Source organism: Miscanthus floridulus, chromosome 2, assembly GCF_019320115.1.
Source record: "Miscanthus floridulus cultivar M001 chromosome 2, ASM1932011v1, whole genome shotgun sequence".
Taxonomy (NCBI): Eukaryota; Viridiplantae; Streptophyta; class Magnoliopsida; order Poales; family Poaceae; genus Miscanthus; species Miscanthus floridulus.
Window position 1 is genome coordinate 52087922 of NC_089581.1, and position 70542 is coordinate 52158463.

A 70542-nucleotide genomic window follows, 5' to 3' on the forward strand; every position below is an offset into this window, starting at 1 on the left:
TTCAGTTTAATGTTTCCCATACTGGACAATTAAAGATCACAAGTAAAAATAGGCCACTATGAGAGGACGAACAAAGATTTTACGGTCCCAAATGCAAGATCTTTGCCAACGCTAAAAGTGTACAATGACAAGTGGTTCCATGCAATTCTAAAACTGAAAATATGGTACAATAGTTATCAGTAACTTGCTACTCAAAGTTTCAAGAATTAGATGTTCATAGTGGACCATAATCACTCTACAAGACATTTGAGAGCTTCCTAGACTTGCGCAGAGGCATAAACTTGACTCTCTAATCACTACCACTTGTCAGAAACAATCAGACAGTGACAAGCTACAAAAACTACAAATCTGATCTATACAAGAAGATCCTACTGACCATTCTTGCATGATCCTATTTGTATCGACATGCATGAGCTGCTAGAAGCACATCCTTCCAATTAGAGATCAAACTGACACACAACACTTCGCACACACAAAAACTAAGGCCTACATTCAGTTGCAACACCAGATATATGTGTGTAACTAAGACTGAAAGTTCTTCCACCAGTTGCATAATCAATTGTTCTACTATTTATACCATGACAATAATTTCATACAATACAAAAGAAAATTGCACGTTTCAGTTACTGTAACTATTACTTTTTGAAAATGCAATTTCTACTTTATGTTCACCACTTACCAGTGAGATGATCACAAGGCCAGGCTGCAGCGTGTTGCTCCTGCATTGCTGGGAGCCTGGGACATCTCATAGCTCTCTAGCTGCAGTTTTCTCTGGTTCAGGAAGCTCTCGCTCTCCTTCGGGAATACCTCAAGTGTCGTCTCGGGGTCACTGTCCCTCATCTCAAGACTGGCTACATTAAAATGAGCAGACAATTTCTTGACAGATGTTGTATTACATCAACAAAGGAGTTAGCGGTGAATGAATGGAGTCCTACTTCCCAGGTTATCAAGAAATTTCACAGAGATGACAAAAAAATGACAACACCCTGAAACAATCACATAACACTATAGTGCTATGTTTTTACGGGATGATACCATATTTTTTCATATTTTATGACACAATGTTCTTTTTGTACGAGGATAGTCATAAAATGCGTTTAATTCATTAAAGCTTATACAATCTTATTACCCGTGTGTCGGCGTTTTGGAACCAGGGGGTCCCTCTACCGACGAGTGAATTTGTGCTGCGTGCCCCTAATCCCGGATGGTAATGCGAAGAGACACAAGGTTTATACTGGTTCAGGCAATCGAGGCCCTACGTCCAGTCTGAGAGATCGATCTTATGTTCTTTGCATCGGAGTGCTCGTAGTAGGGGGTTACAAGCTAGGTGAGAGAGGGAGCTAGCCCCAGGTCTCGGCGAGGGTGGGGTGGGCTGCTTGAGGCGTTGTTCTCAAGTAGCGTAGAAGTGTGTCGTTCTATTGGTGTGTTCGTCCCCCCCCCCTACGAGGCCCAAGTCCTCTCCTTTTATAGTTGAAGGGAGAACGAAGGTAGTACATGTATCACTATGCGACGTAGTGTCAATAGAAGTGGCACGTCCGAACCCTGTGGCCCGTTCTGGTGGCGGCGTGGCCGTAGGAGCGATCCGTCCTTGGAGTACTGGAGCGGCGTGGTTGTCCCATCAGGTCCTGTGCGTCGTGGGAGCCCCGAGAATGTCTCGGAGCGGATGTGACGGCAAACGTTCAAGCCCTGGTGGACAGACTGTGCGCGAGGCCGAGGCCTGGTTGGTGCCGAGGCTCACGCTGCGGTGGGGGTCTCGGCGGGCACGAACCCCGAGATTGCCGAGGCCCCGGTGCACAGTGCCGAGGCCTTGAGTGGGGCGGCGAGTCGCGAGTGCAGCGTTAGGACACAGTGGCTGGTAACCCCGGTCACGCTCTGTCCCCGGTGCCGATCGTGGACACAGTGCCGGGACACAGTTGTTGGTAACCCCCGCCATGCCCTGTCCCAGCTGGTACGGCGTTGATGCGACTTTGGGTTGCATCGGCCATTCTGTGACGTTGAGCCACGGTCCGGCGAAGATTACGGGAGTGGTTGAAAGTATTAATGAGACGTGACGTGCTGTCGAGGTGGGGGCCGACGAACCACGGACAAGCCGGCCCCGAGCGACACAGAGAATGAGGCCTCGCGCGAGACAGAGACTAGGCCCCTTGCCGAGGCCTCCTCTGGGGTGCCTCGCATGAAGCGGAGTTGGCGTCGGGATGCCGAGACCTCCTGCTCTATAAACGGGGGCGGTGTGTCCGAGCCCTGTAGCCAGCCACTGTTGTGGTATGGTTGATGGAGTGGCCCCGTCCTTGCCGTGTAGAAGTGACGCGTCGGTCGTACTTGATCTTGTGCGTCGTGGGGCTCCAGTACAGCTTGATGCAGGGCATGGTGGGCGTCGTGCTGGTCATCGAGTGATGACGTCGTAGGGAGCTGTGGCTCCGCAGACGGCGAGGCCGAGCCATCGTGGGGGGGTTCGGCAGACATGGATCCTCAGGCTGCCGAGCCCCTGAAGCATACCGCCGAGGCCTTAGGGAGAATTATTGATCCTAGGTGCTAATTCCGAGGCCACAGTATCTCCGACGTGGCTCCCACGCTGCGTTGTTCTCGGAGCAGGGGTTGGTAGCACAGTGAGGCATGGGCGTCAACTATGTGCTTTAGTGGTTAGCACAGTGGCGGGTAACTTCTGCCCAGTCCTGCCTCCTGTCCCGTCGGCCATTATGCTGTACTGTGCCGAGCATGTGGCCGATGTCAGGAGCAGCAGTTGGCTGAGTTAATGTGACACGATGTTTTGTTAGAGGGGCGGGAGGAGGAAGAGGCAATGGAGTGCTACCGAGCCTACCTCGCGCGAGACGGAGAGTCGGCGGCCCGGCTGAGGCCCTTGGTGGGGGGTCGCTCGAGGCCAGCGGTGAGGGGGCCTCGGGCGAGTCGGAGGATCGGCCGAGGCCAGCGGTGTTTAGCTGGTTTCGACTTTTTCAAAGTCTAAGCGGCCGTTTTTTGGTTCGTGCTTAGGGTACCCCTTCTCACTGTATCCGACAGTAGCCCCCGAGCCTTGGGGGGAGTGGAGGCACTCCCCTTGAGGTTCTGACGAGAATTGGCTCTTGATAGTTCCTGTTGGGATGGTGTTTTGTACTTGAGGTTTCGGTGGGTGCGCGCGAGCGCACCCACCGGGTGTAGCCCCCGAGGCCCTGGAGGAGTGATTTCGCTTCTTTAGGGGCTTTTTTCTCTTTCGAATGAGGGGTTTTCATTTGTGTTTGCTGGGCCCGTGGGCGCGAGTTCGGATCGCGGGGCTTCGACGATGCTGCGGAAAGAGCCCCTTAGCCTCCGCCTGGAGCGAGAGGGCCGTCAGGGGTTCCCCTGGCTTTTTGTACGACCCTCATGCTTCCTTTTCGCTCGGAAGGAGGGGTGGAAGATGCCATGCTACCCTCGGTGGGCGCGAGCAACGGCATTTCCAGTGAGCTGTTATCGGGTAAGTCCGAGTGGAGGCCCGTACCCCGTTCGCTGGGGGTCGGCTAGTGGTCCAGAGACGCGCTCCAAGAGTACCGGCGGGTTTCTCCAGTGGGTGCTGAGGCCGTTCGCTAGGCCTCGGTGGCTCGGTGCCTCCCTACGGTGGGATCCCATTCAGAGACCTCCCTGCCGGTCTCGGACACGACACAGGGCGCGCTCGTACAGGCTCGCTCGTAGTCGTCCCTGACTCTTTTGCCCTGGGGCGGCTGTCGAAACCCCTGGGGGCCCAGCCTTCGAACCCCTGGACCGTAACGGACTCGGGTCGCTTGTCTTTATCTTGGGTGCAGGAAGAGCCCCCGAGCCTCCGCACGGAGTGAGAGGGCGGTCGGGGGTCCTCCCGACTTTTTTGTCCGTCTCCCGCACGTCCTTTTCGCTCGGACGAGGGGCTGTTTGCCGAGCCCACTCGCGTGCGAGCCTGAGCCGCTGGGTCTCGGCAAAGTTGCAGGAGGAGCCCCCGAGTCTCTCGCACGGAGCGAGAGAGCGGTCAGAGGTCCTCCTGGCTTTTGGTTCACCCCTCGCGCGTGAGGGTCTGTCCGCCGAGCCCCCCTCGGGTGCGAGCCTAGGTCGCGGGGTCTCGGCGTCTTTTGCAGAAGGAGCTCCCTAGCCTCTGCACGGAGCAAGAGGGCTGTCAGGAGATCTTCTGGCTTTTTGAATGACCCTCGCGCTTCCTTTTCGCTCGGAAGGAGGGTTTGTTTTGCCGAGCCCCCTCGTGTGCGAGCCCAAGTCGCTGGGCCTCGGCAATGGTTTGCAGGTAGAGTCCCTTAGCCTCTGCGTGGAGCAAGAGGGCCGTCGGGGATTCCCCTGACTTTTTATTCGACCCTCGCGCTTCCTTTTCGCTCGGAAGGAGGAATGGAACATGCCGCGCTACCCTCGGTGGGCGCGAGCGATGGCATTTCCGGTGAGCTGTTATCGGGTAAGTCCGAGTGGAGGCCTATACCCCGTTCGCTGGGGGTCAGCTAGCGGTCCAGAGACGCGCTCCAAGAGTACCGGAGGGTTTCTCTAGTGGGTGCCGAGGCCGTTCGCTGGGCCTCGGTGGCTCGGTGCCTCCCTACGGTGGGATCCCATTCAGAGACCTCCCTGCCGGTCTCGGACACGACACAAGGCATCCCAAGCGTTTCGCTTGCTTGGGCCTCGGCCTCGCATAGGCTCGCCCATAGTCACCCCTGACTCTGTTGCCCTGGGGCGGCTGTCGAAACCCCTAAGGGCCCAGCCTTTGAACCCCTGGACCATAGCGGGCTCGGTGCCCAGTTCCTTTGCCTGAAAGGAATCGGGGGGGGTTATTTCTCTCCCTACGGCTAATAACGGCAGGCGCGTCTTTTGAGGCGGCTTTTCCGGGGAGGCGAAACGGCGCCTGCTGCTGCTGTGGTCGGACGCGACATGGCGTTAGCCGATGGGACGTACCTGCACGCACGATTAATGAGGAGGGAGTGGGCGCATGGGCGATAAGACCGGATCTGGATAACCATGCCGGACTTTTTGGGGAAACTTCCCCGATTTCGTCGCCCGGTGGTTTTGTCTCGTCCCTGCATAAATACGCCAAGAGCCTCGCCCTCCCCTTTCTTACCTTTTCCGCATCTGCTTTCACTGCCCCTGTGCCGTTGCTGAGAGCATAGAGCGCCGGGGAGGAGAAGGGCGAGAGCGAGAAACTGAAAGAAAGAGAGAGAGATTACCACCGTAGCAGCGACCTCCACCGCGCAATGGCTGGTGGTCCCGTCATCCTCCCGGCGGATCCCTAGGAGCGGTCTGACGTCACCGAGGAGAAGCTGCAATCGCTCGTGGAGGCCGGTCTTCTTCGCCCGATCACCGACCCTGACAAGCTGGAGTGGATTGCTCCGGGGGATGAGTCGGAGCCGAGGCCACGCGACGGCTACGTGGTGAGCTTCGTCGTCTTCCACGAGCAAGGCCTCGGGTTGCCGGTGGATAAGTTCATGCGGCGCTCCCGCACTACTACGGCGTGGAGCTTCACAATTTTAGCCCCAACTCCATCGCGCAGGCGGCCATCTTCGTCGCCGTCTGTGAGGGGTACCTGGGGATCGCTCCCCACTGGGAGTTGTGGCTCCACTTGTTCCAAGCGACGTTCACCACCAAGCCGGGGGGAACGAGGGGGGCTCGGAAGGTGCAGAGGGCCGGCGGCTGCACCCTTCACGTGCGCCAAGACCGGCAGTCCCTCTACATCCTGGCCCAGTTGTCATCGTCCAACCATCGTTGGTACGACGGCTGGTTCTACCTCCGCAACGACGATGGAGGACTTCCTCCTTATACCGGGCGGGTTGTAGAGAGTCAACCAGAGAAGTGGGGATACGGCGTCATCAAGGTTGATCAGCCCAGGCTGGAGCCGCTATTGCGGGCCTTGGGGAAGCTACGTGACCGCGGCCTTTCGGCGGCCGTGGTTGTGGCGGCCTTTCACCGCCGGAGGGTGTTGCCACTGATGGCCCGGCGGCGGCGGCTGTTCGAGATGACCCCGCGCGACCCGATTGCCGGTATCAAGATGTCCGCCTTCGCCCTTACCGACGACGAGACCCTACGTCGGGTGAGAGAGGTGGTAGACGGGAGGCCGAAGATCGATGATTTGGCGCCGTTCCCGATGCGCCCTTCGCGGGGGTACATCTCACTGGTGAGTTGGATGTTGCCGATGCTTTCGCGGCCTTCTTGTTTTCCGCCTTTTTTGTCTGTTGTCTTACTTCGTCGTTCCTGTAGGGGATAAGGGATGTGCGAGACTCCCCGCCGCCTGTTCCTGAGGACGCCCAGCTGCGAGCCGTGAACAGGGCACGCATCGAGGAGGAGAAGAAGAAGAAGGATGCCAAGGAGGCGAAACGCATGAAGAAGCTCCTCGTGCGCGAAAAGCTGGACGCCCGTCGCCGGCGTCAGAAGCTCGACGGCCTCCCGTTGGAGCTGTCTCCCTCATCGTCGGTGTTGGATTCTTTGGGCGACGGCGACGGGCGCGACATGGGGACGGCCTGCCTGGAACACCTCCCCGACATTAGGGAGATGGTGCCCGGGGCGCCGGCAAGGAGCCTGACGCCCCTAGGAGGAGGAGGTGTCCCGGGGCCGGTGGCGGCCCGTCCCGGGGCCGAGACCGACATGCCCGAGGCGCGGGTGTCGGAGGAGCGTGCCGTCAGCCCGATGGGTCCGGCGGTGGAGGTGGAGCGAGCGACGGTGGGGCCGACCCCATCGTCTCCGCGAAGGGTCGAGGAGGTACCGGGGTCCGGCAGAGGCTAGCTGGCCCCGGTGGATACCGAGGCCGCGCCGCTGCCACCACCGGCGCCGTTGCAGAGGAGGCTGGCGGTGTCGAAGCGGCTGCATCCCCGTTCACGGTAAGCGTCTTCTCTTGTGGAGTCCATAGTACTTCCCGTTTGTCCCTTGGTCGCATGCTGACCTTGGGAGTGTCTTTGCTTCCAGCCAGAAGCATCTGGTGGAGGATCCTGCCTTGGCGCCCCGTAAGGCGCTCAAGGTGAACGTTAGCTCCTCCGCCCATCAGGCAGCGGAGGCGCAGGCTGGCGTGCAGCGTGGTGCGGCGTCGGGCGGGGCCATTTCGGAGGAGGCGGCTGCCCAGGAAAAGGGTGCCGAGGCGGCCATGGAGCGAGTGGAGGAGGAGGAGCCCACGCCTCGCGATGTCGTGAGTCTTGGGGTGAAGGAGGCTGGGGCGTCCACCATTGCCGAGGCCATTGAGGGTGAGGCTAGAGCCCCCAAGGCCTTCGAAGTCAGGGCGGTGGATGCCGGGGCCACCAAGGTAGAGATGGCGGAGGCCGGAGCCCCTGGATCTGTCGAGGCCGAGGCGATGGAAGTGGAGACGGAGCAAGTTTTGGCGCCGCCCCTGGTTCAGACAATCTCGTCTGATGATTCCTCCCCCGGGAAGGAGGCGGCGGACGTCGAGGCGGCCAGTACCGCGGAGCAGCCAGTCCCAGATCCTGCCGAGGGGAGTTCGGCCCTTGCCCGGCTACGGCCCGAGCCCCATGGGTGGAACTTCCCGCGTGTTTTCTGGCAGGACCGGGCTGATCCCGAGGGGGAGCCTGTGTTCGCCCTTGAAGATATCGCAGAGGGGGGCGGTGGGATACCCTCGAGCAGTACCGCCAACTTGCAGTGCGGTCGCTGCAGACTGCGATGACTATTGTGGGACGGGACTTGCCCGGTGTCACCTAGGTAAGTACTTTTCCTCTCCTGTGCCGCGTTGTTTCCTCTTCGAGCCCCCTCGCAATGTTTGACGCGCGTTTTTTGTTTTGCCCCTTTAGGAGCTGGAGACTCGATCCCTTGGGAAATCGGTATTCCTACGAAGGGAGAGGGATATCTGGGACCAGCTTTGGTGGCAGACAGACCTGCTCGCCGATGCTTAGGGGCTTTTGTCGGCGCGGAGTGCGGAAGTGGAGGACCTTCGCCTTTGTTGTGCTGACGTTCAGGCTGAGTTGGCCATGGCTAAGGAGCAGTCTGCCCCTCTGGTGGCGAAGATCAAGGAACTGGAGGAGGAGCGAGACGCCTTCAGGTCTCGGGCCCAAGAAGCGACGGCCTCTACCAAGGCCCTAGCCGGGCAGCTGGGTGCGGAGCAGAGCGAGCATCAGCTGACCAAAGTCGCCTTGGCCGAGGCTACCAAGGCGGCCGAGGCCTCTCAGGCCGAGGCCTTAGATTGGAAGAGCAAGGCCGAGGGTAAGTTCCGCCGAATCGTGCTCTTAGTTCTTTTTGTTCTGGTTTGCGTTCGACTTCTGACCCCTCGTTGCGACGTAGATCTGGAGAAAGAGGCCTCCCAGGCGGCTGAGGCCTCCATTGCAGCGCAAGCGGCACTGGATGTTGAGGTCCGGGAGCACGAGGCGCTGTGCAGCGTAGTCCGCACCACCTGCGAGGCCCTGGACGTCGAGGGGGTCCAATCGGCCAGCTCCCTTGGGAGCCGCCTGATTGCGTTGAGCGGCCGCGTCCACGAGAGGCTCTGGGGGGCGTTGCACACGGGCGTCAAGCGCGCCCTGGCCGTCATCTCCTCGCACTACGCTATCAACCTCGAGGCTGTCAGCGACGGCTACGTGTTGCCGGAAGATGACAAGGAAGCTGACGTGGAGGTCGCGAAGCTGTTGGAGGCGGCCGAGGCACCTGGCGCAGTGCTGGCTGGTCTATTTGAAGAAGAGGTGGTCCCTCCCGCGCCGGCCGCCGATCCTTGAGCTTTGACCTGGGCCGAAAGGGGCCATGTAACCGAATTGAGTTAGTCGCCGTATCGTGACGTTTTTGTGGCCGTTGAGGCCTTTAAAGTAATCGCGTACGTGGGTCTTTTAACCGTTTTCTATTCTACTTCCGAGCCTGTGCCCTCTGTCTCGATCTTGGGAACCCGCAAAGAAATCCCTCGGAACCTAAGCCGTCCTTTGGCGAAGGGTGGTGAGGGAGCTGCCGTAGCGCAGAGGCGTAGGCCGTTCTCACGACTCGACTGGCCCTTTGGCCTCGAGACAAGCTTTTGGTTTTTGGGTTTCTTGTGAAGGTCCCATCGGAGCGCGAGAGAGTTTGGCGTAGAATTTTTTTTTGAAAGATCATTAACAAATGGTGTTCGGGACTCAGGGGGTTCCCCCTTTTTAGCCCCCGAGGGAGGCTCAGCTTTGCAGAGGCAGAGCCGAGTCTTCCTTATAGACAAGTTCTCTGTACAGGACTTCCTCGGAGCCTATGTTGTCCTTTGGGTGAAAAGGTGGTGAGGGAGCTGCCATAGCCCAGAGGCGTGGGCTGTTCTCATGGCTCGGCCAGCCTTTTCGCCTTTGAGACGATCGTACTGTCCTTAGGTTCTATACAGTCGACTTGTCTATGAGGGGGTAGGTTCCCCTTGATGGGGGTTTCTCAAAAAATTATAACAACTAAGAACGCTTCTTTATTGCATTTCAAGAAATAATGTAAACGACGTTTGGAAATTTAAGGGTAGAAACGACGTAGTTGTTCTATGTTCCAAGCGTTGGTGAAGATTTCGCCCTTCTCGTTGGCTAACTTGTAGGTCCTGGGCTTCAGCACTTGGGCGATGATGTACAGCCCTTCCCAGGGTGGGGTCAGTTTGTGGCGGCCCTTGTTGCTCTGCCTCAGTCTTAGCACCAGGTCGCCCACCTTTAGGTCTCGGCTTTGGATGCGTCGGGCTTGGTAGTGTCGTAGGGCTTGCTGGTACCTGGCTGAGTGTAGTAGCGCAACGTCTCGGGCTTCCTCCAGTTGGTCGAGGGCGTCTTCGCGGGCGGTGCGGTTGCTTTGCTCGTTGTACGCCTGTAGCCTCAGTGAACCGTACTCTAAGTCAGTGGGGAGGATGGCCTCGGCTCCATAGACCAGGAAGAACGGTGTGAATCCCGTGGCTCGGCTCGGGGTGTTTCGTAGGCTCCAGACGACTGATGGGAGTTCGTCGAGCCATTTCTTGCCAAACTTCTTCAACCGGTTGAATATTCTTGGCTTAAGGCCTTGTAGGATCATGCCGTTGGCACATTCTACTTGGCCGTTCGTCCTTGGGTGTCCTACGGCCGACCAGGCCACTCGGATGTGGTGGTCGTCGCAGAACGTTAGGAACTTGTGACCGGTGAATTACGTCCCATTGTCAGTGATGATGGTGTTAGGAACCCCGAACCTGTGGGTGATGTCCGTAAAGAACAGCACCGCTTGCTCGGATTTGATCTGGGTGATCGGACGAGCCTCGATCCATTTGGAGAATTTGTCGATGGCTACCAGCAGATGGGTATAGCCCCCGGGTGCCTTCTACAGAGGCCCAACCATGTCCAGCCCCCACACAGCGAATGGCCATGTGATGGGGATGGTTTGGAGGGCTTGGGCCGGGAGGTGCGTCTGTCGAGCGTACTACTAGCATCCCTCACAGGAGCGTACTATCTTCGTGGCATCGGCCACCGCCATTGGCCAATAGAAACCTTATCGGAAGGCGTTACCCACGAGCGCCCGAGGCGCCGCGTGGTGCCCGTAGACTCCCGCGTGCAAATCCCGAAGTAGGGAGTGCCCAGCTTTGGTGGTGATGCATCGTTGGAGAATACCCGATGGGCTACGCCTATACAACTCGCCGTTGCAGAGGACGTAAGCCTTGGCTCATCGCGCAAGCCACCGGGCCTCAGTTCTGTCCGCAGGAAGCTCTCCTCGAACAAGGCGATCAAGGAAAGGGACTCGCCAGTCCGTTCCTTGGTCGACCTTGGGAGGCTCTGCGTTAATCGCCATGGCCTCGGGCTCGGCTGGCGGGGTCTCGGTGGCCGAGGGGGCCTCGGGCCCTGCCTTGGGCTCGGCCGATGTGCCCTCTTCCGTCGCTGAGGCATAGTCGACGGATGGCTTGTGGAGGTCTCTGGCGAAGACGTTCGGGGGGACCGGGGCTCGTGCCGACGCCATTTTTGCCAGTTCATCCGCGGCTTCGTTGAACTTTCGCGCAATGTGGTTGAGTTCGAGACCGTCGAACTTGTTTTCTAGGCGACGTACCATCGCGCAGTACGCCTTCATTTTGGGGTCATGGCAGCTTGACTCTTTCATCACCTGATCGACGACGAGCTAGGAATCACCTCGTACGTCGAGACGTCGCACTCCAAGCTCGATGGCAGTTTGCAGGCCGTTGACGAGGGCCTCGTATTCAGTGACATTGTTGGAGGCGGCGAAGTGAAGCCGGATCATGTAGCGCATGTGTATCCCAAGGGGCGAGACCAGGAGCAGGCCCACGCCAGCCCCAGTCTTCATCAGAGACCCGTCGAAGTACATGGTCCAGCATTCTGATTGGATCTAAGTGGGTGGCAGCTGCGTGTCGGTCCACTCGGCTACAAAGTCGGACAGGACCTACGATTTGATCGCTTTTCGAGGCGCGAAAGACAAGGTTTCTCCCATGAGTTCGACAGCCCACTTGGCTATCCTACCCGAGGCCTCCCGGTTTTGGATTATCTCTCCCAAAGGAAAAGACGACACCACAGTCACCGGGTGGGACTCGAAGTAGTGACGCAGCTTGCGTCGAGCCAAGACTACGGTGTAAACCAGCTTCTAGATGTGGGGGTAACGCGTCTTAGTCTCGGAGAGCACTTCGCTGATGAAGTAAACAGGTCGTTGGACGAGTAGAGCGTGTCCCTCTTCCTTCCTTTCGACTACTACGGCTGCGCTGACCACTTGGGTCGTCGCGGAGGCGTAGAGTAAGAGGTGCTCGCCCTTGGTGGGCGGAACCAGGATGGGGGGGGGGGTTGGTGAGCAGTGCCTTGAGCCTGGCGAGGGCTTCCTTGGCCTCGGTGGTCCAAGAAAAGTGCTCGGACTTTCTCAAGAGGCGGTACAAGGGCAGGCCTCTTTCGCCAAGGCGCGAGATGAAGCGGCTCAGGGCCGCAAGGCACCCCATGACCCTCTGCACCCCCTTGAGGTCTCGGATCAGGCCCATGTTGGTCACGGCCGAGACTTTCTCCGGGTTGGCCTCGATTCCTCGTTCTGAGACTATGAACCCCAAGAGCATGCCTCGGGGAACCCCAAAGACACACTTCTCGGGGTTGAGCTTGATGCCCTTCTCTCTGAGACATGTGAAGGCAACCTCCAAGTCGCCGACGAGATCGCCGGCCTTCCTAGACTTGACTACAATGTCATCCACGTAGGCCTCGATGGTTCGCCCGATGTGTTTGCCAAAGACTTGGATCATGCACCGTTGGTAAGTAGCCCCCGCGTTTCTGAGGCCGAACGGCATGGTTACGTAGCAGTATATGCCGAATGGAGTGATGAAAGAAGTCACGAGCTGGTCGGACTCTTTCATCTTGATTTGGTGGTAACCGGAATATGCATCAAGGAAGGAAAGGGTTTCGCATCCCATAGTGGAGTCGACGATTTGGTCGATTCGTGGTAGTGGGAATGGGACTTTCGGGCACGCTTTATTTAGACCGGTGTAGTCCACGCACATCCTCCACTTGCCATTTTTCTTTCTAACTAATACAGGGTTAGCCAACCACTCTGGATGGAATACTTCCTTGATGAACCCGGCTGCCATGAGATTCTTAACTTCTTCGCCGATGGCCCTGCGCTTTTCCTCGTCAAATCGGCGCAGGCACTGCTTTACCGGCCTGGAGCCTGCCCGGATATCTAAGGCGTGCTCGGCGACCTCCCTTGGTATGCCCGGCATGTCCGAGGGACTCCACGCGAACATGTCGACGTTCGCACGGAGAAAGTCGATGAGCACGGCCTCCTATTTGCTGTCGAGGGTGGTGCTGATCTTCAGACCTCGGCCGTCGGGGTCGGCGGGATCGACGGGGATGAGCTTGATGGCCTCCGTGGGTTCGAAGGTCCCGGCGCGCCGCTTGGTGTCGGGAACCTCGCTATCAAGCTGGTCGAGATCGGCGATGAGGGTCTCAGCCTCCACGACGGCCTCGGCGTACTCGATGCACTCGACGTCGCAGTCATATGCATGTTCGTACATGGACTCGACGGTGATGATGCCGTTGGGGCCTGGCATCTTGAGCTTGAGGTAGGTGTAGTTGGGGACCGCCATGAACTTGGCGTAGCACGGGCGCCCCAAGATGGCGTGGTAAGCCCCCTTGAATCCAACCACCTCGAAGGTGAGGACCTCCTTGCGGTAGTTGGAGGGAGTGCCGAAGCAGACGGGTAAGTCGATGCGCCCGAGGGGTCATGTGCGCTTTCCCGGTACGACGCCGTGGAAGGGTGCGGAACCGCCTCGGAGCCGTGAACGGTCGAGCTCCAGGAGCTCCAGAGTGTTGACGTAAAGGATGTTGAGGCCGCTGCCTCCGTCCATGAGAACTTTGGTGAGCCGGGTGTTGCCGACGATCGGGTCGACGACAAGCGGGTACTGCCCAGGGTTTGGAACATAATCGGGGTGGTCATCCCGATCAAAGGTGATTGCCTCCCGAGACCAATCGAGGTACCGGGGGGTGGCCACCTTGACCGAGAAGACCTCCCGGCGTTCCCTCTTTCGTTGGCGCGCCGTGAGGCATGCCGAGGGTCCGCCAAAGATCATGAAGGCGTTGTGTACCTCGGGGAACCCATCATCTTTATCGCCGTCCCTTTCGTCGGCCCCCCTTTTCCTGGCTTCGTTGTTGTTGGGGAGCCCAAGCCTGGCGTAGTAACACCGGAGCATGGTGCACTCCTCGAGAGCATGCTTCACCGGACCTTGATGGTAAGGGCAGGGCTTTTTCAGCATGTCGTCAAATAGCCCGGGGCCCCGGGGGCCTCGGGGATTCCTGTGATCTGTCGCGGCGACATGGGCAGCCTCGAAGACCTCCTACTTCCCTGGGCGACCCTTCTTCTTTTTCTTGGGGACGCAGGCGGGCGAGGCCTCGGGGGCCTCGTCCTTCTGCTTCCCCTTGGCGTCGTTGTTGGGGAAGATGGCCCCAACCGCTTCTTCGCCCGAGGCGAAGTTGGTGGCGATGTCGAGGAGTGCGGCCGCTGTGGTTGGTACGTTCCGGCCCAATTCTCGGACCAGGTCTCGGTAGGAGGTGCCAGAGAGGAATGCTTGGATGATTTCCGAGTCACCGACGCGAGGCAACTCGGTGCATTTCTTGGAGAAGCGCCGGATGAAATCTCGAAGAGATTCGTCTGGCTTCTGGCGGCAACCTTTGAGGTCCCAGGAGTTCCCCGGGCACACATAGGTGCCCTGGAAATTCCCGACAAAGACCCTCACCAAGTCACGCCAGTCGTGGATCTGTGCGGGAGGAAGGTGTTCGAGCCAGGCTCGTGCCGAGTCTGATAAGAACAAAGGGAGGTTGCGGATGATGAGCAGGTCATCCTCCGCCCCGCCTAGCTGACAAGCCAGACGATAATCGGCCAGCCATAGCTCAGGGTTCGTCTCGCCACTATACTTTGTGAGGTTGGCAGGTTGCCGGAACCGGGCTGGGAAGTGAGCGCTGCAAATGGCTCTGCTAAAGACCCGAGGGCCCGGTGGCTCGGGAGAAGGACTGCAGTCTTCTTCACTGTCATAGTGACCGCCTCGATGTGGGTGGTAGCCCCGGGCGGCTCCGTCGCCGCGGCGCCGTCGTCTGCCAACTACTTCGTGGTCGCCTTGTGCCTCGCGCTGGTCTCCAGGTCGATCGCGCACCGAGGGGGCCTCGTTGGCCGCCGGCGCATGAGCGGGCTCGGGACGGACCGAGGCATCTTGGCCCCGGTGAGGTCACGCCGTGGGTTGCTCCGAAGTGCCTCCGCGCCGGCGGGAGGCGGAACTTTCGGCCTACTATACTGCAGCGGTCTCGAGGAGGTCACGGAGCTCTTCACGGACCCGTCGCCCCTCGGTGGTGGAGGGCTTGGGCATTGCTCGGACCAGCATCGCGGCCGCTGCGACATTCTGGCTAGCCCGATTAAAGATCGGGGGCGGCTCTCCCCCCTCGTTGTCGTTGATGCGGTGATGGACGTCGCGGGCCCTCCCTCGGGCCCCTCCGCCCTCACCGCGCCCTTGGTGCTCCTGCTTGAGAGAGTCCCAAAGCTACTGCAGGAGGAGTCGGTCTTGTTCGACCTTGGCTTGAAGCTCGTGGAGCTGCTCTAGGTCTGGGCGTCGATGCCCCCCGTGGACGGGGTTCTCATTTCGCGCCGCCGGGGCTACGAGACGCGGAGGCATGGCATCGCCTGCCCTTGCCTGGGGTGGGGGATGGTTGCCTGTCCCTTCGTCTTCTTCGCCTGCCCTTGGCATCCCGAGCCCGACGTGGAAGCACTCGCGAGATGGATCATAAGTCCCTTCGTCGTCGGAGTCGGAATAGCCGAGGCAGTAGTCGCTTGCGGCCAAGAATTGGCGCAACGCCCCGGGGTTGTGGAGTTCGGAGAAATCCACCCCGGGCCATGCCTCGTCCTCATCTGAGGAGTCGAAGTGTGTACTCAGGTCGAGAGCGAAGCGCTGGCGGTGTTCCGAGGGGTGCTCGTGAGCGGCAGTGTAGGCGTAGGCATAAGAGGCGGCGGCATCCCGCAACCCAAAGGGGTATGAGGACGGTGTCGCCTCCATATTCTGCCCCGCCGGGGTTGACCCTTCGGGGAATGGTGGAGTAGAACTAGACGACTGGGCGTCGCCGCGAGCCACCGGCGATTTTCCTTTGTCCAGGCTCAGGCCAGACAGGTCCCCAACTAGGGACCCCATACCAACAGCTGGTCGTAGGACGTCGGCGGGGAGTGGCGTGCCGCCCCGGGTTCGCGTAGCGTCGGGGTGGCATTCATTGCGTCGTGCCTGGCGAGCGCGGCGAGAGCGGCTGCCTGGGCGCCGCCTGCGTCTGGGCTGCCGCGGCATGACCTCATCGTTGGATGGTGGGGCTCGAGGGGCAAGGAGCACCATGTCGTACTCATGCCCCAGAGACATGAACTCTAGGCTCCCAAACCAAACTATGGTGCCAAGACGCAATGGTCGTATGGGGTCTGCCATCCGGGTCCTGCTGGGACGATGAAGCTAACACGCAGCGTCCCCTACCTGGCGCGCCAACTGTCGGCGTTTTGGAACCAGGGGGTCCCTCTACCGACGAGTGAATTTGTGTTGCGTGCCCCTAATCCCGGATGGTAATGCGAAGAGACACAAGGTTTATACTGGTTCAGGCAATCGAGGCCCTACGTCCAGTCTGAGAGATCGATCTTATGTTCTTTGCATCGGAGTGCTCGTAGTAGGGGGTTACAAGCTAGGTGAGAGAGGGAGCTAGCCCCAGGTCTCGGCGAGGGTGGGGCGGGCTGCTTGAGGCGTTGTTCTCAAGTAGCGTAGAAGTGTGTTGTTCTATTGGTGTGTTTGTCCCCCCCTACGAGGCCCAAGTCCTCTCCTTTTATAGTTGAAGGGAGAACGAAGGTAGTACATGTATCACTATGCGACGTAGTGTCAATAGAAGTGGCACGTCCGAACCCTGTGGCCCGTTCTGGTGGCGGCGTGGCCGTAGGAGCGATCCGTCCTTGGAGTAATGGAGCGGCGTGGTTGTCCCATCAGGTCCTGTGCGTCGTGGGAGCCCCGGGAATGTCTCGGAGCGGATGTGACGGCAAACGTGCAAGCCCTGGTGGACAGACTGTGCGTGAGGCCGAGGCCTGGTTGGTGCCGAGGCTCACGCTGCGGTGGGGGTCTCGGCGGGCACGAACCCCGAGATTGCTGAGGCCCCGGTGCACAGTGTCGAGGCCTTGAGTGGGGCGGCGAGTCGTGGGTGCAGCGTTAGGACACAGTGGCTGGTAACCCCCGTCACGCTCTGTCCCCGGTGCCGATCGTGGACACAGTGCCAGGACACAGTTGTTGGTAACCCCCACCGTGCCCTGTCCCAGCTGGTACGGCGTTGATGCGACTTTGGGTTGCATCGGCCATTCTGTGACGTTGAGCCGCGGTCCGGCGGAGATTGCGGGAGTGGTTGAAAGTATTAATGAGACGTGACGTGCTGTCGAGGTGGGGGCCGACGGACCACGGACAAGCCGGCCCCGAGCAACACAGAGAATGAGGCCTCGCGCGAGACGGAGACTAGGCCCCTTGCCGAGGCCTCCTCTAGGGTGCCTCGCACGAAGCGGAGTTGGCGTCGGGATGCCGAGACCTCCTGCTCTATAAACAGGGGCGGTGTGTCCGAGCCCTATAGCCGGCCACTGTTGTGGTATGGTTGATGGAGTGGCCCCGTCCTTGCCGTGTAGAAGTGACGCGTCGGTCGTACTTGATCTTGTGCGTCGTGGGGCTCCAGTACAACTTGATGCAGGGCATGGCGGGCGTCATGCTGGTCATTGAGTGATGACGTCATAGGGAGCTGTGGCTCCGCAGACGGCGAGGCCGAGCCATCGTGGGGGGTTCGGCGGACATGGATCCTCAGGCTACCGAGCCCCTGAAGCATACCGCCGAGGCCTTGGGGGGAATTATTGATCCTAGGTGCTGATTCCGAGGCCACAGTATCTCCGACGTGGCTCCCACGCTGCGTTGTTCTCGGAGCAGGGGTTGGTAGCATAGTGAGGCATGGGCGTCAACTATGTGCTTTAGTGGTTAGCACAGTGGCGGGTAACTTCTGCCCAGTCCTGCCTCCTGTCCCGTCGGCCATTCTGCTGTACTGTGCCGAGCATGCGGCCGATGTCAGGGGCAGTAGTTGGCTGAGTTAATGTGACACGACGTTTTGTCAGAGGGGCAGGAGGAGGAAGAGGCAGCGGAGTGCTGCCGAGCCTGCCTCGCGCGAGACGGAGAGTCGGCGGCCCGGCCGAGGCCCTTGGTGGGGGGTCGCTCGAGGCCAGCGGTGAGGGGGCCTCGGGCGAGTCGGAGGATCGGCCGAGGCCAGCGGTGTTTAGCTGGTTTCGACTTTTTCGAAGTCTAAGCGGCCGTTTTTTGGTTCGTGCTTAGGGTACCCCTTCTCACTGTATCCGACACCGTGTATGCAAGTTAATTGGTATACCATCTGTTTTTGGTGGGGTCAGTGTTCACACAAATCATAATTAACAGACTTCAAGATGTGTTAGCACAAATCACAGAGGCAATTTTTTTCCTATGAAAGGACAAGGACAAATAAGAGATGTGTGTTGACACAACTAACAATTAATAGATTTCAAGATGTGTTAGCACAAATCACAAGAGACAATTTTTTTCGATGAAAGAACAAGGACAAATAAGAGGTGTGTGTTGGCACAATCATAATTAACAAAGTTCAAGATGTGTTACCACAAATCACAAGAGAATTTTTTCTATGAAAGAACAAGGACAAATAAGAGGTGTGTGTTGGCACAATCACAATTAACAAAGTTCAGGATGTGTTAGCACAAATCACAAGAGACAATTTTTTCTATGAAATAACAAGGACAAATAAGAGGTGTGTGTTACCACAATCACAATAAACAAAGTTCAAGATGTGTTAGCACAAATCACAACAGATAATTTGTTTCAAGGACATGAATAGTGTGCTTTAGCCACCCACAGATTGGTCCTACGCACGATCCTGCAAATGATTAATTTGTAGGTCGCAAATCTAGGTTAACCCAATATGATTACCTCCCTAATACTAATCCAATCATAGCTAGGGCTACCCGACTAGATATGGACACATGGACACAGCACAAGCCCAATAATTACATGCCTATAATACATATGTCCAACAATAAACAAGGTACAATGAATATATATGATCTTAAAAAAATTACAGAATACATATATGAAAATTGCACATTTAAGATAGTGCAAGTAGTGCTTGTTCATAATGTAATAATATTGTATATGTATATAATTAGAAAAATCTGACTCATACATGTGAAGCCTGCTATGAGTACTGAGTACAATTAACTTGTCCTGGTGAAAAGCAAATACATAGAAAAGCACAAATGAAAAAACTCTAGACTGTTAGCACAAAGACAAATCTGATTCTATAAACAATAATCGGGTTTGTGCTGAGACCTCTCAAGGAAGAGTTGTAACCACCTAAGCACGGAGCCGGAGTCATTTTTTAGTAAATGCACATATATACTGCAACAAACTTTGTAAACAAACAAGGTGGTGTCATGCACCTATGCACAAAGACAACTCTGAACTATAATCAGGCATCACAATTGGATTCTATTTCGGCCACCAACCTAACATTATGACCTAACTGTAGTAGCTCTAGTTCACAAGGCGAACAAACAAAGGAGAAAAATTGAAATTAAATCAAGCATCCAGATCTGGACTATGTTTCTATCTAGTTTCAGCTACAGAGATCCATCATATCATATTTTATAGCTCTTTTTTCATCCAAATTCATTAAACTTGCAAAACAAAGAAGCAAGGAAGGAACGACATCCTTACTAGTATTTGGATTAGTTGCTTGCTTTAGATGTCCGTGATGGCTTCCATGACCTTATGCTTTGTTCTGTCATTGGCCATGGTAGGGATCCAGAGCACCACCTTTTTCTAGCACCGACGAGATTATTCTCTTTTCAGCCATGAAAAAAGAGGAGGAACCGAAGAAATGCATGCATGGAGTCACGAAACCTGAACCAAGTCCATCTCCATCTCAGTTATATGCCTATATATGAGGCCTTCTTCTTAGCTTCTTGGATTTGGATGAATGGATGGCAGCTAGCAGTGGAGGCGGGAGAGCGAGGCTCAGCCTTTAGACCCCAGAGAGCAGCTGCTACTCACTATTTGTACTTACTTTTAAGTGATTATTTATGATGTATTATTATCTTGTCTTGTAGGTTTACTGGTATGATAGTTGGTTGTGACTGGACCCACTATGGCCTGATTCCAGTTGGAGATACTTGAAGGTAACTGCTTATTTCCACTATGGTTTGTACTTTGTGATTCTGCTGCCTTGTCTTTAAAGTGCCATGCTATTATTTAGGATGCACAGATTGAATATTATTTTTGAAACATTGTAGCTCTTTAAAAGCATGTCAAAGCATTAATTTTGGTGTGCCAAGATTAGGGAAGACTTATTGTCAAATTATACACCCTTTAGCAATGCATAAGTATAGTTTTGATAGGTTCTAGTCCAGATAAGCTCCTCTGTATTATAGTTATTTAAATGGAAAATATGAACAAACACAAAGGTTATTGCTAGGGTTGTATCATGACTTGAGAGGATCCAAGTGAATGATACATTGATACTAGGGAATCTAGACGGAGAATGCAGATTAGATATTAATACTACGGAATCTAGAAATGCCTGCAAGGCTGCAACAATGTATTTGTAACAAGTTTCTTGGAGAAACATTAAGTGCTTAGAATTTTCCATTGTGACAACTTTAAAGATTGACAACTTTAGTAACCCAAAAAGTGTTTCAGGAATGTACTGAAAGTTCTAAACAAAACTATAGATCTCTAAAGAAAATTACTGCATTGTAGGTATGCTTCATATGATCTAGCCCAATTAAAATTCTTTAACAGGTTGTAAGTGCTAAACACATCACTATGGAATAAAGTAGTATTACTAAGCATGCTTCTAGCTACAACCTTTTGATGAATCCTCCAAAAAAAGGTGTAATTATGTTTTCTCTGAACCATCAGGACAATACTACTCGATTAAGTCTAAACACCAGATGCAGCAACCCAACTAAACAATGATGACATAAACTAGACAAAAGAGTTTTGCTCTTAGATCCTATTGAACTTCTATATGGTAGAAATTTTTTTGAACCTAGAAATAAAAAAAGGTTTGTTGATCTTACTAATCTTCAATTTCAAGTAAACAAAAGAAGCAAAATGCTGCCTAAAGACAGAGCATCCCCTGTTACACTTGAGAGGACATTCATACAAGAACTGAAGAGGTTCTAGCTAGTATGGTAAAAGACTAGACGAAAAAAGAAGGTTCTGCACTTGCACCAAGCTATTGTAAACCAGTTGCAAGCATTCATGATGTCAAAATAATATAGGTCGTAATACAAGAGGTACCAGGATGGCCTCTATAATTAATATGTTAGACATAAGTAGCTAACTCATTGTTCTAAAGCCTGAAAAAATAATTATATTGAAAGGAAAAGGCAAAATATCTGGTTTAAACTCACAGAAGTAAACAATCTTGTGCTGTTATTTAACTCCCAACTCACAGGACAGAGTCGAAGCTGATGACAGCACATACTCTCCGAGTTTTTCAGCCTCAGCATAGATAAGAGAGTACTAGTGCAAGGATAGTTAAACTCAGCAAAAATTTACCCAGTATAATTATTTAGGGAGAAAAAAACTAATCTACCATATATATCTATACTACAGACGCATTTGGACACTACATAGAAGCCTCAGGATTACCCAGTCTTGCCATGTGAGTACAGCAGCTCCAAGTAGGTTCTACCTGACAAGCATGAACTTGGAGCCGAATGCAGCATCCAAACATTGGGCAACTTCATCAGAGGCCAATGAGATGTAAGATTTGGACAAAGAAAAAATGCATGATCCTAAGTGAGTGAGTATTTATCAAAACATGATACAGATCAAGGCTCCGATATGATATGAATCAGGCCTACCAGTCATGAGTTATCAGAAGCAGAACTGGCTTTGTAAGTTGAATGGTTGTATCATCACTGCCAAATAAATGACATGAATGAAATAAGCTGATGCAGAAAATAACAAGAGACAATTGAATGATTACTAAATGGCTCATATAAAAAATTCAACCATTAATTTTCCCTTTGCTTCACAGGTTAGATCAGAAGCACGGGTAATGTCGAATCACCGCCACCAATCAATCAAACGAAACAACAAACCAAACATAATAGCAAATGATGTATTGTGAATATCTGTATCCATTGCCTTGACACAGACCAATCACAACATTCATCAGGGCCTACAACACTGAATGGAAATCTTAAGTACCATTTCCTCATCAGAAATTCTGACCAGATAATCAGTCAATCATCACGAAATCTAGACTGCCCAAACATGTCAATCGCTCCGCGCCTCAGCATAACCGCAAATTTTAAAAAAAACTACCACTGACCGAAATCATAACCTCAAAAAAATCTGGTTTCATCTCTTCTGAATAAGAAAATCAGATAATGCATTATGCTGCTGCTATAGGATCACTGACACAGCACTCATTTACAATGAAGACAAAAGCGAAGTAGAGCCGCGCTAACAATCAATCACTCACCCACTAGATCTTCCTGATGATGTGCCTTGGGCCTGCTCGCCCACTTATTGGCGTACTAGTATGCAAAGCCTCGCAACTGCAAAAATCCCACAAAAGTATAAATACAACCAAGAACACAACACAGATGATAAAATTGCTAACTCCTAGATCGGGCAGGGATGAACAGATTGGACCTGGGGCCTAAGAATTGTCCATGTCAAGGTCCCGATTGGCCAATGGCTCATGCCGTGTGCCAGTCCCCTAAGCTCCGAGGGACAGATCTGCCAAGGTTCTGATTAGCTGTCTATCTGTGTTGAATCAATAAATTCTTATGATAAGGCAAAAGCCATCGGGTGAAAAATCCTTGGATATGCACATAAGGGATATTGACCAGACAGATTTGCAACTAGCTAGAGCTTACATCAACCTAGCAAACCAAACCCTAACTAATTCGAGTAGTAGTAAGAACAAACACAATACAACCCTCATTTCCACAAGGATTCCAACCTTACTAGCAAAAATCTACATCCCCATGCCCTCCTCAATATATGATTTTAACCAATTGATGACCAAATCAACACCCAATCACGAAATGAGATCCAGTACACACGCAAACAACAAGTGATGAAACAACGGGGGACAAGGAGGAGGAAGATGCAGCGGGTACCGCGAATGGAAATGCAAGACGACCGTTGCCGCTGGGGGATGGGCCGCCGTGGGCACTGCTCCACCGCCACTGCCCCCGCGCGCGCTGGTCCCCATTGACGCTGTCGCGCGCGCTGCTCCTTCGCCGCTCGTCCACCGAGGGCCACTTTGTGCTGAAGGGAGGGGGGATGCGCCACCGCCCACCACAGTCGGTGCTCCATGCGAGGTGAGGGTGCCATGGAGCCGGAGGAGACGGAGGAGCAGGATCTGGGAGACTGGAACTGAGAGAGGAGAGAGTGGGAGGGAGAGACAGAGAGGAGCGGGTGGTTGGTCAAGCACTCGGGTAGGGCAGCGGCCTTTGCGGATGCATTCTCGGATCCAATAAGGAACAACGGACCCAATAATAGCTGAACACAGCGCACCGATGCTGATGTCCATCATCCCACGGACAGAAACGTCGCCTGAACACAACCACAGATTTCAGGCAACTGAGGAATAGGAAAAGTGTTAAAAATTGCGGGGGTGGGGGGGGGGGTGGAATTACATTTCTTATAGTGTAGTATTAATACACTAACCCGGTTGCCTTTTTCTCAGGCAATAATACTTTTGTGATAAACAACACAAGTGGAGAAGGGGATCGCGAAATCTGTTACCTCTGAAGGGTCATGACTGATCCCCGTACAAAATGAAAATGCTCCACAGCAGTGGAGTAGAGCATGAGAATTGGAAATGTTACGTAAATGAAAACACATTTAGGGCTTGTTTAGTCCATCCATGATCCAAGAGGATTGAAGGAGATTAAATAAATGGAATTGACCAGGATTTTGATTTGTAGGGAATAAAATCCCTTGGATTGGGGTTTAACGGCATCATTTTGCATGTTCGGCCCCTTGAAAAAAAATGTCATCGGAGTTGTCCTAAGAAATATATTTTCCAGTTTATAAAATCTAGTAGAAATCTAACTCTACGTTTGTTAGAGATTCTCCCATTTCTTTCAAGAAGAAATGGCTTTTATTCGGCACAGACTATGGGTGTGCTTGATTCCCAGACGAGTTCGCTCTGCCTCGCCAGTGTTAGCCACAAGAAGCTTGCCAGATCAGGTGAGCTAATTTAGCTTGCTTGAGCTAGCAAGGGCTACAACTTTTGAACTTTGTCCTGAGAAAAGTTCCCTAAACTTCCAACCGTGTCCCATTTTGTTCCCTTGTTTAAATTATCTCTTCTGTAGGGGCGCAAGCCTACTCTATACGGTAGCTAGGCAAAGCGGTACAGGACCGAGCCTTGAAATCGAGCACGCTCAACACAAACGGCTATCCTATCAAACAGGCTACGTCATGAAGGGCAATTCGACGAGTCCATCTGGCCGTCTCGATGATGGGAGAGCATCTACCCAGAATCGGTACGTGAGGAAATCCGCAGTGCTTTTTTTAGCCCGGATCGTCGACAAAAAGTTGCACTGTTGCAGGCATCATCATTTTCGGCCGGAACCGCGATAGCCGGCCATGTCTGACGTCGAGTCGCAATGAGCAGAGACGAGGCCCCACCTCGCAAAGCCGCTGTTGCGGCACAGGCGAAGCAAAACAAAGCCGGACGGACGGAATGGACGGTGGAGATGGAGCCACACGATAGGCGAGGCCCACATGTCATAGCTGAGCGAGCCGTGCGGGAGGCGCGGAGCCGACCCTGCGAACGTCGGAGGAGCCGGACGGGAGGAGTGATCAAACGTGCGACGCGGCGGCCGGGGTGACGTCGCTGTGCCCGCGCCTCTTGTCGCCTCGCTGAGCGGCTTTTGTTTAGGCACGCCTCCGGCATCCTTCACACCAGGCGACTTGCCATGCGTGAGCGTGAAACAGTGAAAGCACTGCGCGCGAGACCATGCCCGGCGGCGGCGAGGCAGCGAGCTGATATTTCGTTCGCGGCGACGGTAGGGGCGAGAGCAAGCGAACGGGCAAAGGCTGCCGCCAAGTAACCAGCCGTGGCCCGTGGGTAGCATGCCAACGGGTAGGGCGCAGGGCGCACCTGTACTAAGTCAGAAGCCTTAGATACGAGGTGACCGCAGTTCTTGACTTGGCAAATTTCAGACCTCGTTCTAGGACGAAAGAAATTTTGGCTTAAAATATACAGCTGTTGATTTGGAAACACGGAAAATTTGTTCATATATTCTTCTGAGATTTGATGGTTCTGTGGATGATACTGGAGAAAGATAACAAACCAAAATCCCAATCCCTGAGTTGGAGTACATAGGAGCCTATATGGATACATGATTGGTTGTTTATACGTGTTCTAATAGTCTAATAACATGGTTCCCATCATATAGTCCGAATGCATGCAATGGCTCACTGTTTGGTTGACTTTTTCTTATTATTAGACTAGCTCATAAAAGATACTACCGTTTAGTTGTTTTAAAATAATATAAGGTTATGACCACGATTATTTTGTGTAATTATGCAATCTTAAAGTCTTTAGTTTATCTTATTATGCCTTAAAATTCTATAAAATACCACTTGTTCAGTTGGTTGGGTTCCTTGTGGTGGAACATGTCCACCTAGTTTAAGTCCTCGACTTGACACGTATGTTCGTATTTTCTTGGATTTATTCTAGGATTTAACGGTATGCTTTCAGTGGTAAGCGACGTCCTCGTGGACAGTGAGGTGCCTGTGGTGACTTCGTGAATCTCGAGATCTAGCGGTTCATTCCTTTAGGGGTGGGGTTTATGTACGTGTATTTATATGGATGAGTGTTCATGTTGTCGTGGCCGTCTACGTCGTACTGTCTAATTCTAAAAAAAATAACATCATTAGTTGGGTAAACATCAAAGACGGGCGTTTTCTATCAACTGAAGCAGGGAATTTATTTTATGCCATTTATAAATGGTTTCTAGAAAACCCAAAAAAACTAAAAAAAATTATTAAGTCTTAAATCAAATCCACAACCAAATGCCCATTTTTTTATATCACAACCTAATGCTCAGCCATACACCTCACTACCACTACACCACAAACTCAATTGTGAGTTTGTATGGAATGCTATCTTTTTATATTAACATTTCGTAATCTTATATTAAATATTTTGACTACTAAATGACCTCAAATAAAAAGAAGTTTGAACTACAAAGTTTTAAATCTTGTCAAGCACAACAACTTTAGTATAGGATATGTCTCCATAGGAGATTGTTGGAAAAATTCAAAAATTTGAATCTCAAATATATGAATTTAAAATAAATATTTGAGACACTTAAAAATTTCAAATAAAAACTTATCAACAACATTCAAGGCAGTTTAGCAACTCTAAATTTTAAATTTCAAAATTTATGAACTTACGACATATGTTTGATACTCTAAACGATTTAAGTAAAAAAATTCAACTACAATGTTGTAGATTGTATTTAGAACTACAACTTTGGTATAGACTATGTAAACATCTGCGGTTGTTTGAAAATTTTAAATTTCAAAACCCATAAACTTAAAATAATATTGTAGGACTCTTAACAATTTTAAATAAAAACTTTTCACCTACAAAGTTATAGATTACGTCGAGGACTACAATTTTGATATAAAGCTTATCTTCCTCTAAGTTCCTATGAAAAAGTTGTGAATTATTTTTTTATGCAACTATTTATAGAGATGAGGCATCTTAAGACATCTGCCTGCATAAATCGATTTTTAGAGACAACTACTTAGAACGGTTGTGGGACATAGTCTCCGGGTACCCAGCAAGGAAGGGAGAAGATCTAGTCTGACTAAGAATTTTCCACACGTAATTCTAGTAACATTGCTATCATGTAATCCTACTAGGACTCTTATATTTTAAACGACTAGAAGACTTGTCTCCTGAGATATATAAAGGAGAGCCAGGCTTCCTAGATCGGCAGGCCATGACACACAATCATATCAATCAATCCAATGCAAAGGCTACATGCCGACCGGACGTAAAGGTTATTACTCGACAAGAGGGCCCGAACCGGTATAAATCATTCGTCTCTTTGCGTTTACTGTTGAGTTCTGCGTACGCCGAAACCCATCGAACACCGTCCCGGGTACCCCCGTGACGGGTTGCCGGTCATCAAACACCGACAGCTACCATACACCGACACGCGTAGGCAGTTGTCGGTGTTTGATGACCGACAACCCGTCATGAGGGTATCGGAACAATGTTCGAAGGGCTTCGACGTACATAGAACTCGACAGTAAACGCAAAGAGACGAACGATTTATACTAGTTCGGGTCCTCTTGTCGAGTAATAGCTTTTATGTCCAGTCAGCGTATAGCCTTTGCGTTGGATTGATTCGTATGATTGTGTGTCATGGCCTACCGATCTAGGAAGCCTTGCCCTCTTTTATATATCTCAGGAGGCAAGTCTCCTAGTCGGTTACAATGTAAGAGTCCTATTAGAATTACAGGATAGCAATGTTACTAGAATTACATGTGGGGAATTTCTAGTCGGACTAGATCTTCTCCCTTCCTTGCGGGATAACCAGGGACTATGTCCCACAACAGCTGCATCTAAAAATCATCAATTAACAGAGACGGTCATCTTAAAAAATCCACCTCTAAAAATCGATTTACGGAGACGGATGTCCTAAGACGATTGCCTCCGTTAATCGATGATTTTTAGAGACGGTCGTATTAGCACACCTATCTCCGTAAATGATTTTAGAGATGGGCACTTTCTTGGAGGCCCTCTAGCCATTTACAGAGACGGTCATTAGGTGTCCACCTAACCAGAGAGCCTATTTTCTAAAATTATTTTTAGTTGTGTTTGGGCCAATTTTAGACGAAGGATGACATAGGAAAAAAAACCACATGTTAATTACTGAGTCCACACAAGTCAGCATTTTATGTGTCTTTGTTTAATGTGAATCCACTTGGATTCTCCTGTTCTAATTCTTGTGTTCCACACAATTATTCATATATTTTCTTTATTTATGTTTTCCTTCTTCTCTATTTTACCAACGATACATCCATACCTATTACTGTGTATTTCTCCGTATCAAAACACGCCCTGAGCTACGAGGAAGATGAAATGCGCGGGTTTCTCCTTCCTGTCACGCTGCTAAAAATAGTACTCCTGGGTCCTTGGCTGCTTTACTTTCTTGCTCTCGCTTGCATTTGCACGTCAGCTATATCACGCTCGTGTCAGAAGTCAGATCACAATTGCGTAGATCCCTCTCAACTGTTTGTCCAGATGATAGTGGAGTACATATTCTTCGAGAATAATATACTATAACAGTAAATTATAAATTATAATAACAAGTTATAACGCGAGAAAAAGAACCCTGGCTCAAAAATATTTTGTACGGCAAATCATGTTTTCCTTTTGTACGCCAACAGAAGAATTAACAAAGTACGCTCGTGAATAACGTGAACACATTTCACCATCGACTACAAATTACACCCGAAAAGGAAATTCAACCCATTACTTTTCAACCGGACTAGAAGTCTAGTTCCTTACTTCTATTCCAAATTTGACTTCACACACGCATAAAAGTACAACGATAATTGGAAGCACTCGTGGATATGATTATTCGTCTCTCCAATCCATTGTTTCAGCGAAACAACGATGGGTGTGAATTCAGAGCTAGACCCGTTCCATTAGTTCCATCGCCCAGCGTTTGTCTCGATATCTGGTCACGCCCACCGACTCACCATTCACGTCGATCGCGTAATGAATCTAGACGACGACGGAGGAAGAGAGAGGGGAGGCTAGCTCTCGGCGACGATGCGGTCACCATGGATGTAATAACTATACTATTTACTACTAGTATATACTTGTATCATTGCTGTACCCGTACACCGACACCTCTGCTCTCGCCTCTCGGATTGGTTGGTTCATTGAACCTGGACGCCTTCATGTCGTCATTCACTGGTCACCGCTTTGCCGTTCCGGCCTATATAAGGAGAGGCCCAAAGTTTAAGCCAACCCAAGCCAGCTGAAAACTTTGAAGAGTACAAGCTTGATCCAATAATTAACGTTGGAGCACGTACATTGAGCCGGTTTACTGATTGATTTCTAAGCTGGTAAGCTCAATTGATATTGATTTGTTGTAAGAAAAAAATATTATTAATTGACTGATAAGCTCTGACTCAAACGAACAGGCTGATTGTATTAGCAGCAGCATCGCGTAGCTAGGCGTAGCCATGATGACAAGAAAAGTGGCCGCGGCAGGAGCCGGCGGGGAGGCGGAGGAGATGAAGCGGAGGAACGCCGAGCTGGAGAGGGCGGTTGCGGAGGCGGCGGCGAGGGAGGAGCGGCTGCGGCGGGAGCTGGAGGCGGCCCTGGCGCGGCTGGCCGTGGCCGAGGAGGCCGAGGAGCGCCTGTGCGTGCAGCTCGGCGAGCTGGAGGCCGAGGCCGTGACGCAGGCCATCGAGTACCAGGAGCGTGTCAGGGCGCTGTCCGAGCGCCTCGCCTTCGTCGACGGCGTGCTCAGGTCGTCCGGGATCCGGGGCTTCGCCGCCGCCGGCGTAACGACCTCGAGGATGGATTGATCGATCGATCGAGCTGTACGATGTGTACGTCATCACCGGCAAAACTGGCTGCTCCTGAACGATCAAGGCGGGTATTATTACCCTATATAAAGGAACGTGTATAGCTGTACGTTTTGTTATTTTTATCCTCCTCCACGTTGATTCGTGTGTGACGTGTGTATATTGTCTGGAGTTGTATATTATTAGCTTGAGAGATGAGAGATGTAGACAAGGTTGTACAGAAATCAGTGGCTACTGATCTGCTTTCTAGTAGTAGTTCGCAGGTTTCATTTTAATTTATAAGATCGGATCGGTCTTTGCCCTCTGCTTCTATTTTTTTATATAAGAAAAAAAAATCCTTCAATTGGTCTAATTTACTTGCTTTTTGATGGCCGGCAACTCAGCGTGCAATTAGAAACGGTAAAAGTATACCGTACTCGAGTGTTCCTCGAGTCGTGAGCACTCGATTTTCTACGGGTACGATCCAGAATCGATCTAGCACGGACAGCTGCCCGCGCCTGTGTACGACGCGTGCTCCGGAGTCCCACGCGCGTCGCCCCGAGGTGCATGGTCTGGTCCGCCTCTGCACCCACTGGCGGAGCCAAGGGGGAGCTGGCAGGGGCCATGCCCCCCCCCCCCCCCCCCCCCCCCCCCCAATGTTTCACAACAAAAAAAATTAGTAGTATGACTTAAATTTTTTTATTTATATTAAGAGGGAGATTATATAAAATTCTTGTCATATATGCCTATTAATATCTTCTAGATAATATAATCATACAAAACACAACTAGATAATAAAATTATCGCAATGAAAAAGACCGAGCCGGTCCCCCTAAGTATAATTCCTGACGGCCGGGCCCCCTGAGTTTAAATCCTGGCTCCGCCACTGTCTGCACCGACCAGCTGCAGGTGCATGCATGGCGTGCTGTAGTGTGGTAGACTAGACCAGGGTCACCCGTTGCCATCAATCACCTCGCCCGCTGCATAAACCTATGCATGCATAACTATTTATAGCGGATTACATCTATTTGGACCATACTTTACTATTTCTGTTGGGGTGTAAATTTTGTATTTAATTGGTGTAAACTAATTATTCATAAATGAGAATGGTAAGAATTACTTGAACAATTATCTAATCATTTTTTGCCTTTTTTATTTTTTGTATGTTTTAATTGGTTCCCCTTTAAAAATTTTCAATTTGGCTTTCATAGAAATAATCTGGCTATTTTCTTTGTTTGTTTAATATTTTTATATTGTTTGGATAATTATTTTGATCCGTTTAATCTGGATGCAATGATGATGAGAATCGAGCGTTGATGGATTAAAAACACTTGATTTTTTGTTCCGCTGTCCATCGGTGTTTTATATGCCACCAGCACTCGGATGTCACACGCACCTAGACCACCCGAGCGGTGGGTAGACATTTCCAACAATAAAACTTAATGTGTGGAATGTGTGGACCAAACTACAAATCAGCTGACCTCAATTGCCACGACCCGATCAGTGTTCTTCTACACGGAACTATGTCCAGAACCCACCTTCTCCGAGAAAGCCAGAGCGCGACTTAACAGAGCCAGCAAGGACGATGCCAGCTCTTTCGAGAGAGATGTCACATCTCCCGTGTCTTCTCGACCAAGCTGTTACTTGCTTCCACACTTAAACCTAAAATGGCATGGGCTTTCTTCTACTTTCATCGAAGCTGGTAGATAAGGCAGCTGAAATTGAGGATGATCTTGACACAAAACCAACTGGATATACCATTTTTTCACTTTTAATAGATACAGGCCAAATGCAAAACTGTGAGTGCACATCCCACCTCCCGCTGTAACATCATTCATTAGGGTCTGGATGTCATAGTTTTTAAAAATTATAGTATCACAAAACTATGGTTTTATAAGTCAAAGAGACATAAAAATATGGTTTAGGGAAAAAAAGTCATGAGTGGAGTTTCTAATAAAACTATAAAAAAGACTATAATTTTGGTAAAATCATAGTTCTAGAGACAAAAAATTTGTCGTATCCAAACACTCAATAGCTTTTGAAAACCAAAGTACTTTCTAAACTATATTTCTCCAATACTTCAAAAAATACTTTGCATCCAAACAAAGACATCCTTTTTAAAAAAGAAAAAAAAACAGACCACCTGTAACCATCATTGTTTGTGAAATTGCAAATCACGTTTACATCAATCAGTTACCGGAAACGATTTGGCAATAAATATCCAACACAAGTAAAGGATAACGGAACGATTGGACCATACGAGACGAAGGTGGTGTACATGGCTGGATTAGAGGAGAGCGTGACCAAGTCACCGGCGATGGAAACCCTGCAACCCACAACACAGGCGACATCGGCTCCTGTTCGCTTGTCTTATGAGTCGTACTGTTTCAGCGAACGAACAGTGTTTCTCTCTCACGACAAATCAGCGAACAGTACTTTCAGTTATGGCTTTTCAGCCAAGCGAACAGGGCCATCACTTGAAATGCGACTTCACCTCTCACATGTTTAAATAAATTTTGATGGAAAACGACTGCGCCAGCTGCTACATCAGCATCAGCGCAACATAACGGTGGAATATGACATTGTCACCCGCCTGCGCGTGTTGATCAGACTGACCTGGACCCGGAGCAAGGCGGACTGAGGCTCAGTATTGAGCCCACCGAACATACAGACGGCTTGGCCAAGCCAGATATACGAGGACATAAGGTATGTATTTATGTATGTATGGAGTTATATGCATATATTATGTTCTGTTATAACATATATCAAATTTAATACTTGCTTCAAAACATAAGTAAACTTGTACTCTCTCTACTCAACAATATTAACTCTTTGAGGTTACACTTTTTTCATTAATACAGAAACAAATGGTTAGTTTTTCTACACAATAGCACTGGTTCAAGTTAAACAAATTCAGAGGGAGGGAGGGATAAGCGGAATCAGTCCCACCTGTGCAGTCAACCGGAGGGGATCAAAAGCAGAGGAGCCTCTCCTGGTATAAGGAATGCATGTGTGTAATGCCTAGGAATCAAATCATGTCGGACCCCGGAACAACTAGAGATGTCAGTAGCCCTCCTATCTCCAATTCTCAATGAGAAATTTGTCCTATTCTCTATTACTAGAGATGTCAATGGCCAATTCTTCCCCTACAGGAATTTAATAGGAGAAAGGTCATCCCTAACGAGGACAGGGATTGTTCTCTATCCCCTGTCCCCGCCAACAAGGAAGCACTCTACTATTTAAATTAAATTTTAAAAAAAGTTTTGAAGCAATCGAAGGAGTAACAATATGGATATGAAATAGACTAACTATTGGAGGGAAGTACTATATAAGTGTAAAGTAATAATAACCACAAAAAAGGAATTATTTTAAAAGAGTCAATCTCTAAATAAAAGGTTTAACTCCTTGATAAGTGAGGCGTGCAATTATTTTAGGACGGAGAGATAATCTTTTAATTTTAAAACTTCAATTTTCGAATTTAAACAGCAAGTAGCATATGTTACTGGAGAATAGCAATAAAATATCTAGTTCATATAAATCACTCCCATCATAGCTCATGCTAGTTCATTTGACACATAGCGATATCTTATTGGCGACAAACCGTGTTGTTTAGCCTTTTTCTTTTACATATGCATGCATGGTACTAAAGTAGCAACAAACCAAAAAAAAGATATACCAGAATAAAATATGATGGATGTATAAAAGGAACCATGAATCGCACCAAGCCAAAGGAGTGAGATGCCTATTGGATCAGATAATGGAGAATGGATATAGTAGACAAAAGAATGTTATAAATTGAATTAGAAAACAATACCTCGAAAAAAATATGGCATTTTATAAACGGCATCTAATAATTTAGTTGCCAACTTGACATTTAGCCCTAAAAAAATATTTTCAATGTTCAAACACTAAGCATTACCAGAACTTACGTTTGAACATGATAATTTTGAAAAAGAAAAGAGCAAAGAATTATGGTGCGTATATATGATGGTTGTATTAGAAACCCCAGTAACCACTTTCTTGGCACTCAGCATAGATATGATTTCACTTGTTGGATTGCCAGGAAAGAGGAAAGCTCCTGTCTCTGTGCTCTAGGAAAATCAAAATTGGTCGGTACATCTTGAAGAGCACTTCTGCATTTACATAAACTAAGAAAGATAAAGGCTCCAGGCCTCCGGCTCTTTGATATGTTCTATAGAGTAATAAAGGATTCAGCGGATCCAATTCTTTGTGGGGTCTAGGAGGTCGAAAGCATAACACAGCAAATCTGAGAACCCACCATGACCAAAACCATGTGGTGTAGGGTTAGCCACATGCACCTCACCAGTAAAGCACCATATCATTGCCAGAGCACCAAGGGTCACAGTCAAGGGAATATCCTAGCATTAGGAAAAGAATATTCTCCTATAAAATTATTGCCACAACTAAACAAAATTTTGACATATGGTTTTCCCTAAGGAGGTGTGATGTGCTGTCAATCCAAAAGGAAAAAAACAATCAACTGTATTTCAGCTAGTCTTAATGGCAACCTGTTACGCACAGCAGACTCTGAACTTCTGAAGTAGGAGCAGCATGGTTTATTAGAATGAACTCTGAACTTCTGAAGGTTAGTAGAATGTAAAAGCCCAAAGCGTGGTGTGCCACAACAGTGTAGCATAAGTCAATTTAGGCAAAGTAGCCATAAATCAAACTTGGAAACAAGACATCCTACTTTTCAGCCTGCTGCCTGCCTAACAACTGTTATGTGTTATGGTTCCACGACTCCATGTAACCTTGATGTAAACAAGGGTCTCAGGAGACATGGGGGAAAAAAGAAGGAAAACCAACGTCCAATTGTGGTCACAAACAGAGGCATTAGTGCATCAACTAAACCAGGGAAAGCAGATTAAATTATAGTGCATGCATTGCATTCAATCTTTTTCTTTCTTTGTCTGGCTCTTGTTGGGCTTCATCTCTAGTGTACCTCTACTTTCTTCAGACTGAAGGTTTTGTTTCCATCATTGTTGTTAGATTACAAATTAACTATGTGTCCCATTAAACAGTCAAATTTTATGTTCCAATGTTGACTTTCCTAAGATGGTTCCTTAACATATGCAATGCAAAATCGCAAACCCTTAGTTCTCCAAATCTTCTCTTACTTCTAGGAATTGGCAAGCTCCACCTCCACAAACCTACAGTTACTCATTTTTTTTTTCTTGAAAATAAAAACTATCCAAATGTGGCAGTGTCCAATGTTACACTACATGACAGCATTTATTACCAAAACCACCCACCAAGCATCTATTCCAGTAGATCAATAGTCCCATTTTATTTGATACCTTAACATTCATGCATTTTAAATAATAAAGACTGAACTTTACTTCAAAAAAATAATAAAGACTGAACTTTTGGAAAATACAACTAGATTGTTCGGTAATAATAAAGTCACAACAGTAGGAAACTAAGGTGAAATCACATCTCAGGGACCACAAAAAAGGTCAATGTCATCTAGTAGAATAGAAAAGTGGAGTACATAGCCACATTAATTTTGCTGATCGTAATGTTAAATTACTAATTATAGAAAATTATAAATAAGTAGGTACAGTTCCAGTATTAGTACAACACTAAAATGAAATAGAACTATCAGGAAGCTTTATATATCCGCAACCACTAGCCAGCTACATATCACCACAACTGGTGTGTAAAAGAAAACACGTTGCATGTAATCTCTTAAAACTCAAAGTAGATCATATCTATCACTTAAAAAACTAGAATGAGGTGATTATCACATACTTGCACGTCAAAAAAAAAACTGTAGATTGCAAGGTATATATACCCCATGTAAGTTGTAAGCTCAAGGACAGCTGCCATGCCATCAGATGATATGCTCTTGGTTATCAGAAAACCTTTATGTAAGAGGTTGTGCCTTTGTGAAAACAAATACTCCCCCACCACCAACTGAACGACCCAGGAGCATATCACGGTCAAGGTAAGAAAGATAATATAATCCTCCAGGTGATCGTCTGACATTTAATTCAGTTTGGTAAATACAAAAGACAGGGAACACGAAATGAGGAAAATTAAGCAGTGTGGAAAATTACCTTTCAGGACCACTAACAGGAACTTGAGCTCGAAAGGTTTTAAGGAACTGCAATATCTGCACAAACAGATTCACTACATTGAAATCTGAAACACTTGTCCTATGTTAGATGATAAAGATTAAAGAAATACAACAAACATGGCGAAATTGCATATGTTATTTGTAAATATAATATTTTTTACTTTATATCTCCTTTTTGGCAGTAGACAACAAAAGTGACAACATGTGGCATGCTACAGAAATTGCTCTTGAAAGTTGAAACTAACAGAATTCAGAACAATATTATGGGACACATGAAATGTATACCGATGCACATATTTGTCAATGACCAAGAAAGAATAAATAAGATTTTGTTAAATCAAAGGTAATATGCAAGTCAACGATCAATTATTTGATATAACCTGGCAGGCTGGCATATACCTGAAGGCTCAAAAATGACCGAGGAAGTATAGCAGGAGCTATTAGTGCCTGCAGTTGCTCGCTAATCTTGATATTTTCAACAGCGACCTGTTATACAATGGATTATAAGTTCTAGCAACACACACTCAAAACCAAGGTCACAAAAGAAAAGGAAGATAGACACTGTTTTTCTTGAACAAAAGAGGGCAAGATCGCTGTTGTTCAAGAAGGCTGAAGAGTTGAAACAATGCGTTTGGGTCAGAGGTCAAGTGTCAAATGTTTAAGCATTATAGTACAGAGAAAACAATAGCCACAACTAAGACCAGCCATGGCTCAAAACCCCTGAAAGGCTTAATGGCCAAAGAACTAGTGAAAAAATCAAATGATAATGCAAGAACAACGCTGGATACTCTAAAGGGTTTAGGTAAGACAGTGGATGACATAACCAAAAAAAAGGGAAGAAATTTCCAATATTGCACTTGTATGAATCATCAAGTCAGTCCCAGAAAAAGAATCTGGTTATATAGCATCAGATTGCATGTGAATTGAATCATGGTCATGGAGAATGCAAACTTATAATGCAAAGTTCAGCTAGGCGCTAGGCGGAATCTAGGCGCTAACCCATTGCCTAGCGCCTAGTCGGGAGTACTCGGTCCTAGGCGCTCCTAGGCGTTTTCCTAGGCGTTTTGGCAATATAGCCATAAATTATTTATATATATATATATATATATATATATATATATATATATATATATATATATATATAATACATAATATATATATATTATGTATATAACTAGTAGTTAGTAAATTAGTCAATAGACAGCTAGTTGTTAAAAAAAATATAGAAAACACTAAGTTGTGACTTATCTGGCTGATTTCAGCAGCCTTCCATCCATGAGCACATCATATCAGCAGCCGGTAATTACAATACAAGTGGATAGGACAGTAATACAAGTGCACAACACCAGGGGCGGATCTGCAGCCCAGGCCTCTAGGGCCCAGGCCCTAGTCGTTGGGCCATCAACACCACATACCCCATGTAATTTCAGCCCAATAATGAAGGCCCAGGCAACAGCAAACCTAACCCCCCGCCTCTGCTCCTATCCGCCTCCCTCCGTCCCTCGCACGAGCGCGCGCCCACAGCCGCACCCGCGCCGCCGCACGGGAGGAGGCGAGGAGCCTGCCAGCTGCCTGTCGGCGCCACCTAGCCGGACAGCGCTGCGCCGCACGCCATTCCGCGGTGCACCAAGCCCTTCTGCCGCGCCGCTGCCCAGGCGCCCATCCCATCCTGGCCTCGGCATCCCGCAGGCGCAGGGTGCGGGCCACACCACCGCAGAGCGCCGCGCCGGCCGTCCCTGCCCTCCAGGCTCCAGCTCCAGCTGGCTCGAGCCCGGCGCCGGCGGCCCCTGCCCTCCAACAGTCCAGCTCCAGGCCCCTTTGGCCGCCCTCCGCGCCGCCTAGCGCCGCGATGCGCGACTATGCCCCTAGTCGTGGCGATGGGCTTCGCCCAGCGACTAGACGCGCGTAGTCGCCGAGTAGTCGCCGCCTAGCCGAACTTTGTTATAATGTAGCTTAATCATTGATACAAGAGTCCCATATAACAAGCAAAAAATCATTTCTCATGCTGTTCTTCTAACACTGGAAATTGAATGTTTCATCATGAAATTAGCAACTCTTCGCTTTGCATTTTATCAACTAATCATATTTAGCTATTCTTGAAAACAAATTACCTCCTCAAATTGAAGAAAGATATTGCGTTTAGACAGGACAACAAACTTTGCAGAGACCATCAGTGTTGCACCTTCTTCCTCCTATAGAGATTGCTAAAAGAATCAAACATGAAAGAACTGAAAACATGAGGGCTAAAAAGGCTGGAAAATAAATATGGTACATCATAGCATGCAAAGAATAGGAAGCTAAGCTTAGAAGATGCAAACTAACCACATTCTTTGCACATCATGTCAAAGTAAGAAGTTAATTTCTTCTATGTATGAAATACAGTTATGGTGTACTTTCAAACATGAAAACCAACCAGATTCTAAAAGAAAAAAATGACCTTATCAATGAAAATATGAAACCGGTGAGCATTTTATGATCATATGAGGCAAACAGCACACCTCCAACTATCATACTCTTTATATATCCAAGGTCCATGCATTTAAGTACATCAGCAGCTGTGCTGCCAAGATAAAGAAATATGGAAGGAAAGAAATGAGAGATATGGAAGGAAATAAATGAGAGTCTTCAGGCATCGGGAAACTGAACGCCCCCAAGAGGTACAACGGCCATAGAATGGTTACCTCCAGCAAGTTCAAGATGCTCCACCTTACAACATTCCTCACAATTCCACCATCTGATCGATCTTTGCACTCAAATTTCTGGTATATTTGCCCCACCTGCATATATCCACAAAACACCACCCTGGTCACAAGGCTCCAACCCTTCTCCCTAAATTTCTCAAATATGGTCGCTCAAACACACCAGTGATAAACAGTAAGAGGAAAATAAACTATCTACTACACAGAGAAAGCATCTTGTTGATGCATGAGAAGTTAAACTCTTAAACTTTTATTTTTGAACATGTTAAACTCTTAAACTCATCATCTCTAATGCCTCAAGTGCTCAACCTAACGAGAGACGACAAACATAACAAACGTGTATTGCACTTTTTAGCAATAATTCTCAGTATCGAACATTTAAAAACGTGGAGGTTGGCAATTTACTGACATTTGCAGCCGATCTCAAATGTGCTGGCATCTGTAATTGATTGCTAGGCAGTGGCTTTAAGTAGGCATCCAATTGCAACGACGAATTAGGACAGATCGCTGAACACACGTTGTTTAGTTTAACCTGCAGGGGTGGAAGCCTCTCGGCCGCCTCGAACAGCACAAGCACGTCTGACGCCGATGTGTAACACAGCCTCCAGGTGCCATCGAGCGCCGCGAGATCTAGCGGCGTCCCCTCCCCCGCACCGCGCTCCTCCACGGCCAACTGCACATGACACGCAAAATCAATCAAACCCAGCACGGCGTCACAAACGCCGCCGCGTTGCGTGAGTGCAAATTGTTAGAGAGAGAGCGGCCGATTAGGCCTCCTACGTACGACGGCCTCCTCGATGGCAGCGCGTTGGTCGGGCCCCGCCGCGAATCCGCGCCGCGTTTCCTGAACCGCGCGCAGCAGTTCGTGCTTCCTCCGCTCCGTGTCCGCCTGCGAGACCAGAGCGTCAGAAGGTGTCGGGTTTTAGTAAGGAGAGGAGGAGCTCGTGGAGTACGTACGGTGGTGGACGAGGATGCGAGTGGAGCGGTGGCCGCCGCGGCGGCGGCGGCGACGAGTCTATGCCAGAGACGGGGCTCCCGCAGAGGGCGCGAGCGGAGGCGGGAGGCACAGGGCGGAGACGGCACATGCGGTGGCGTGGTCGGGAGGCAGCGGAGGGAAGAAGGGGCGGCGAGCGCCATTGCTCCGCGTTGCTCCTCCGTGCGAGTGGATTGAACTACAGTAGGATTCTAGGAGCGGGCGCGCGGCACGGGCACAGCCGCGGGCGCCTTCCTGACATAGTGACATCCCTCATCTGCGTTCGCTTCACTGAGAGCGTGGTGTGCGGTGTGCCGTTCGCCGTGCGGCCGGCCGCCGGCGCGTACATGGGCTGTCAGCCTGTCTTTTTTTTTTTTTTTGAAACAAAGGGCTGTCAGCCTATCACACACCCAATTCTGAGTGCCTGCAATCCTGATGTCAGTTTCAAGAAAATTACTGTATTTTGCCATTTAGAATTACATCATTCCGTTTCAGTATTAATACAAATAAAGCTTTTAGTGAAAATGATTGTTTCCAACAACTTCTTCAATTTATTCTTTATTTAAAGTTTCTTGCTAGCTAAAGATGGAGAGCGGAAATGGCTCTCGAGAGTGCGCACAACTATAAATAAATTGTTGAGGACGGAAAGATATAAAGAACATTCTTTTAAAAAAATCGCTCTCCAAATGAGAACTTAGGGAGTGAGCTTAAGAAAGATTCTTAGACATGTTCAATTATGCTATATCTAGATAAATAATAAAAACTTTGTACAAAAAATAAAACAACTTATAATTTGAGACATGGGGTACTCTATAAAAAATATCTAGTATGACATCAAGTCAAATTATTTTAATTTTTATGAAACTTAAATAGATAATACTATTTTAATTTAATATTTATGATACTAAATAACTTAAACTAACGTTGTTTTACCTTTATTCTAAGTTCAAATGTTATGCAATATACTACCTTGTTTTTGAAAAGAATGTTATTCTAGTTTTATCTAGGTCAAAATGTTATAAGCTTGACTAAATTTTTAAAAATATATTAATACTTAGATACCAATTAGTACAATTAAATTTGTCATAAAATATAATTTCATACTATATCAATTTGGTGTCACAAACATTGATATTTTTTTATAAAACTTAGTTAAATTTGTAATAAATTAACTTTTAATGAGAGTAGAATAATATGTTTTTGGACTATGGAGACATTTCATGGTATATATATTTAGTGTCATATAAATATTAATAATCTTTTTGTAAACTTGATTAAACTTAGATAAATTGATTAAGGATACAAATATAATTGTATTTTTTAAAACAGAGGTAGTAGATTGAAATAAAAGGTCACGACAAGCCACAGCCAAACGAACAGACTGCCTATTCATATGGGCCTGTTCGCTTGAACTTACCAGCCGGCTTATCAGCTAGAATATACATTATTTTTTCTCTCACAATAAAACAACTTCAGCCAACATATCAGTCGACTTTAATACCAACCGAACAGACTCCAGTAAATCTACTCTCAATCTAGTCATAACTTCTAATCGGTGCTTGTAAAAACAAAGCTATATCCCTCGATTGTCCCTAATTATCTATTTGAAGATAATTGATTTTTAATTTTTTATAGATTTAGTCAAATTTAATTGTAAATTACTTTTTAGGAGAGGGTATATTTTACTAAATTCATTTTTGAAAAAAGACCTGCACGATCGTGCTGCCGACTTGCCGAGTGCCGAGACCGACGCGAGTGTGCAGGTGGGGCGGAAAGCTGCACTGCTACAGGGCACCGCCGCCACCAGCCCGCAGAGTGATCGTGAACAGCTTCTACGGCTAAAATGGACCAGGCCGATAGCCCATGGCAATTTGGGCTTTTTGGAGGTGATACACCACGAGTCCACAACCACACCACTAAAAATCCCTTGCCAAGCCTTCTTTTCTCTGAACAACCTTCGTCTTACACGTCTGCATCTTCACCGGATCTCTCATATTACATCTCCTATAGATTATTTTAAGAGAATACCTTAAAATCAATTTAGAATGTAAGAAAGCACTATAGCAGATTACCTAAAACATGTTTCCGACTAAGAGATCTCTTGAAAATGATAGGTATAGAAGATGAGATACGAGATTTGTTGTACACTTTCATCTCCTGAAGTACTATTTTTAAAGTATAGGAGATTGGAATGGATATCTGATGGAGATGCTCTTAAAACCTACAAAAATCAACATGACAAAAGAAAGCCCTAGAGTTTCGAAAACCCTTTATACCGAAGTAAAGACCATTTTCTCAGGATGCATAGCAGAAAATGGCAATTCCATTGACCAAAAACATTTTTTCTTACAGACAGACGAGGTGGGTAGTGGGTACCAACAAAACTTCATGCGAAAGAAAAGCATCTACTACTTTGGTAACAGCTGTCAAGTACTACAATCATTACAAGGTATGCAGTATGCTTGGGGTGAAGGCAAGATTGCCGGAAGGATTCTCCTTTAGTCCGAGACCTTAAAAAGATTTCTTCAAACTGCAGATGGAAGCTGATCTTGCTGCTCTTCAATCTGCCCTATCGAAAAAGTTGGTAAACTGCAGTATCTCAGTTTGATGTTATTGTGTCTGGTACTCTGGCTCGGTCCTTCTCGTAAAGTGTTAGCATCAAACTTCTCTTCCAACAATTTATGTTCTGCACGACATACAGAACAAATATAATTGTCAATCAGGGGGCCTGAACATCACCAGTTAAGTGGAAAAGAAATGCACATATCATCCTGGATGTAACAACCCTAAACTAGACTGTTGAGGAAAATCTCAAGGTGCAAAAATGCTTTATGTCGGCATACTAGAACAGAATGAGCAAAGAAGAACTACCTCTCCTCACTCAGCCTATAGAGCAAGAACATCCATCTATTTTACATGAGCAAAGAGACTGCCTTGATTTATGGCTTATTATTTCCAGTAACAGAGGTTGTGGCATGACAGCAAAAGAAACTAACTTCCCGACATGCTGACATGGACCTGAAAATATCATCGATGACTTGTCAGGTTTTCCTGTAATCATCAGTATGCAACATGCTCTTTTATTTTCACTTAATATGCAACAAGCTCATAATTAAATGCATACAAGAGGAAGAGGTTCATGTATCAATAACAGTTGATCCTAGTGCAAAGATGTAATATGTAATCGTGTTCAGACACTGCTACATATGGCTAATCAGTTACCTGGAAAGCATGCTGCTCAGCTGCAGCTAAACAGTCCTCCACAGCAAGGAATGAGAAGAGACTCCTTGATTAGTTTCTTGCCACCCGACGATGAAAATATAATCAGCATGTTCACCTGCAAAAACAAAACAAAGCAAAGTAATTAACAAATGAAATTAAGTTAGCAATATAATTATACAAAAAGAACAAAACATTTCCCAAAAACGATTAGAACCTGGATGGTCCTGCATACAACAAATGTTAAGGGGAAAAACAAGACAAAAAAGAACATGAGGAAAACATTAAGCGTTAGAAACATATCCTGTAAAAAAGGGTTAAGCAACAGATAGAATTGAGCTATATGAGAACAAACCGTAAATGATTCAAGCTTGATTAGGAACTTGTCAAGCAAAACTCTAATAACAGCTGTGCAAAAACTTCAGTCAGCAAAGGCAAGTCAGTTCCCTGTGCATGGATTACAGGACCATAGAATCCTTCACATATTTACATTGACGGACAAATGTACACCGCTCAATTATATTAAATTGCATCAAAGAATCAAAATTAGAAGGAAAATTAGTTGAACATAAAGTAAAACACACAAAATAACTAAATCGGAAGTGTGAAAAAAAAGAGAAGATGCGAATGATTGTCTGAAAGTACCACTAAATCAGAATAGGCGCTCAATCAAAGTTCACGAGTTACAACAAGGTCCCATGAAACAGAATAGATACTACATAGACATTTATTCGGTGCATCTAAGGAGTCTCATATCCCTTCATATAAGTCTACAAAGAAGGAAACTCTTATAGTTCCATCCTGCAATCGAAGGGAAAAGGGGTAGACAGAACGGAATTAGGTGGCTGGCTGAAGAAAAGTTAGTCTCATTAGCTCTAGCTCAGGTCCATGCCATCTCCAACCTGGCTTGGGATTGGAGACACAGCAGAGTAGGACCTCTCAAAGGGGGAAGGATGCAGCTGTGCACCACGCCTGCGCTTAAAAGAGCAGCCTTCATTGCTGTCCACTTCATGCTTCCTGCGGATACCCCTCACTGCTTGCTGCTCCAGTGGAGAGAGCGGAAAAAACTGCCCACTCACTCGGCAGAGCGAATTATGGTTGTCATAGAGGATCCTCTGGTTACAGTTTTTGTCGCAGATGTGAGTGGTTCCAGTCAGTTTGCAACGGTACATGTTCCCAAAAATGTGCTCGTTCTGGCACCTCTTGTCACACTTGTGACTAGGGTTTGACCCTTCTGTGTTAAGGATCGCGGACAAGAAAATCACATTGCTGGGCTCAGCAATCACAGATTTGCCAAATACCTCCATTGCACTGCCGCAAGAAAATTCTTCACAAGCCCCTTTCAGTTTCTGAGGTCAGAACTTTCTGCAACCCAAAACAAAAATTTGCTTCAGAGTTCTGTTTGGGAGCTATTGAAATGACCGCAATGTGCTATTTCTTTATGCTACTGCTGAGCCAACTCATCTGAGTAATATGTGGAAGAAAGGTAGACCACTGTGCATTGGCAATTGTTATGATAAGAACAGATTAACCAACAGTGCGGTAATCAAGCATGTATAATTACAAATAAACTATAGCACAATGATTTCGCGCCAACTTTACCCAATTGCCCACGTCATAAATCTGTAAATCTGTAAAAGTTCACACAGGCGCCTGACACTATAATATGACGACAATCCACTGAATTTCATGCAGTTTGGCCAAATCTGTAAAAGTTCATGGTACCAAACCCGATAGAATCTCGCAGATACAAACAAAAACAAAAGGACCTTGACAAGTCAGCACGCATCCCTTTCAACCGTGTAGGTGAACCAGAAACCATCCTCACCAAAAATAAACAAACGTGGACCCAGAAACCTAACTGCCCCACTCCTCCCCTCCCTTCCACCACTGCAATTTTACTAGATCTGAACGGTAAAACCCGCCAACCGACAACCACCCCCATCATCCGCAATAAAATCAAAATAATTCCTCATATAGCGGCGTCTCGGCGTCCAAATCCAGGATAAACGCGACCGAACGATTCATACTAACAACAGCTAAAACAAAATCAAGACGGAGCATCTTCGTTGCTCGGACCCAAAATATTCGCGAGCAAAAAAGCCTCTGTCGAGTAAAAGCGATGGAACTTACCAGCAAGGTTTGGTGGAAGCCGAGGCAGGAAAGGGGTGGGAAGAAACAGCAGGAGACGACGCGTAGGGCTTGACCCCCTTCTTTCTCTCGCCCTCTTCGCTTTCTCTCTCTACGCCCGTGAAACACGACCCACGCAGCCAGCAGCAACGGCGGGGGAGCAGGAAGGGGCCCCATTTATAGGATCTGTGGCCTTGGCCAAATGACCGAAATGCCTACTCATGGGCCGAGAGGCTTGAGATGTCGACACGAAGCTCAGTCGCAAGTGCACGCGCAGTGTCCCTGGCTCCCTGCACCAGCGGCGGCTCAGATTGGCTCGGCTCACGGCTCGATCAGTGGGCCCTGCCTCCGATAGTTTATCCATGCCAGACATTATTAGACATCGCCTCGTCGTTGGTGTCTCCGGAAGTTTATGAAGCCAAAGCTACCAGCAGGTTGTTCCGTCATTTCGTGCCAAACACATGACAGATGGACTTTGTTGATGCGACCGTTGCACGAGGGACCCGCTTGTCAGAATTAGTAGAATAGTTTAACCAACAATGATTGTAAAACGTGCACAATTATTATATTATTATTATCTTCGTTTCATATTATAAGATATTTTGATTTTTATAGATACTTAGTTTTTTACTATGCACCTAAATATAACACATATCTAGATACATAATAAAAGAAATATATTTAAAAAGTCAAAATATCTTATCATTTGAAACAGAGGAAGTACAGATATTGCTGAAACATGCTTACCTTTATACTTACCTCCCGCATACGTCATTATGAAGATGTATGAAAATACCAATGAGTAGTAGTAGTATGTACATAATGAAGGATATACACATGTAGGGTATGTTTTGCAGCCTCTAACTTTGTCGGTATAGAAAGTGATCAACTAGAGAATATCTATAGTTTTGTTGTACGTTGTGATCAGAGGTGACCTAGCACTCAATGACACAAGATTTATATTGGTTCAGGCAACGTGCCCTACGTCCAGTTTGGGTCGACCGGTGACTTTATTCCTGAGCCAAGGTGCTCGAAGTCTGCAGTGGGGTTACAAACGAGAAGAAGAAAGATGGGGGTACTAGAGGCCCGGTCGACTCCGGTCGGAAGGGCCGAGAGCGACGAGAACTCCGCTATGAGCTAAGTATAAGCGTGTGCTTGAGGTCCGAACCTGGCGGTGCTGTGGTTGTGAGCTATTGGATTAATGAATCTAAAAGAACTGAGCTTGAATCCATTCGTCCTCTCTGTTGGAGGGAGTGCATTCCCTTTTATAGATGAAGGGGATGGCTTTATAGGTGAGAGGGAGAGGGTACGGATGTTTTTAAGCCTTGTTGCCCACGCCAATGAGGATTGGATAATGGTAGGCGGCCACAACACTGTTGATGTCACTGTAGAATGCCAGGTGCACGTGGGAGGTTGTGTTGTCTTCTTCAGGAAGGGTTGACGTCAGTACCTGCAAAATACTATTGGATGCCTAAAGGCATGTGAGGAGTCTTACCACGTTTATCGGGTATGGTGAATCCCGGCGCCTACAACACTATTGATGCCCAGAGGCAGTGAGGGGCTTTTTGTCGTACGGGAGTCCAGCGGAGCCTACAATATTGTTTGTGTTAGGGTGGTTGTGGAACACTGTTCCTGCAAGTGTACAGGGTATGGTCCCTGTACCGTGGTTTGACTTGCGTGCTGCTTTCTCCGTTCGTCCCTGGTCCCTTCCGAGTGGGCGTCCCTGGTCGGATGGCCCCAGTCGGCTTAGGTTGCGTCGGTCGGAGAAGAGCGGCGAGCAAGGTTCTTACGTACTCCGGTCGGAGAGATGCGGGGTCAGAGTCAGAAGTAGGCCTCGGGGCAGGCCTTCCGATCGGAGAGGCCGTCCGGAGGCGGCTGGAGCCTGAATCGAGCGCTCCGGTCGGATAGGTGGGCTAAAGTAGCTGACGAGCGGGCGTTGCTCTTCTTGGGCCAGGCCTTCCGGTCGGTTGCTGGACCGCCCCTTTGCCCTGTTGTTTTTAGACTCTCGGGTGGAGCCTTGGCATGGAAGCCGGTCCCTGAGGGACCCTGGGTTTATGAACCCGATAGGAGCCTCCGAGCCCCTGGGCGATTCGGGTAGAATCGTCCAAGGGATTTTTGTCTTACCGACAGGTGCGCACGAGCGCACCTGCGGGTGTAGCCCTCGAGCCCCCGGGTGGTTAGGGTAGAACCGTCTGGGGGTGTTTGTCTCATCAAGGGAGGTTTTCTATTTTGTCGGTGAGCGCTGCTGCGGGTGTAGCCCCTGAGCCCCCTGGCGGTTCGGGTAGAATCGTCTGGGGGTGTTGTTTTAGTGGCCGTGTGTGCGTGTTTTTAGTCTGAGATGGAATTTTGTCAGCCAAGGCATCATTGTACAGCCGAGGCATTTTTAGGCGCGAAGATGAGACAGAACTTACAGATCCCGGTGTTGATGCGCGCCATGGATCGAGCGAGGAAGTTAGTTCGAGCATGAGAGAGCTCACTGATCCTGGCGTCGATGCGCACCATGGGATTGGGTGAAGGAGTTAGTTTGAATGTGAGAGAGCTCACTGATCCTGGCGTCGATGCGCGCCGTGGGATCGGGTGAGGGAGTCAATTCGGGCATGGGAGAGCTCACTGATCCTAGCGTCGATGCGCACCGTGGGATCGGGTGAGGGAGTTAGTTCAGACAAACCCTAGGGTCAGTGTGTGCTGTGGTTTCTAAATAGTTAGTTTAGGGGTCGGACGAGACCGAGATCGTGGGTCCTGGCGTCGGTGCGCGCCATGGGACCGGGTAGGTCGAAGTTGTGTATCCCAGCCTCGGCATAGCCTAGGCGGCTGAGGTAGTTAGTTCAGTTAGTTTTCACACGAGTTTGGAGTCACGGTCCCTGGATTTTTGGAGCGCAGTTGAAAGTGAAGCCGTTACGCGAGTTCGGAGTCGCGGTCCCTAGATTTTTTTGGAGCGCAGTCGGAAGTGAAGCCGTTACGCGAGTTCAGAGTCACGGTCCCTAGATTTTTGGAGCGCGGTCGGAAGTGAAGCCGTATGGAGCCAAAGCGTAGTTAGTTTAGTTAAAGATCAAACAAGGTGGTGCTCACGGATCCTGGCGTCGGTGCGCACCGCGGGACCGGGTGAGTCAGGGTCATGGATCTAGCGAGTTCTAGGTCGTTGTCCTTGGCATTTGTCTTGAGCCCCCGAGCCCTGTCGGGCCTTCATGGGAGTCGATATGAGTCATGTGCATTACCCCATCCTTAGTTCCTCAAACTGGAGGGGCTGAGTTTCGTCGCTTGCCCTGATCGCTCAGGCTCGAAGACTAGCTCAATGAGTTCGCTAACGGGTGTGATCGAGCGGAATCCGGGTCTGTCGTTCATGACGGGGTTGGCATAGCCCTCTTGTGACATTCCACTACTCCTTTACCTACAACCCAGTAGATGCCTAGGTCATTCTGGAGACCGACCCTGGTGGCCTAACGGCCTCTCCTTGATGGAGATTCTATGGGCCTGGCGAGAGGTTTAGGATCGAATGAGAAGGTTGAGATGACCCGATCTGCTAGACCGGGCGAGGGCCGCACGGTGCTCATCTGTGGTTTTCTCCCTTGGCTCTGTTGGTTGCTCATGTCGAATGAGACAACCGCCGCTTCGTGATGCAACATGGAACGTTCTGATGCATTTCGCTGCACGTGCGATGCTTAGTTCCCGAGCCCCTAGGCGGTTCAGGGCCCGAATCGTCCGAGAGGCATGGGCGTATGGAATGAATGCCCGTATGGATGTATGAAATGATTTAATAAAATAGAGGGGGTTTGACAGTGTTTACCTTAACGACTGGAGTGATAGGGCTCGGAGAGCTTTCAGTCGAAAAATGTCCGATCGGGACTCATGCTCGTCGATCGTGATGGAGTCGGCATGGCCTACATGGGACATCCCTTCGCTTCCTACCTGTGTCTCAGGGTGGATACTAAGTGATTCGATCGACTCAGGGGGGCGGTTGGTCTCCCGGTGGAGATTTCGTTTTTGGTCTCCCCAGGTCTGTCCTGGGGAAGTGGGGAGCCACCCGCGTGCGGTGGCGCTTCAGTTCCTATGCCCATCGTGTGGTAGTGGTTGATTGTGTGGTAGTGGTGGGCCATGGCCAGGCCACGTCCCTTCTGATCAAGAGCCATTCCGTCGGGCAAAGCATGTCTCATCGGTCAGGACACGTCTTATCTGCATTAAATGGAAAAGAGAGAGGTTTTCTCGCTCTGTTGTTCTGCCTTCCTCGATCTGTGCGTCCTTCCCTAACTGTTGTTTCCTTTTCCTTAAGTAGGAGAAGTGAGAGGGTTTTCATCCTGTTCTTTTGCATGTTCCTCCTCTATCGCTGCCTTCCCTTCTCCTTCTTACCGTGAGCGTTCTTGAGAGCCGCGGTGGTTTCTAGGAAAGAAAGGGGAGAGAGCGAGGGAGGAGAGAAGAAACTCACCGATCCTTTTGTGATCCAGAGTGAAAATGTCGGACTAGAGGTCGTCCAATGTGAGGAAGTCAGTGCTGGAGGCCTTCATCAAGAAGGGGTTTTTGCCACCATAGGAGGTGGCACACTGGAGGGTCCCTAGGGGGAGGAGTTCCTGCAACCTTGTCCCGATGAGGTGGTTTCTTTCCTCACCTTCCATTAGCGCAGATTAGGATACCCTACGCACTGGTTCCTGCGTAGGCTTCTTAACGAGTGGGGTCTAGAGCTACAACACCTTAATCCGATAGGGGTGCTGCACATTGCTGGCTTTATCACCGTCTGCGAGGCTTTCCTCGGGATGGAGCCACACGTGGATTTCTTTCGGCGGTTGTTCTCTAGGAGGACCCTGATGATGGGGAGTTTGGCCGAGACCGCACTGGTGGGAGGTTTTGCCTTGCAGAGGAAGCCGAGCATGGGAGATTCATACCCCGCGTACTCTCCCTATGACTCCAACCGAGGGTGGCACAGGGAGTGGTTTTACATTAGGAATCCGGTGGAGGCGCCATTTCCGCCGTTCACCAATGGGAGGCTGGAGAAGCAGAAAAGTTGGTCGTGGGGTTGCACCCGCATGGAGAGGCACAAGGTGGAGGTCATTGAGGGGGAGCTACGGAAGCTCGTAAGGTGCGGCCTTGACGAGGTACGGGTGTTCCACACCCTCTTCCACCATCGGGTTGCACCATTGGCGGAGAGGACGCAGCCGATGTGGATGTACGGTGGTCGGTTGGACCTAGACCGTGTGTCACTGGAGGACCTGCCAGACGATGAGGTCTGGAGTCACCTTGGCCAGGTGCTGTAGCTGAGGCCCAAGGATACGGTTGTGGGGAAACCCATACCGTTTAATGCCTCGGTCGTGTCTAACCTCGTATGATCCCTTATTTTGTTCGTGTTTCTTCCTCTACTTTTCTTGTTTCTTGATCCTGGGCCATCCGATCCGTAGGGGCTTGAAAGGTACAAGTCCTAGCCGCACCTTCCTAAGGGACTAGAGGGCAAGGCCTGGCAGGCCACCTAGAAGGAGGCAGTAGACGCCCGGAAGAAGAAGAGAACTAGGGAGGTTCAGTGGAAGCAGGAGAAGGAGAAGGAGGTCGCCCGGCGCGTGAGGGCCGAGGAATGTAGGAGTGATGTCGAGTCGAAACTCGCGTCGAATGATCCTACGGATTTGGATGATATGGTCTTCTTCAACGAGGAGGAGAGTCAGGAGGTCATTGTGACCTTGGCGGAGCATCGCGACCCTACGGCGACGTTCACTAGTGAGGACCAGGAGGCCGTGTGACATGCGGAGGTTCCTGCGTCAAGGAAGCGTGCGGTGAGCATGGACACCATCGGTGGATGGGCAGCAAAGCGGACACAGTCACCGCGCCTCTCGGTGGTGTCGCTGGTCCCATCATTGCCCATGGCAGCCCGCGGTTGAGCAAGCCAGGCGGCCCAAGGAGTGGACAGGCACTTGTGTGGCGACGGGACTGGTGCCAACGCCTAACTCGCAGTCGGAGGAGGCCCTACCTGCCGTGGGTGTGGTCGAGCAGTCCAGGTGGTCTGAGGGGCAGACTGGCGCTTGGGCAACGCGTGACTTGAAGTCGGAGGACGCTCTGCCTACTGCTTCGGTCTAGGAGTCCCGAGCCAAAGGTCGTAGTGGCCCACAGGCCAGGCAGGAGCCGGTCGGGACAACTCCACCCCTGTCTGAAGTGAGGGGGCACGGGTCGCAGCCTGGGAGCGGCCCTCATCCCGTAGGTCCATTGTCGTCGGAGCCTGCCTTCAGGGTCATGCCGCTCACCTCCCGGTATGTTTTCCTTTGTTGCTCTTTGATCTTTTGCTAGTCGAGTCTTTTTGGAGTGTGACTCACCTATAATTTCCATCAGTGGTCGAGGGATGCCGGGGTTGAGCATCGCCATGACCCCCATGCAAGAGACTTGGAGGCCTACCCTGCAGCATGTTGCGGTGAGTGAAGGGGGCAGCAGGGTGGCGGTGGCAAAGCCTTCCCTCCCGGGGGTGGTGCCCCCCGGGGCGGCTACTGATAAGGCGACAGCGGCGGTGTCGGTGTTGGCAGCGATCTTGGTGCCAATGGCAGGGGTTGTGTCGGAGGTAACTCTTGTGGCCCCTCCTCCACCGGTGGTGGTGGAAGGGACAAGGGAGGGCGAGCTCCCTATCTTGTCGGGTGGAGAGTCGCACGGCTTATCCTTGCCATCGGAGCCGAAGGCACAGGAGGGAAGTGTGGCTGGGACAAAGTTGGGAGGGCTGGCAGTGTTCCACGCAAATGAGGTGGTGAACATTCCATCTGATGATGAGGCGGATATCGCGTCGGAGCCACCGATGTCGCCGCAGGAGCTGGCGGTGGTCCAGTTGGAGGCTGGGCCCTCCGGCGGTTTGTCGAAGGGTGACCTAGAGTGGCCCTGCCTTGAGGACCCATCAAAGGCATGGTTCATCCTCCGGGATTCCCGGGAGCATCAGCTCTAGGACATTTTTGGGGGGCAAGGGCATGCTGCGGTGTCCGAACTCACCAAGCTATCCGCGAAGCTTGAAAGCGCCCAGAAGCAGGCTCAATTCGCTCGGCAGTTGGTTGAGGTCGACCTACAGCTCACCATGGAGGTGAGTTTCTGGTACTTGTCCTTGCCCTTTGAATCTTGTGTCGATTGTCTTTAGCATGCTTGTTTTCATAGAATTTGAGGAAGATGTCGTCCCGCCAGTCTTACTTCCTCCGGACGGAACACCCCCGGATGGCCGAGCTCGAGCATCGGGTAGGGTCCGCTTGCCGTGAGTCCCAGGACTGGGCGGCCGAGCTTGCCGCAGCGCGTGTAGAGGGGCAGCGTGCAGCGGAGCAGGCGACTGTCGCGGAGCAAGGGCTTGAGGCGATGAAAGTCTGCTAGGCGGAGACTAAGGCAAGGTTACGGGCATCCCTAGTGAGCACCGAGGTGGTGCTTCAAGAGGCCTTGGCGGCTCTTGAGCCGGAGCGGAGTGCTTTGACGTCGGAGCAGGCTGCCCTAGAGTCGGCGTGGATGGCCCTAGAGGCGGAGCAGAGGGCCTGGTCGGAGGCGGACTAGGTGGTGCTCGTGCTCCGAGGTCGGGTGATGGGGACGGAGGAGGCGAACACCCGGCTGTGCGCGCAGGCGACTCGACAGGCGAAGAAATTCTCCACCCTTGAGAACTCTCATGCTAGTATGTACCCTTTCTTATTTTTTGTTGCGTTGGTTTCTTTCTTCAGCCTGTTCCTGAGCTTGTCGCCCCTCCTTCAGAGCTAGATGGAATGGTGAAAATGCTGGAGCAGGACCTGGAGACGACCAAGGCGACCCTCAGCCAGAATGCAGAGGAGCTGGCCAAGTCCCATGAAGAGCGACGTGCTCTTAAGGGGGACCTTAACCAGATCCACAAGGTTGCCTAGCTCGTCATCTCAGAAGTCTTTGGGTCAATGCTAAGCACTAGCGCGCGTGCTGTCCAGCTAGTGGAGGTCCCAAACACGGTCAAGGACCTTGTCAGGAGCGAGCTGTTTTATGGAGCGTCGAGAGTGCTGACCTTGGTGGCGATGCACCACCCGAATCTGGACTTCGCCACTATCTGCAGTGGGTATGCTGAAGGCCTAAGCATGGGGGACATCCAATCGATCAGAGAGAGCTTGCTGCCGCACGCGCGGTCGGTGTTAGAGCAAGTCTCTGCCGAGTGGGTGATGGATGTTCGCCATGAAGACATGGTCTGAAGCATGCATGGGGAGGATGCTTCTGAGCCTGTGGATAGGACGGAGCCTAGTTTAGGGGGGGAATGTTGCCTTGGCTCCGATCAAGCTGAATGTCGTGCCGCCGGGGAGTGAGTAGCCTGCATCTTCGTCGGTCGTGCCGCCAGTAGATGCGGCTAGGCTGGTTCAATAGCTTGTAGGATATAAGTAGTTTAGTGGATGTAAAAAAGTTTAAGTTTGTGGGGGAGCCCCCGTGTAAATGTTTCTGTGTGCTTAACGGTTATAATGGTATTTTGTTTTCTATGATGGAGTCACTCCGTTCAGGGAAGCTTGTTCCCTTTCGTTCCTTAGCTTTCCCTTAGCATAACTTTGTTTTTTATTTCTTTCTTTCTCATACCTGCCCATTTGTCCCGTAGGCTGTAACCTTGGGAGCACGAGGCATGGCCCGTGAGGCTCAGCTACCTATAACCGTAGGAAAAGGCGGGGTACGATCGGTCGGAATTTTTAAAGTAAAGCTACGTAAGGTAAATTAAAGAAATGAACCACCCCTTTTGATGGGTACAGGCCCGATCTTCCGAGAGGTAGCTGGTAAGTTTGATTTGTGGAGATCTCGATGTTGGTGATCCGGCTTCAAATCAGACACGATTTGAACCCTGCAACTGTTACACCACCGCTCCGTTGGTTATCAACCAAGCACAACTTGATTGACCTCGCTAAGAAGGCTTTTCCTGCAAGCGAATCGAAGAGCACAAGCAAGAAGGTAAAACACGCAATCTGAAATTGCAAATATGAATGACGCGAAAATCAATAGAGGGTTCAAGAACTCGGTTCCAAAGGACTAATCGACACAGTAGAGGAGATCAAGAACGGGGGCCCTGGATCACTGTAAAAGGATTTGTCACCACAGTTACAATGAACGATTCAGTTTCTCGAGGGAAAACTAAACTCTAAACAAAACTCAATTGTGTAGCAGCAGCGGCGGCTGTGTTTATAGTCTAAGACTCGACCTAGGGTTGGGGACGGCCAGGGGTTGGGCGCCCACAACTTGGGCTTAAGGCCCGACACGATACATGGCCAAGTTGGCCCAAATAGGTGACGCAGCACCTTGCTGTGGTCACACAGAATGATCCACGGACCTTCTGGAGCTGGGACCAGATCCAAAACGACGGCATCGTCGTCCCCTTTCCAACGCATCCAAGAATGGCCCATTTCGATGTCGTATGAGGAAGTTATGACCAAAACAGTGACGACGTGTCTGCTGAATCCGAGGACGACGTGGCAGCTGAGTTGGAAACGAATTGCAACTTGGGGAAGACCATGGCGTCGGTGTGTCCAGCGTGGCGATGTCCTCATCACCTTTGCTAGGGTAGGAAGGAATTTGTCCACACGATAGTAAACAAAATAGAGATGTAGTAGTGCCCCCTAGTGGAGCCCCCAGCGCCCCAAGCCAAAAAGTGTTCGGGTCGAGGTGTTCTTATAGGAGCGTACGCTAAGTAAATAATGGTAAGACTAAAACTTAGGGGAAGAAAAAATGACATAGCTATTCCAAGGTGCTCAGAGAGAGCATTGTCATTGTTGTCCTTCAGTCGGTAGGCATCTAGTCAGATCACTTCATCCTTCAGTCGTCTAGATCCTTGCCCGCTGCACCCCCTTCTTCGGTTGCTGCCTCTTTGCCTTTTTCTTTCCTTGGCATGCTAGTCTACCTCAGCAGGCGCTTGAGGAGCTGGCAGTCCTTGTAGAGATGTTTGATGGGATAGTCGTGGTTGGTGCACGAGCTCTCCATGAGCTCGTGAAAGTGGCCCGGAGGGTCTTGCTGGGGTTGCGTGCCCGCGTGATCGGCCGCGGCGACCGACGCAGAGTTGGTCGGTCAGCGATAATCCTTTCTGTTCTTTTTTCCCCTCTGCATGGAGGGGCCCTCGTCTTGATCCTGGTACTTGGCCTTACCTTTGTCGCGGCCTTCGTTGAAGCACGGTGGGAACAACGCTTGCTGGAGGTGTTGGACAAAGGTCCGTGGTCCCAGGCTATTAGGGCTGGGACTCCGGTCGATGTTGCGTGTGTCTCGGTTTGGCCCGAGCCGCACGTAGATAGGCGGTCGGCATGGAGCAGTTGTCAAGTTGAGGTGAGGTGCCATTGTGGCTTCCTATGCTGCACTCTATGGTTGTTGCGGTGATAGGGTGTAGTGCCCCATATGCTACGTCCCTGTTCCCTGGACGGGGAGCAAAGTTGCGAGTCGACGTCGTGATACAGAGCACTCCGCTTGTTGAACGGCGGTGGTCTCTAGCAGTACCCAGAGGTTTCGGTGGATCGCTCGTTCATGAGGGTCGTTCGGCTCGGACAGGCCGCGCAGGAGCATTGCTGTGGCAGCAATGTTCTAACTGGCCTGAGCGAACTGCGGGGGATCGGTCCCCCTAACTGGGGTGTTGCGTTGGACCTAACAGGCATGACCCCAAGGCACCGTTTGTCGATCTATGCGCACGGGGCGCAGTGCGGTGTGCCGAGTGCGCTGGTGCAGTCGATGGCTGATGTGGCCACTGTCGTCATAGATCCTCCCCGTGCTCACGTGTGAGCTTGGGGGTCTTCGCATGAGGGCCCGGAGGGGCATGAGTCTGTGAGGACTCCGTTACCCCTGGCAGCTACTCTGGAGCGTTCGCCATAGCGCACTCACGAGACGGACGGTGGCTAGGTGTCATGTCGCCGATGCTGGAGCCGTCACTCCCGGCATCATCATCGATGATGTCGAGGAAACAGATGGGAGCATAGCTCACCATCCCCACGAATTTAGACATGAGAGGGAGCGGCGCCATAATCTTTTAGAGCCTCTGGGTGCACGCGTCCATAGGAGACACGAGGCCATAGGGGAACTGGTCGTACGGTGGCAGCGACGAGGACAATGGCAACCCTCCGGGTATTTGGTGGAAGATAGAACGTAGTGAGTGAATAACAGCATGTATATTACTCATAGCGGGGTTTGAGCAGAGAGTTTGCTCAGAATGAAGCGTAGATGCCGCGCCGTCGAAGTCGCGCGTCCCAGAGTCGATGGAGGACATCTCTCCGATGGGTGTCGGGTCGCGAGTCTCCTCGTGGAGGTGGAGTACGCCGAGCCGGTCGGCGACGAAGTCCAGGCTTCCAAAGAGGAAGGCCTAGGATGGCTCAAAAACAGGTGGAACCCGCATCTCAGCAGGCGAGAGTGCAGGAAACTCCAACGAGCCGAAGCAAATCATATCGCCCGAGCCTGCCACGGCGGGGGTGGTGGAAGAATGGGCCATCCGATGACCAAAAAAGTGTTGAACGTACAACGTCTTCCCCACGAATGGCGCCAACTGTCGGTACAGAAAGTGACCAACTAGTAAATATTTATAGTTTTGCTGTACGTTGTGATCGGAGGTGGCCTAGCACTCAATGACATAGGATTTATACTGGTTCAGGCAACGTGCCCTACGTTCAGTTTGGGTCGGTCAGTGACTTTATTCCTAAGCCCAGGTGCTCGAAGTCTACAGTGGGGTTACAAATAAGAAGGAGAAAGATGGGGGTACCAGAGGCCCGGTTAGCTCCGGTCGGAAGGGCTGAGAGTGACGGAAACTCCACTATGAGCTAAGTGTTCAAGCGTGTGCTTGAGGTCCAAACCTGGCGATTCTATGGTTGTGAGCTATTGAACTAATGAATCTAAAGGAACCGAGCTTGAATCCATCCGTCCTCCCTGTTGGAGGGAGTGCATCCCCTTTTATAGATGAAGGGGATGACTTTACAGGTGAGAGGGAGTGGGTACGGATGTTTTTAAGCCTTGTTGCCCACGCCGATGAGGATTGGATAATGGTAGGCGCCCACAACACTGTTGATGTCACTGTAGAATGTCAGGTGCACGTGGAAGATTGTGTTGTCTTCTTCAGGAAGGGTTGACGTCGGTACCTGCAAAATACTGCTGGATGCCTAGAGACATGTGAGGAGTCTCACCACGTTTATCAGGTATGGTGAATCCCGGCGCCTACAACACTATTGATGCCCAGAGGCATGTGAGGGGCTTTTTGCCGTACGGGAGTCCAGCGGCGCCTACAATACTGTAGGGATAAATGTCGGTGCCTACAATACTATTTGTGTCAGGGTGATTATGGAACACTGTTCCCGTAGGTGTACAGGGTATGGTCCCTGTACCGTGGTTTGACTTGCGTGCTGCTTTCTCAGTTCGTCCCTGGTCCCTTCCGAGCGGGCGTTCCTGATCGAATGGCCCTAGTCGGCATAGGTTGCGCCGGTCGGAGAAGAGCGGCGAGCAGGGTTCTTACGTACCCTGGTCGGAGAGACGTGGGGTTAGAGTTGGAAGTAGGCCTCGGGGCAGGCCTTTCGATCGAAGAGGTCGCCCGGAGGTGGCTGGAGCCTGAATCGAGCGCTCCGGTCGGATAGGTGGGTCGAAGTAGCTGACGAGCGGGCGTTGCTCTTCTTGGGCCAGGCCTTCCGGTCGGTTGCTGGACCGCCCCTTTGCCCTATTGTTTTTAGACTCTCAGGTCGAGCCTTGGCATGGAAGCCGGTCCCTGAGGGACCCCGAGTTTATGAACCCGACAAACTTCCTCTTATTTTCTAGGGCTAATAGCAATTCTTTGAGATAAGTAATTTATGACTAAAAATATTCTTATTAGTTTTTAGACTAAACTCAAACATAGAAAGTGATTATCTGTGTGTGGAGTGAATTAGAAGAAATAATTTTTTTACTCCTAACCTCCTAGTCCTAGTCATTCCATAGAATCACTTTATACAATCAGCATAGAATCACTTCTCTGACAAATTTGTCAGAGCTTCCCCTAGATTCAACTTAGAAATTGCCCGACATCCTTCGCTTGGCTGGTGCTCGCTTGCACGTGCATGGTTTTTACTAGGTCTATATTATGTCTTGGATTATATCATATTGATTGCGAGATGTTTTTGTTAAGCATACCTTAAGTTCAAATCCTAGATCCGTGTGAGACCCAACCCATTGGGCCAGTTGGGTTGGACCAAATTCGCGATATTTGTAGCTTGGGGTACTGTAGCAGCAAGGAAAACACTGTTGCGACAAAGTTTAGTACCATGCTGGCAGTTGGAGGAGAGCTGAGCCCGCTTAAAAGGCTAGACCTGAAAGGCTGTTAACTCTGGATCGATCCTTTTGCACGAAGCGAGGACAAAAGCGCAAGAGATTTAATTAGCAGGTGTGGTTCATTCAATGTGTAGAGTGGGCCTTAGCCGTCTTCCCGGGTTGGGGCGTTATAGTCCACCACCGCAACAAGCCAGTCTACTAGCACACTCCCTTCCCACTCGACGTCGGCCCTCAATACACCTATATCTTAATTCTCGATCAATAATCACTTGGCTTTGACTCACGAGCATGAAAACCACAATCCTTTCATCAATCCTCTCCCAAATTCTAGTCGTGGGGCAAGAAGCTAGTCAACGAGCAAGACAATGGGAATTGAAAATGCCAAAAACCCTAGAAGCGCTAGCGGTGGGGCAAGAAGCTAGTCAACGAGCAAGACAATGGGTGTCCGGGGGTGAATTTTTTTGAATAATACTATTTTAATAAATAATTACATAATTAGGTGTTATTCTAAAATATCATCATGTCGTAGTTCAATTGCTTATAGTCCATTTGTCGACTTTTGAATTGTCGCTAAACCTACATGGCATGGTATTAGGCCTTGGCGGAAGAGGAAAGATCTAGGCGATAATTACAGAGCCGACTGAGGGCCTGTTGGCAATCTAGAAGCCAATTAGTGTTATCGGCATTTACAAATACTGACAAGGCTATCAGCTAATGGGATGCCAACTTATCAGTTGGCAATTTTTTTTTGCTAAAAGGCCTGTTGGAGTTACTGATGCCGATAAACATGTCAACATTCTTGTTATAGATTAACATATGTCAACATTCTTGTTGCCGATAGGTCCTTATTTTTCAATTTTTACTAATAATTATATAATAAATTATGGATCTTTTTTAACAATCTAGATATTTAATTATGCTAAATTTCATATCTATTTTCATTAACCCTATATATTTAGTCATGATAAATTTCATATATATTTCATAACTATCTTTATAATATTGTCGGGTTCATAAACCCAGGGTCCCCAATGGATCTGCTTCCCTACAAAACTCGGCATAGCAGGAGGCTCAACAACAGCACACGCCTGGGCCGGCCTAGATACACAACAACAGGCCAAGACCACGATCCGGTCCCTGATCGGCACCTCCGACCAGAGCCTCCCTGAACGTCCCACGACCCATCACAAGAAAGAGGGATACAGAGCTAAAAACGCTCCTACCACCCGTTGAGGCCCAAGAGTTCAAAAGTTGGCCCATCGATGGGTTCGACAACCGCTCCGGACACCTTTAGAGTGAGGGGTAGAAAGGGCCGACCTTTGGGTCATGAGCTCCGCCTTGCCCGATCTCTGGGTCGTGAGCTCCGCCTCGCCCAACCTCTAGGTCGCAGGCTCTGCCTCGCTCGCCCCCCTTTCTTTGACTGAGGATACGTCGGACCTCTGCTCGCTACTCTTTCCTGACTGACACGATCAGGGCCAACTAGGAGCAACTGATCGGGGACGCCCGCTCGGTGTGGGCCTAGGGCATAGGCGGAGGAGATAAGATAAGGCGCTCAAGTCAACCGTAATACTAAGAACCGTACCTTGCCATACCCTGCGCACCTATAGGACGGTGCCACCAGGCTATGACAGACGAACACTCTACAACCTTCTAGACATGTCAGAGCATAAACAGTGTTGTGGGCGATGTCGTTGGCCATACTAGGCGAACACGGTAGAACCTGCCAGACGCGTCTGGGCATAAACAATATTGTGGGCGCTGGCAGCCATCTTGTACCCGATAGCGTGGGCAACAAGACTAGGTAGCACACGTACACACACACACTCTCTCTCTCTTTCTCTCTAACTTGTAAGGCCATCCTCTTCACCTATAAAAGGGGATGCGCTCTAGGTAGCACACGTACGCTAGGCGACTCGAGGACTCGATGACTTGAGGACTCGAATAGCTCAACAGCTCTAGAACTCGACGACTACATAAAGCATATGCTCCAATACTTAGTGCATGTTAGAGCACCCGTCACACTCTTCCATTTGGTTTAGAGTCCGACCGGACCTCTAACACCCCCCTTCTCATTCCTTACTCATTTGTAACACCACAGCAAACTTCGAGCACCTAGGCTCAGGAATAAAGTCACCGACCGACTAAAACTAGACGTAGGGCATGTTGCCTGAACTAGTATAAATCCTGTGTCATCGTGTACTAGGCCACATCCGATCACAACGCACGGCAAAACTACAAATATTTACTTATCAGACATATTTCGCACCGACAGTTGGCGCAGTCCGTAGGGAGGACGTCATGTGTTCACACCTTTGGTCATCGGATGGCCTACCTTTCCACCATCTTCGACATGACGGGCTTGAGCGATACGATTTGCTTTGGCTCGCTGGAGTTTCCCATGCTCCCACTTGATGGGATGTGGGCTCCTCCCATCTTCGTGTCACTCCAGACCTTCCTCTTTGGGAGTCTAGACTTTGTCATCGACCAGCTCGACATACATCGTCTCCATGAGGAGGCGTTCGTCCTAGCGTTCACGGGAGGAGGAGCGCCCTCCACCGGCCCTGGGCCACTCGACGACCTCAACGTCGAGACACTCGCGCTTCGCCTCGAGCCCATGCTGGCCTCAAACCCCACGATGAGTGATGTACATATTGTTCTTTACTAACTATTTAACACCTTCTGCCGACTCTTTGGAGGGACCCCATTGTCCCCACCGCAACCGCCGTGCAACCAGTTCCCCTATGGCTTCATGTCTCCCATGGATGCATGCTCGTGGGGGCTCCGAAGGATGCTGATGCTACCCCATCTCACATCCGAGTTCATGGGGATGGCGGGCTATGCTCCTGCCTCCTTCCATGACCTCATCGATGATGAGGTCGAAAGCAACGGCTCCAGCATCGGTAACATTGTGGCACCTAGGCACCCTCTGTTGTGGGAGTGCGCTATGGTAGACGCCCCAGGACAGCCACCAGTGGTAGTGGAGTCTCTACAGACTCACACCCTCCAGACCTCGTGTGAAGGCCCTAGAGCGTGCGTAGGAGCACAGCGAGGAGTTACGACAAAGGCGGTAGAGCTAGCCGCCACCTGCGCTACGCGCTCGGTGTAGCACGATGCGTCACATGCATGTAACCCGACGAGTGGTGTTCGGGGTCATGCCCATCAGGTCCAGCATAATATTCTAGATGGAGGGAATGACCCCTTCAGTTTGCTCAGACTAGCCAGAACATCGTTGATGCGGCAATGCTTCTGCGTGGCCTCCCTGAGCCTGCTGACCCCTAGGAACAAGCAATCCACCACAACCTCTAGGCACTGGTGGAGATCACTGCCATTCAGTAGGTAGAGAGCTTCGTGTTGCAACACCGGCTCATGGCCTCTTGCCCAACCTAGGGACTGGGGCCGCATCAATCGAATCGCTCCATCCACTCATTGCAACAGTTGCCGAGCATGGAGCAGGAAGCCATGGTTGCACCATAGCCCAACCTGATGCCCACTCCACACCGACCACCTATGCGTGAATGGCTCAGGCCAAACTATGATGCTCGCAGCATCATCAACAATTGACACCATGCCTGGCATGATGATAACGCCCGTCGAATGGCGGCGAGACCAGGTGGCGTGGGCCCTGGCCTGACCATCGAGGAGTGTGGGGACACAGACCCCAGGCATGGTGGCTGACTAAATGATTAGATGAGGATCACTTAGGGGTCGCGACCCATGCCCCCTCACATCAATTGAGGGAGGAGGTGACCCGACCGGTCCCTGATCGGCCCGCGAATGGCCGCGATTGCCATCTCATGGCGAAATCACCGGAGCAACTGGTGGGGCATCTCCCCGTTGGGGGTCATGCACACGTGTCGACCCCAAAGACATAGTGGAATGATCACATCCCCTTGACCGACCGACATGCTCCGCCACACTCAGAGTAGGGAGCCATGAAGCTGACGACGCCTCCGATGGGCACAATGACTGCACCCGCTTTGCCTCTCATTCGAGGGTGGCGTCTTCACTCACAGCATGCTTCCTCAACTCAAGAACATCGTCGTGCACCTCTGTACCACACCCACCACCGATGGGCATAGTTGCGGGCTTATGGTGCTCCACCAAGGTCACAGCAACACCCCTATCTTCCTCATCCTCCGAGGAACTTGTGTCATCACCCATCTTTGTGTGCTCCTTCGACTCTAGCTCTGCCTCCATGTCACTCTGGCTCTCACCACCACAGACCCACTGGTTGATCTCCTTCTCTTTATCAAACCTCCTCCGAGCCTTTTTGGCTTTCTTTTTCTTCTTGGCAAGCGTGGCCTCCCTCTAGGTAGCTTGCCAAACCACACCTTCTGGCCCTCTCGGAAGATGTGGCCAGGATTTATAGCCCGCGAGTCCCTTTGAAACGGGCAACTCGAAATCAATCAAAACATCAAAACAAGAAGGAAAAAGTCATAGGAAAAAAGCATACCAAATTGGATAGCTTCGCATCCCTTCGAGGGAGTCTTCATCCCTAAACTGTAGCACCCGACCAAGACAACTCTAGACTTCATCCTTTGACAACTCCTCTAGCGACGCGCGGTCGGGATCCATCGGGCCGGGGTATTCCCACATCGATCACGTTCTCTCCACCAACGGGGTGACCGATGGCGGAAGAAGGTATGGAAGACCTGCAACCCATCGAGGCCATGCCGCACGAGCTTCTGAAGCTTTGTCTCAATAATCTCTCGCTTGTTCTGTCGATGGGCGGGACCCCACAACCAGCTTTCCCTCCTCTCCGACCTCTTCCCAGTGAACATTGGAAATGGTGCCTCCGCCGGGTTCCTAATGTAGAACCACTCGCTGTGCCACCCTCAGTTGGAGTCATAGGGGGAGTACGCGGGGTATGGGACTGACTACTTCAGCCTCTTCTGCAGGGCAAACCCCCTAACCGGTGCGATTCTAGGCGGTTTCCCCTCGGACAGGGCTCGCCCGCTGAAAATCTATCGGAAGAGGTCCACATGTGGCTCCATCCTGAGGAAGGCCTCACAGACGGTGATGAAGCCAGCGATGTGTAGTACCCCAGTCGGGTTGAGGTGCTGCAACTCTAGGCCCCACTCGTTGAGGAGCCCGTGCATAAACCAGTGCGTGGGATACCCGAGCCCACGCTCATGGAAGGCAAGGAAGGAGATGACCTCATCGGCCCGGGATTGTGGAACAACCTCCCCCGATGCAGGAACCCTCCAATGCGCCACCTCCTTCAACGGGAGCCACCCCTTCTCGATGAAGGCGGCCAACACCTCCTCATCCACATTGGAAGGCCTTCAGTTTGACATCGCACCTCAGATTTATGAACAAATCTGTGAGTTTTTCCTCTTCCTCGTTCTGCCCTCCTCTCTCCTAGAAACCACTACGGCACACGAACAGGCTTGGTGAAAAGAAGGAAGGAGAAATGGTAGTGGTTTAAGAAAGGTGAAAGAATAGGGGAAAACCCTCTCCTTTCCCCCTATTTAATGCGGAAAGGCATGCGGCGGGACGTGGCCCTAGCTGACGGGACGCAGCCTGCCCGATAAAACATCGCTTGGCTAACAGAACATGGCCTAGGTGGGGCCCACCGCTACTGCAACCTGGGTAAGAGAAATAAGGCGCAACCACATCCAAAAGACCCTTCGCCTTCCTAGGTAGGGTTTGGAGGGGCCCACCGATAGAATCTCCATCGAGGAGAGGCCAACGGGTTACTTGAGTCAATCGGATGGCTCGGGTGGCTGTCGAGAGATAGGTAAGGAGCAGTGGGATGCCCCATGTGGGTTATGCCAACCTCGTCATGAACGACGGATATGGATCCCACTCGGACATATCCGATAGGAGCTCCCCAGACCCATCACTCGAGCCATCAAGGTAACTTTACCAACCCCCATCCTACTTTCCCGGTGCATGAGCATTCATTCATCCATTCTCATGCATGCATTCATCCCTTACATCCAAGCATTGCATATGCAATTGTTGCATCACAACGCTTTGTGTCACGTCATGAAGTGGTAGTCATCTCATTTGTTATGAGCGATGACCGACCGGGGTTCGAAGGCTAGCCCATGAAGGGCTTGAGGCCGCCTAGTGATAAACAGAGCTAGGGGAGAAAATGTAGATGAGCCCTAGTGGCCTTCACCCGATCCACTTACAAGCAGACAGGGTCATCTTGACCTTCTCGTTCGATCCTAACCTCGAGCCATGCCCATAGAATCTCCATCGAGGGGAGACCAGTGTGGCAGAACCTCCTAAATTATAGGGCCCACATGCACCTGTCACTGTCCAACGACCTTTGACATCGATGCATATGTTCCTGGTAACTTAAGAAGACTATCGGGTGTCCTCGGGAAACCCCGAATCATCCACGATTTCCGAGCAGGATCACATTACAGTGTCATTGCAGTATTACAACATTTATTCAAATATCTACATCAGAGTAAAGTAGCAGAAGTCTTACCATAACTTAGTTTACAAACCAGTTGTTTCAAACCTTACAAACTAAGTTCGATACATATTACAAACCATAGTAGTGGAGTGGCATTATAACATAATACAAACACACAAATAGATTGCCCTATCCAAGGGCTATGCAATTACTTATCGTCATCGCATTGAACAACAGTCATGCAGCACGGTCCAAAGCAGACTTGCTCATGAGCCTCACCTGCAACAAGGGTCAACGAACCCTGAGTACAAAAGTACTCAACAAGATTTAACCGAAATAAAAATTGATATAACGCAGGAATGCAGGCTCAGGGATTCAAGGTATGGCTTTAACAATAATCAAAGTTCTTTTATGTAAAAGCTCTTTAACAAAATTCTTTATATCAACATTTAAAACTTCATAAAGATCATATACAAAGTTGACATGATCCGCAATGAGATCATGAAACTTCATATCCAACACCTTCTCAAACCATCCTCAAGTTCCAGTTATTAAACTACAATAATGAACAGAGAGTTGAGTCTCCATAACCGAGGAGCAACGATGATTCGAACTGATTATTAACCCAGCTGGGAATTCCAGACCACACGACATATGTAGGTCCCCGACCTACATATACCAACCTACCCTCAGGTCCTCTAAAACAAGAATGGGTCCGCGCCACCCGAGAATACAGTACTCCACCAATCCAGCCCATTGCCACATGGGTACACGCTATTCCCGCCATCTCTCTACTCCCAGTGCGTGAGTAGCCATTCTCGTAATAGAATCGCCAAGTTAAGGCTTACTGGAGTATGTGGTTAGTACTACAAAGTCTCATCTCACATAGTTCAACAACGGACGTGCCTTAATCAACATAGGCAGAAAGGACCCGCTCACAAGACCTCCATGTCTTGTGGCTCCCCAACACCGAGTCCGCCTGGTCTAGATTTATTACTCCACATGCTCAAATTTCATGATCACATAAGTAACCAAGCGTAACCAAAGATCCATTTAAAATTAACAGGTGACAGGTAATCACCCGACTTTTAGCGGTCTAAGCATAGCTAAGCATAACTAGGCAATTACGAATTAAAACTAGTAACAAGGTAGATATGGAAAAACAAGGTTGGTAATACACCAATTAGGTTTTCACTTAACTCCTAATCACTTAATGTAGTAAAGAAAAGCAAAAGTGAAATCAATTTATAAATCACAAGGTAGGTTTAAATGCATCCGGGGCTTGCCTTGGTTGGCAGAAAAGGTTAGATCCACAGAGAGATTATGGAGTTAGATTGGACAGCATCACCATTGATGGATGAACCTTCTCCAACACTTGATCAACATGAGCACCATTGAATGATGACACTCATCCGAAGATTGGTCAACGCGAACCTTGTCACTCACATATGCACTACACGTAAATAAATAATACATGCTTTAGCATGATGGATTGTATGACATGATGCATGGAGGTGCATTGGTGAAAGCATAAAAGATTAACTAACTTGAATACAACTTTCCTTCATGGTACAATTGCAAGTAATTATCATAAAGCATTTTTAGTCGTTCTTCTAACAAGTCAAAGGTTCACTTATCATACATGCTTACCAACTAAAGCTTTATCATGAAAAGACATGTAAAAACAATATACAAGGAATTGTATAACTTTTACTTTTTACCCAAGAGGTTGCATCTAAGAAGCAATCAAGTTTATTAACATGCATTTACTAATGAAATTCTTAATTAAGTCATTTAGAATTATTAACAAAAGGGCGAACATAAGCATATCAAGACAAACACAAGATTATGCAAGACATAGATACCAATAGCTATTTAACTAACATCACACAACTAACTATAGAGAGCAAGCACATCAATCATGACACAAATTTAACAAGGTCACAAGTATCATAACTTGACCATCAACAAGGGCATAAGCCATACTTAGCAACACATGGAGTAAACAACCACAACTAGCATATGTCTATTTCTGGACTGGAAATAATAGCTTCATGTTTGGATCATAACTAGAGTTATACAAATCCAATAGCCATGCAACAAGACATTCTGGAAAGATTATGAAATTTTCTACAACTCATCTTTAATCATCTTAGCATGATTCTCAAGTTAACTAAGTCAAATATACCCATTTACAGAAACTGGTCCACAATTGACAGAGAGCAGCCATTTCTGAAACCCAACTTTAAACAGGCATAACTCACAAATCACAAGGCCAAATACCACCAAATTTTAACAGAAGCTAGATACATGAATTATCTACAACTTTGTTATTAACAAGTTTCCCGGAAAACATCATTATCATGATGTAATCCAAACTGTCCCAAAAACTGTCCCGAAACAACAATTGCAAGAAAATAATTATTAACTCACTAATACAACAACCAATGACCATGAAATTTTTATCACATATCAAACATCACATGAGTAGCATGCCATAAAAATTTCACTTCATTAGGAACCCTACATCTGTAGTTATAAAAAAAGGACAAATACAACTAGCATTAAAACCCTAACTTCACAAATCTATTTTTACAGCTAAAACTTTAAACTAAAACATGACATATTATAGATCTATTGCATAGGAAATTTCACAAGAATTCCAAAAAGTCCCTATTTGTTATTTTACGATTTTTCTATGGTTCTGTATGAATTATCAAAGTTCAGCAAATTTCAAAGCAAACAGGTCCAAAAGGCACTATTCACATGAGTCTGCGGTTCACAGAAAGACCCCTCCCTATTCCCGAATTCGAAGCCGAAGTCCCTGATCGCGATTTGAAGAACAGAGGACGCCAGAGAAGCTCGATTTCCGGCCGGTGAAGACTCGCTGGTGGCAATTGGAGGGGTGGTCGAGCGATGGGGTGGCGAGGCGAGCCTAAGGATGGCCGCAGCTCGGCCAGTCGCGGCCCATGACGGCCTGGCCACGCGAGCCCGTGGCTCGGCGGCAGAGTGGCACGGCGGTAGGGCGCCTCGACGACGAAGCAAGGTCGGAGTGGGGTTGCGGAGGTACAGCCTAGTCCGGGGAGGCTGGTGGCTGTGGTTACTAGGCACAAGGAGGCGCAGAGGCATGGGAGCTAGTGGCGGCCACAGAAACTGGCACGGTGGCTGGTCGCAGCGCGAATGGTGGGCGCGGCCATTCCAAGTGAGGCGAGACGCTCAGGCGATGTGTAAGGGAGAGGTGAAGCTATGGCAAGCTTGGCTAGGACGGTGAAGCACTATGGCAACGGCGCGGGCTCGACGGAGATGATCGGCGACGTCGGGAAAAGCAGAGGAAGGAGAAAGAGCGACGGCGACGGCGTCCCGACCTTTATAACACGGTCAAGGCACACGGAAATGGCGCCCAGCAGCTTCTCCACGCCAGCGCGACGCTGAAACTGGCCACGAGCGCACCTGGAACCAAGAAGAAGGCCACCGGCGGTGAGGTGGCTTCCGCGGTTACTGTTCACCAAATTTATAGAATTGCCATTCGTTTTAAATCCAAAATTACTCCCAAATTTATGTGGCAACTCAAAAATCTCCAAAAATAAAAGTTGTTCTAAATTTAAAGTTCTACAACTTTGCTTTTATAACCACCCCCTAATTCGGTCTACATTTTGAAATGCAAATTTGAATTCAAAAAGGGGACATTTAAAGAATTCGCCTTTTCAAATTACTTCAAATCTTTCTAAACAACTTTGAAAACTCCAAAAACAAACTTTGTACAACACAACAAGCTCTACACTTTTGCTTTTAGGCTCAACCCCAAAATATACTTAGATTTTGAAATGGTTTTTCCAGGGCAAACTTAAATGCTGGAATTAGGGTTTTCGAAAATCCAATTCAACACAAATATTTTGAAATTGATTCACTCCATACAAGTCAACACATATAACATAAAAGTAAACTTGTTTTAGTGAATGCATAACAAAGTTTTCATAATTATTATTATTAACATTATTTCAGGTAATATATAAAACACTCCATAAAATAACATTTGCATACTATAATATAAACATGAAATGCATTCATGAGTTGATGTATGATGGTTATGCATAATGATGACATGATCACCTTCTTAATTACTTTTTTAACATCTAGGATGTTACAACCAGTGGGCCACCTGAGTCAGTCTTTGGAATGGCTCGGGCATCTGCCGGGAGGCGGGTTAAGGAGTAGTGGAATGCCACATAAGGGCTATGCCGACCCCGTTACAAACGATGGACCTAGATTCCACTCGGACATGCCCATTAGTGAGCTCACCGAGCGCGTCACTCGAGCCATCGAGGCAAGCGATGTTAGCTCAATCCCTCTGGTTGTAGAAACTACGAATAGGGTGATGCACGAAACTCGATCGACCCCTACCGAGCCTGACGGGGCTTGAGGGCTTAGGCCACCCGACCCTGACTTGGGAGTCTAGCCGACCGCACAGGTTGCGATCGAAACAGACACGAGTGAACACCCTGACCGGAAGAGACACAAGAGTCCGCAGCCCCAAAAAAGAGTACCAAGGTACTCAACCTCCGACCAACTCCCCAGTCGACCGCAGGCACAGGGGCTACACCCACCAGGTGTGTTCACGCGCACCTAGTGGAAAATGAATTACCAACGAGTCTCATCCTCAAGGGCTGGGCGCCTATGTCTGCATGGCACGCCTCCGCGGCCTTTGCTAGTCCTCCACATGGAGGCTGGGTGCCTAAATCCTATTTGATTACCCTACGCGGTACAACAAACCAAGGGGGAAAAGACTGAAGTTCCAATAACAGCCCCTTCATGACTTCATAGAAGTCCCAAAGGGGCTCGGGGGCTCCTGTCGGGTTCATAAACCTGGGGTCCCCAATGGACCAGCTTCCCTACAAAACTCAGCCCAGCAGGCGACGCAACGACAGCACACGCCTAGGTCAGCCTAGATACACAATAATAGGCTAAGACCATGATCCGGTCCCTGACCGGCACCTCCGACTAGGGCCTCCCCGAACAGGCCACGATCCATCATTGGAAAGAGGGATACGAAGCTAAAAACACTCCTACGGCCCATCTAGGCCCAGGAGTTCAAAGGTTGGCCCACCGATGGGTTCGACAACCGCTCCGGGCACCTTTAGAGTGAGGGGTAGAAAGGGCCGACCTCTGGGTCTTGGGCTCTGTCTCACCCGACCTCTGGGTCATGAGCTCTGCCTCACTCGATCTCTGGGTCGCGAGCTCCGCCTCGCCCGCCCCCTTTCTCCGATCGAGGATACGCCGGACCTCTGCTCGCTGCTCTTTCCTGACTGACACGATCAGGGGCAACTGGGAGCAACTGACTGGGGACGCCCGCTCGGTGTGGGCCTAGGGCGTAGGTGGAGCAGATAAGATAAGACGCTCAAGTCAACCGCAATACCGAGGACCGTACCTTGCCATACCCTGCGCACCTGCAGTACGGTGCCACCAGGCTATGACAGACGGACACTCTACAACATTCCAGACGTGTCAGAGCATAAACAGTGTTGTGGGCACCGTCGTTTGCCGTACTAGGCGAACACAATAGAGCCTACCAGACACGTCTGGGCATAAACAGTATTTGTGGGCGCTGGCAGCCATCTCGCACTCGACAGCGTGGGCAACAAGACTAGGTAGCACACGTACGCACTCTCTCTTTCTCTCTGACTTATAAGACTATCCCCTTCACCTATAAAATTGGATGCGCTCTCTCTCCCAACAGGGAGATGCTGGACGACTCGAGGACTCGATGACCTGAGGACTCGAACAACTCAACAACTCTAGAACTCGACAGCTACACAGAGCATACGTTCCAATACTTAGCGCACGTTAGAGCACCCGTCACACTCTTCCATTCGGTTCAGAGTCCGACCGAGCCTCTAACACTCCCTTCTCATTCCTTACTCGTTTGTAACCCCACAACAAACTTCGAGCACCTGGACTCAGGAATAAAGTCATCGACCGACTGAAACTGGACGTAGGGCACGTTGCCTGAACTAGTATAATCATGTGTCATCACGTGCTAGGCCACATCCGATCACAATACATGATAAAACTACAAATATTTATTTGTCGGCCATATTTCGCACCGACAAATACTGTCTTTTGAATAAGTTTCTACTAAATTAGATCATTTTTACGTGCCTAATTATACCAATAGTAAGCAGAATCTATTTTCCTAACTAACACTACAAGTCCACTTTACCAAATATACTACATTGTCTTTCCTAACAATCTCACCAAGCAATACTAACTACGTTACTATACAAGTAAGAAAATAAAAACAGAGATACTTAACTATTTCGGCGTGAAAAATATCTTCGCTCATCGGCAACTCAAAAAGCCAATTGCCCCCCTTTTTTTTTTTAAATAATCCAATAGGCCTATCGGCATCCCGTGGCCAATAGATAATGTGACTCGTTCTCTCATCTACATGCTGATTCGCATATGGGCTAGGTGCACACGACATGAGTGTACACACGAAAAGGGTAATCGGCTTTCAAAAAACCTGATAGGTATCCGACATAAAAATTTCTACCTTGATTGACGTGGCTTACATGGCATATCTTATGGACAGTTAAAAAGTCGACAAAGACACATTGGCAATTCAAAAGACAGTATCTTGTTGACATGCCGACAACTGTGCTTTCAATTTCTCTATAAAAGTATCTAGTTCTACAGTTATTTATTAAAATAATATCATTTAAAAATTGGATCGGTGTGTGTGTGTTTATAAGAAAAGAAAAGGGCAATTACTAAATATAGAAGGCAGCCGCGTGCCTGCTTCACCTTTTACCTAGTGCTGCGTGTTGTGCGTCCTCGATCGCTACTGTTTCACGGGCCAAAGGACACGGTCGTATCTGTCTTCCAATCGAGTGTTAGCTTACCTAACAGCTC

The 70542-nt window shown here is 49.4% G+C and overlaps 2 protein-coding genes, 1 long non-coding RNA gene, 3 other non-coding genes and 1 pseudogene across 11 annotated transcripts; 1 reads left to right on the forward strand and 6 right to left on the reverse strand.

The window, feature by feature from the left end:
* Nucleotides 1-20814: 20814 nt before the first annotated feature.
* Nucleotides 20815-20916, reverse strand: LOC136541091 (small nucleolar RNA snoR97). The gene has a single exon (XR_010780191.1). It is a non-coding gene; the product is annotated as a small nucleolar RNA snoR97 (small nucleolar RNA).
* Nucleotides 20917-21033: 117 nt separating this feature from the next.
* LOC136541039 (small nucleolar RNA Z278) lies at nt 21034-21151 on the reverse strand. The gene has a single exon (XR_010780146.1). It is a non-coding gene; the product is annotated as a small nucleolar RNA Z278 (small nucleolar RNA).
* A 77-nt stretch (nt 21152-21228) lies between these two features.
* On the reverse strand, nt 21229-21327 carry LOC136541037 (small nucleolar RNA Z223; annotated as a pseudogene).
* A 63-nt stretch (nt 21328-21390) lies between these two features.
* On the reverse strand, nt 21391-21475 carry LOC136541102 (small nucleolar RNA U36a). The gene has a single exon (XR_010780200.1). It is a non-coding gene; the product is annotated as a small nucleolar RNA U36a (small nucleolar RNA).
* A 6948-nt stretch (nt 21476-28423) lies between these two features.
* On the forward strand, nt 28424-29301 carry LOC136538782 (protein RESPONSE TO LOW SULFUR 2-like). Of its 3 annotated transcripts, none has more exons than XM_066530732.1 (2): nt 28424-28525; nt 28604-29301. In XM_066530732.1, exon 2 carries the CDS (start codon nt 28646-28648, stop codon nt 28991-28993), a length of 348 nt encoding a protein of 115 aa, XP_066386829.1. In that variant the 5' UTR covers nt 28424-28525; nt 28604-28645; the 3' UTR covers nt 28994-29301. The 3 variants fall into 3 exon arrangements, with proteins under 3 accessions (XP_066386829.1, XP_066386831.1, XP_066386830.1); XM_066530734.1 differs by having other exon boundaries at nt 28447-28525; nt 28621-29301; XM_066530733.1 differs by having other exon boundaries at nt 28471-28525; nt 28585-29301.
* A 5169-nt stretch (nt 29302-34470) lies between these two features.
* Nucleotides 34471-39072, reverse strand: LOC136538784 (probable plastid-lipid-associated protein 10, chloroplastic). 3 transcript variants are annotated; one of them, XM_066530735.1, is made up of 8 exons: nt 38729-39072; nt 38556-38660; nt 38181-38444; nt 37754-37849; nt 37184-37264; nt 35472-35558; nt 35053-35108; nt 34471-34974 (listed from the first exon to the last, which is right to left on the reverse strand). In XM_066530735.1, exons 1-8 carry the CDS (start codon nt 38906-38908, stop codon nt 34860-34862), a joined length of 984 nt encoding a protein of 327 aa, XP_066386832.1. In that variant the 5' UTR covers nt 38909-39072; the 3' UTR covers nt 34471-34859. The 3 variants fall into 3 exon arrangements, with proteins under 3 accessions (XP_066386832.1, XP_066386833.1, XP_066386834.1); XM_066530736.1 differs by having other exon boundaries at nt 34472-34974; nt 38289-38444; nt 38729-39071; XM_066530737.1 differs by having other exon boundaries at nt 34474-34974; nt 38304-38444; nt 38729-39069.
* Nucleotides 39073-41049: 1977 nt separating this feature from the next.
* Nucleotides 41050-44250, reverse strand: LOC136523966 (uncharacterized). 2 transcript variants are annotated; one of them, XR_010776170.1, is made up of 5 exons: nt 44097-44250; nt 43265-43328; nt 41967-42081; nt 41616-41762; nt 41050-41430 (listed from the first exon to the last, which is right to left on the reverse strand). It is a non-coding gene; the product is annotated as an uncharacterized lncRNA (long non-coding RNA). The 2 variants fall into 2 exon arrangements; XR_010776171.1 differs by lacking the exon at nt 43265-43328 and having other exon boundaries at nt 44097-44246.
* Nucleotides 44251-70542: the final 26292 nt, after the last annotated feature.

Excerpts from the sequence above, each read along its gene's own strand:
- LOC136538784 (XM_066530735.1), bottom strand. The coding sequence starts at position 38,908 with ATGGCGCTCGCCGCCCCTTCTTCCCTCCGCTGCCTCCCGACCACGCCA. Across the intron at positions 35,559-37,183 it reads TCTTTCTTCAATTTGAGGAG|GTCGCTGTTGAAAATATCAA; the intron begins GTAATTTGTTTT and ends ATTGTATAACAG. Across the intron at positions 34,975-35,052 it reads CCTGTTAGTGGTCCTGAAAG|ACGATCACCTGGAGGATTAT; the intron begins GTAATTTTCCAC and ends ATTAAATGTCAG.
- LOC136538782 (XM_066530732.1), top strand. The coding sequence starts at position 28,646 with ATGATGACAAGAAAAGTGGCCGCGGCAGGAGCCGGCGGGGAGGCGGAG.